This window comes from Coffea arabica, chromosome 3e (assembly GCF_036785885.1).
Source record: "Coffea arabica cultivar ET-39 chromosome 3e, Coffea Arabica ET-39 HiFi, whole genome shotgun sequence".
In the NCBI taxonomy this organism is placed as follows: Eukaryota; Viridiplantae; Streptophyta; class Magnoliopsida; order Gentianales; family Rubiaceae; genus Coffea; species Coffea arabica.
In genome coordinates, this window is record NC_092315.1 from 5,190,582 (window position 1) to 5,259,452 (window position 68,871).

The 68,871-nt window shown below is 35.7% G+C and overlaps 10 protein-coding genes across 18 annotated transcripts in view; 8 read left to right on the forward strand and 2 right to left on the reverse strand.

Moving 5' to 3' along the window:
• Nucleotides 1-1,727: 1,727 nt before the first annotated feature.
• Nucleotides 1,728-4,102, forward strand: LOC113737934 (uncharacterized). The gene is made up of 2 exons (XM_027265070.1): nt 1,728-3,306; nt 3,696-4,102. The coding sequence occupies exons 1-2, from the start codon at nt 1,728-1,730 to the stop codon at nt 4,100-4,102; spliced, it is 1,986 nt and encodes a 661-aa protein (XP_027120871.1).
• Nucleotides 4,103-6,116: 2,014 nt separating this feature from the next.
• LOC113737774 (F-box/LRR-repeat protein At3g59190-like) lies at nt 6,117-9,415 on the forward strand. Of its 2 annotated transcripts, XM_072084537.1 has the most exons (3): nt 6,117-6,944; nt 7,185-8,251; nt 8,647-9,415. In XM_072084537.1, exons 1-3 carry the CDS (start codon nt 6,558-6,560, stop codon nt 8,687-8,689), a joined length of 1,497 nt encoding a protein of 498 aa, XP_071940638.1. In that variant the 5' UTR covers nt 6,117-6,557; the 3' UTR covers nt 8,690-9,415. The 2 variants fall into 2 exon arrangements, with proteins under 2 accessions (XP_071940638.1, XP_027120751.1); XM_027264950.2 differs by having other exon boundaries at nt 6,117-8,251.
• A 4,273-nt stretch (nt 9,416-13,688) lies between these two features.
• Nucleotides 13,689-15,387, forward strand: LOC140038783 (uncharacterized). The gene is made up of 4 exons (XM_072084057.1): nt 13,689-14,080; nt 14,351-14,673; nt 14,847-15,017; nt 15,209-15,387. Exons 1-4 carry the CDS (start codon nt 13,689-13,691, stop codon nt 15,385-15,387), a joined length of 1,065 nt encoding a protein of 354 aa, XP_071940158.1.
• Nucleotides 15,388-17,452: 2,065 nt separating this feature from the next.
• Nucleotides 17,453-19,168, forward strand: LOC113737935 (probable FBD-associated F-box protein At1g32375). The gene has a single exon (XM_027265071.1). The coding sequence runs from the start codon at nt 17,453-17,455 to the stop codon at nt 19,166-19,168; it is 1,716 nt and encodes a 571-aa protein (XP_027120872.1).
• Nucleotides 19,169-26,224: 7,056 nt separating this feature from the next.
• On the forward strand, nt 26,225-27,539 carry LOC140038784 (uncharacterized). The gene is made up of 3 exons (XM_072084058.1): nt 26,225-26,256; nt 26,354-26,474; nt 26,592-27,539. The coding sequence occupies exons 1-3, from the start codon at nt 26,225-26,227 to the stop codon at nt 27,537-27,539; spliced, it is 1,101 nt and encodes a 366-aa protein (XP_071940159.1).
• A 672-nt stretch (nt 27,540-28,211) lies between these two features.
• Nucleotides 28,212-29,906, forward strand: LOC140038785 (F-box/LRR-repeat protein At3g58900-like). The gene has a single exon (XM_072084059.1). It carries the CDS (start codon nt 28,212-28,214, stop codon nt 29,904-29,906), a length of 1,695 nt encoding a protein of 564 aa, XP_071940160.1.
• A 906-nt stretch (nt 29,907-30,812) lies between these two features.
• On the reverse strand, nt 30,813-33,815 carry LOC113736209 (cyanate hydratase). 2 transcript variants are annotated; one of them, XM_027263064.2, is made up of 4 exons: nt 33,353-33,815; nt 32,404-32,475; nt 31,856-31,964; nt 30,813-31,074 (listed from the first exon to the last, which is right to left on the reverse strand). In XM_027263064.2, the coding sequence occupies exons 1-4, from the start codon at nt 33,625-33,627 to the stop codon at nt 31,030-31,032; spliced, it is 501 nt and encodes a 166-aa protein (XP_027118865.1). In that variant the 5' UTR covers nt 33,628-33,815; the 3' UTR covers nt 30,813-31,029. The 2 variants fall into 2 exon arrangements, with proteins under 2 accessions (XP_027118865.1, XP_027118866.1); XM_027263065.2 differs by having other exon boundaries at nt 33,395-33,800.
• A 5,821-nt stretch (nt 33,816-39,636) lies between these two features.
• Nucleotides 39,637-45,294, forward strand: LOC113736386 (protein NRT1/ PTR FAMILY 5.2-like). 4 transcript variants are annotated; one of them, XM_027263324.2, is made up of 4 exons: nt 39,637-39,966; nt 41,405-41,622; nt 43,626-44,191; nt 44,336-45,294. In XM_027263324.2, the coding sequence occupies exons 1-4, from the start codon at nt 39,840-39,842 to the stop codon at nt 45,210-45,212; spliced, it is 1,788 nt and encodes a 595-aa protein (XP_027119125.1). In that variant the 5' UTR covers nt 39,637-39,839; the 3' UTR covers nt 45,213-45,294. The 4 variants fall into 4 exon arrangements, with proteins under 4 accessions (XP_027119125.1, XP_027119126.1, XP_027119128.1 ...); XM_027263325.2 differs by having other exon boundaries at nt 39,637-39,955; XM_027263327.2 differs by having other exon boundaries at nt 39,637-39,955; nt 43,657-44,191.
• An 11,369-nt stretch (nt 45,295-56,663) lies between these two features.
• LOC113736200 (protein NRT1/ PTR FAMILY 5.2) lies at nt 56,664-64,103 on the forward strand. Of its 3 annotated transcripts, none has more exons than XM_072084539.1 (5): nt 56,664-56,866; nt 56,977-57,092; nt 58,521-58,738; nt 62,228-62,793; nt 62,909-64,103. In XM_072084539.1, the coding sequence occupies exons 2-5, from the start codon at nt 57,071-57,073 to the stop codon at nt 63,795-63,797; spliced, it is 1,695 nt and encodes a 564-aa protein (XP_071940640.1). In that variant the 5' UTR covers nt 56,664-56,866; nt 56,977-57,070; the 3' UTR covers nt 63,798-64,103. The 3 variants fall into 3 exon arrangements, with proteins under 3 accessions (XP_071940640.1, XP_027118856.1, XP_027118855.1); XM_027263055.2 differs by having other exon boundaries at nt 56,666-56,866; nt 56,977-57,096; XM_027263054.2 differs by having other exon boundaries at nt 56,666-57,096.
• A 2,989-nt stretch (nt 64,104-67,092) lies between these two features.
• The window catches only part of LOC113737051 (protein unc-13 homolog), a 4,775-nt gene continuing 2,996 nt past the window's right edge, over nt 67,093-68,871 (reverse strand). For both annotated transcript variants that reach the window (XM_027264303.2, XM_027264302.2), the window contains exons 4-5: nt 68,610-68,796; nt 67,093-68,264 (exon numbers count right to left, since the gene is read on the reverse strand). In XM_027264303.2, coding sequence (XP_027120104.1) covers nt 67,288-68,264; nt 68,610-68,796 — 1,164 coding nt within the window. In that variant the 3' untranslated portion in view covers nt 67,093-67,287. The remainder of the gene's footprint in view (nt 68,265-68,609; nt 68,797-68,871) is intronic.

Below are 68,871 nucleotides of genomic sequence, written 5' to 3' on the forward strand. Positions count from 1 at the left end.
ATGTTTGAATTAACAATTTTTGACTAATGTCATCCTCAAACGGCAATTTAGCCAATTTTTAACGGAACTGGTCATGTGAAAATCACATGACCGTTAAGTAAATTTAAATCACATTTTTAACAAAACCTGCCAGTTTCCTGCATGCAATCAGTCAACTTTTGGCAATTTTGACTAAGCATCCATCAATAAACACTTGCGTCCCGTACATAAGGGGGGAAAAAAGCTAAAAATAAGGATAAAATGAAAAATAGGCATGAAAAGAAATAACCAGCATGAAAAATGAAAAGGGATAATTTCACAAACATCCCTTGAGATTTTTAATAGTTACAAAAAGCTCCCCTCAAAATTTAAAAATTACATATACTTTGCATACTTTTACTATTTATATAAGAGCAAATTATTTGAGTAGCCATTGAACTATTTGAATAGTAAAAATTTGGCCCTTCAATTATTCATAACATATTTTTACCCATTGAACTATTAAAAGTATAAACTTTGAATTATTCATAACATATTTTTACCCATTGAACTAGTATGTTTTGTATTTAACATAAATTAAATATGTGAAAGTTAAAAAAAAATAATAAATTGTCCATAACATACCAGCTCTTTATGGGAAACTGGCAGGTTTTGTAGTATGTTTTGTACCAGCTCTTTATGGGAAACATACCAACTCTTTATAGGAAAAATTGGTTAAATAGCGCCCAAATAAAAACTAGTATGTTTTGTATTTAACATAAATTAAATATGTGAAAGTTTAAAAAAAAAATAAATTGCCCATAACATACCAGCTCTTTATGGGAAACTGGCAGGTTTTGTAGTATGTTTTGTACCAGCTCTTTATGGGAAACATACCAGCTCTTTATAGGAAAAATTGGTTAAATAGCGCCTAAAGGAAAACTAGTATGTTTTATATTTAACATAAATTAAATATGTGAAAGTTAAAAAAAAAATAAATTGCCCATAACATACCAGCTCTTTATGGGAAATTGGCAGGTTTTGTAGTATGTTTTGTACCAGCTCTTTATGGGAAACATACCAGCACTTTATAGGAAAAATTGGTTAAATAGCGCCCAAAGGAAAACTAGTATGTTTTGTATTTAACATAAATTAAATATGTGAAAGTTAAAAAAAAATAATAAATTGCTCATAACATACCAGCTCTTTATGAGAAATTGACAGGTTTTGTTAAAAATGTGATTTAAGTTTACTTAACGGTCATGTGATTTTCACGTGACCAGTTTCGTTAAAAATTGGCTAAATTGCCATTTGAGAATGACATTGGTAAAAAATTATTAATTCAGACATCAAATGTGTCGTGCCCAAAAGTTGAGGGACGAAATGTGTCCTTACTTCAAAGTTTGGGATGAAAACCGGCATTTTCCCGTCTAAGTAGGGTTTAGATTTGAGAAATTAAATCCAAAGTACATTGGATCTGGGTAAGACCCAATCCATTAATATACCTAATGTATATTCCTCTGGGATGTTTAAAACAGAACTGGATTCGGATGCAAAAAGGTCGTCTTAATTTTTTTCCTTTAGTTTTCAAAGTCGTTTACAAAAAGCGCCTGCCTTCCAAATCCTGATCGACGTTGTCTACCAACCTCCTCTCTTAAAACTTTTTTTTTTTTTCAAGAATTAGTGGTTTGATAAAATACCCTTTTGCGTTTCTCAATCCCAATTTTCCTCGGTTGTTTTAGCAATTTCTAATCTTGCTGAAACCAACAATGGAGAAGACGGCAAAGAAGGCACAGGCAGAAGGCAGCGAAGATGATGGCATATCAAAATTACCAGAAGATATTATGCAATACATACTTTCAAATTTCCTAACACCAAAAGAAGCAGCCCAAACAAGGCTATTGTCCAAGGCATGGCGGAGTGCGTGGCATACATCCCCAGTTGTGTGTTTTTGCGAACCAAACTTCGGTAAGAGCTCCAATCCTGAATTTTGCAGAGCCATGTTCTTGAATTTTGTGAATAAGGTCTTGCTGAATTATCGTGAGCATAACCATAGGATACAAACTTTCAAGCTTCAGATGATATTTAACACTGAGTCCGCTCAACTTGTTGATGAATGGATGAAGATTGCTCTAGAGAAAGGATTGAGAAAACTTGAGCTCAGAACTTATGAGAAGTCATATATTTTACCTAGTATAACCCTTGAATCTAGATCCCTTGAAGAATTGGTTCTATACAACTGCAAGTTTGAGCAGAAGCAAGTAATAAAACATATAATGTGTCAAAGTCTTAGAAGACTAGATCTTGAAAATGTGTTTTTAGTTGATGAAGTATTGGAGAATATCATCTTAAACTGTAGGTTGATTGAAAATTTGAAAATTCATCACTGTGACGGCTTGAGAAACATTACAGTAAAAGACCTCAAAAAACTCAAAGAATTTTCTGTTATCTATGATGGGGAACAGAATGTTCAAGTTTATTCACCAAATTTAGAATCCTTTACTTGTCAGAGAGGTTCATGGTATTGTCAGTCAATCCGAGGGAGGCTTAGGTTGTTCGCAGCTCAAAATTTGAAACTCCTAGTATTAAATGGTATTTGCATCACTGACGAGTTTTTCTTGGGCCTTGGAAACGTGTTTCCGCACATTGAAGAATTGAAAGTCAGCAATTCTGATGATACACATAGGATCAAGATATCTAGTCAGTCCCTCAGGAAGTTGGAGTTGATTCGTAACGAGAAATTAGAGGAGGTGCAAGTTGATGCTCCAAAGATTGTTCAGTTTGTATACATGGGCAGCAGCATTCCCCGTGTATCTATCACCAGTGCTCCCTTAAGTCATTTGGAATCAAGAATTGGAGTAAATTGCAACAACAACGTGAACAATTCCTGGTTCTTTAAACTAAAGGAGATGTTAACCAACTTGGGACAATCAAAAGTTTTTCTGGGGATATCTGTTCGTGCAGATGTAACAGTTAATCTTAATGAGATTAGAGATGGTCCAACCAATCCTACACCTGAAATTGAAGAATTATCTGTAGAAGTTGTTTCGTATTGTGCATCTAAACAGACTACTGCTGCAGCACTGCTAGATGCATGTTTTTGGAGCTTTCGTCCTAAAATCATACTCCAGGAGTGGTGTTTTCGTGGAACAATTTACTTCACACAGTTCCTCCTCGAGCTGTTGATGATTAGCAGAAATCAAGACCATCTGAATTTGTTGGAAACCACGTTTTGGCTGAAAAATCTAAAAGATGTCAAAGTTGTTGTGATGAAGAGGTCTGGGCTAAACGATGAGTGGCAGCCTGAGCTTTCAGACTGGAAGCCCCTACTTTATTCATGTGACGATGGTGGTTTCAACACAGCAGTTCATTTCAATTTAGAATGGTGGTGAAAATATATACAGTTTGGACTCGATTAGGATTCCGGGTTTTATGTGATTAGTAAGTTTAGATTACGTTTTTCACTCTAGCAATCTAGTCAGTCTATCAGGAAAATACAGTTGATTGATAACGAGAAATTAGAGGAATTGTCCAAATGTTATTGTGCTTGAATACACAGGCTCGAGCATCCCGCATGTAATTTTTACCCTTCTCTCAAGTCCTTGGGAATTTAGAATTGGTCTAAATTGTCATAATGCGATCGACAATCCATGGTTGTTTAAATTAAAGGAGATGTTAACAAGCTTGAGGAACTCAAAAATTTTTTCTGGGGATTACTTGTTGTGCATCTGCAAAAGTTGATCTCGATGAGATTAAAGATGGTCCAATGGATCCTAGACTTGAAATTGAAGAGTTATCTATAAAATTTTCTCAACGGCAAGGACGGAAGGTTTCTGCAGCTTTTCTAGATGGATGGATGCGGTGCTTTTGTCCTCAAATCATACAACAGGAGTGGTGTTTTCTTGGAACTATTCACTTCACACAGTTCCTCCTCGAGTTTCTGATGATCAGAAGAAATCAAGACCATCTGAATTTGCAGGAAACTAAAAAGCTTTGGCTGGAAGATGTCAAAGTTGCAATCTTGAAGAAGAGTATATTAGATGATGAGTGGCAGCCTGAACTTTTGGACTGGAAGACTTTGCTGCATTCCCACGACTCTGGTGATTTCCACACAGCAATTCGCTTTGATTTAGAATGGCGGTGAAAATCTTTGCAGTTGGAACTGGTGCTAATGCAATTCAGGGCTTACCTGATTAGGAGATGTAAACTAATATGTTATCCTTTAGCTATCTGCAGTGGGATGAACTTTTTCTTGGAACGAACATTTTCTATGGTATGATCTTTTTTGTTCAGCCTTTTCTGTCTAGATTCTAATTTCCTTAAAGGACATTGAAGATTTCAGGTTTCATGACAGTTATACTGATGGAATGCTGGGATTAGTCAGTCCCGTAAGCTTTACTAGATGGGAATTCATCTTTGGACAATGGTTATTGACCTTTTGCCTATCCCCTGTTTCCCCTGTTTCATCTTAGTCGTAATTGTTTTATTCTAACATGTTACCTAAATTGCATCTTAGACCATTTTCATTGATTCGCTAATGATTCTACTTTCCTAAAAGATGCAAATTTAATTGCTTGGAAAATTATTTGCTTACTCAAAAGAATTGTAAACATTAGAATAAAAATACCTTGTGGTGTTTCTTCTTTCCAATATCCATTCCTTAGCTGTAATTTTTTTTGGTTAGGAATTTTTTTTGAAAGTCTAATCTTAATCACACTTAGACAGGCAATGAATATATCAAAGCAAGCAACAAATATATGCATTAAACACCAGCAACCTTTTTGCATGTTTTTAGGAGCTGTGTACAAAACCATGGGAAAACTCTGGCCAGCTGAAGTTACGAAATTTTGCACTAACAATACCAAAAAAAAAAAAAAAAAGTGTCAGACATTGAGGTTGAACAGGTTGATTATTTCAGAGTGATACATAGATTATAGCTATTTAGAGAGTCAGAATTAACTAACAAAATTGATCTAGTATTCATAATTCTCGCTCATAAAACTTGCAATTGTAGTTTAACATTGACTTAAATACCGAAGCAAAAGACTTGCGAGAAAGACATTTTCAATCTTGTCCACTATTTGAATGTGCTTATAAATTAAGGATTTGGGGCAGGGACGGTCATACGGATGACCGTCCCTGCACGGTTCATGGTCCAGATTGGACCTCAAAAAAATGTGCGGCTCAGATAATAAGTGGTAACTCGATTTCCGCGCCAAGTGTGGGGCCCACCACTATCTGTTGTGAAAATACAACCTGTGGAAAAAAAGTTACACGGTGAACAAAAGAAGTTACGCGCTGTTGATGAAGAGGAAATTTGTCAGGGACCTGCCCCGAGTCCATAAATTAACTTCCCAGCAATCAGACCTGAGTTCTGCATTGGGAACTCCACCAACTTTTGACTGTTTAATTATTGGGCAAAAGAAATATATTATCTCCATTTTGATGAACCAAGTTGTTACATTATCAGGGACATTGTCTACTAGCAAGCAAGATATATAATCTCATCCTCAAAAGTGTAGGCATTGCATCAAAAAGAACTTATGGGTATGACATGAACAGTAAGTTCATGCATATATTCAAAGGTAAATTACACTTTACCCCCCGTGGTTTAGTATTTTTGTACATAACCGCTCTATGATTTCAAAAACTATACTTAATCCTCTCATGATTTGAATTAAAGTGTCAAAGTAACGGAATTTGCAATCCATAGCAAAGTCACCTAAAATATAAAAAATATCCCTATATAAAGTTGAAAATGATTTATTAACCACAGGGGGGGTTATGTGTATGTTTTAAAAATTAAAAGGGAGTTATATGATAAAGTATTAAATCATAAGGAGATTATATGGTAAAACATAAAATCATACGGCGTCATGTATATTATATTTATATATTTTGATCATTTCAACCATTTTAATTTTTAAATAAGGGTAATTTTGATATTTTTAAAGATCCTGTTACGAATGGTCATTTCTGTCACTTTGCTACTTTAATCCAAATTATGAGGGGGTTATGTATAGTTTTTAAAATCATAGGGGGTTATGTAAAAACAAATTAAACCATAAGGGGGTAAAATGTAATTTACCCTATATTCAACTGACATGTATGTAGATTCACGTCCGATCAACAAAGCACCATATTCACTAAGCAAAACTTCAGATGTTTTCTCATGTGCAATTTGAAGTTGTCCAACCACTTAAGAAAACATGACTAAAGCCCTGAAATGAGCAAATCTGAGAGTCGAAAAGACGAGCTTCAACAGCGGCAAACCATGCTCATCTGCATTGACCTTTTCAACACACTTGATTTTGTTGAACAGGTAAACGTATACTGGTGTACAAACGAAAGTAGCAAACTGGTGCTTGTCAAAGAAGTTACCAGGCAAGTTCGAAGAAAGTAGCTTCAATTCTTTAACTTTAGACAATAAACTAGTTACGCTGTTTCTTTTCAGTGGAACCAATCAACCAAACAATAACAATATATATTTTGGAGAGAAAAAAAAATGATTGCAACATCATCTTGCAATAAACTTTTGGCCCATTCCAACACCCCGTCGTCTGAGAAGCTTTCTTCTCAGTCCATCCATCCATCCATCCATGGCGGAAGGCAGCACAAGCGGATTATCAGAGCTCCCACAACACATTATCCATCACATCCTCTCTTACCTCTCAGCAGAAGAATCAACAAAAACGAGCTTAATATCGAAATCATGGTTAAGCGCGTGTCAAACCAGCCCAAAATTGGAATTCAATCCTCACGTCTACTTCTCCAGGAAACTCAATCCAGCTCGCTTCTGGGATTGGAGCAAAGAAAAGAGAAGGGAGAAATACGAGGAGTTCTTCCAACACGTGAAGAAAGCCCTGAAGCCGTATAGCAAACAGGGGTTACGCATAAACACGGTTAATTTCACGCTTGAAGCGACTCGCGATTCTCAGTGGAATCCACTCCTTGAGAAATGCACAAAAATAGCCGTGAAAAATGGGGTAAGGAATCTTGATTTTTTTATCCCGGAATGTGATTTGCCAGCAATTGTATTTAGAGCTAAATCACTTGTTGATTTAAGTGTTAGAGAGGGTAATATTAAGCGAATGTCAGTTGGGGAAATTATATGTCCTGGGCTTAGAAAACTGTGCCTTAAATGGGTGAGTTTGGACGTGGAGATGTTTAATAATATAATTGAAAGCTGCTCTTTTATTGAAGTATTGGAAGTTTGGTATATCCAGGTGTTTGATGATTTTAAGGTGACTAAGTTGAACAACCTTAAGGAACTTACAGTTCGGTTATTCGAAAATCAGTGGGTTAAAGTTGAAGCACCAAAGCTTGAGTTGCTAACTTGCACAGATGATGAGAATTGGTTTGAGGGTGAGGATGGGGATGAGGAAGACAGATTGACTTGTGGGATTAGATTCCCTGCCTCGCACTATCAGAATCTCAAGTCTTTACTGTTTAGTGGGATTGGGATAGATGACACTTTCTTTATAGATTTGGCGTGTAAGTTCCCCAACCTTGAAGATTTAATGGTCAGATATTGCCAAGAGCTAGAAAGTATCAAGATTTCGAGTCAGTCCCTGAAAAGAATAGAGTTGATGGACAATAAAAAATTGGTAGAAGCACAGTTTGAAGTTCCCAAGATTCTAGCCTTCGAATATTCTAATGTATGCGACATCATACCCCGATTTCTTTTTGCGACTGCCTCAAGTTGTTGGACTTCTTCCATTTGTTTATGGTGCATGGAACATGTAGATGTTTCATGGTTTGTCAAATTGAAAGAATTATTAGCAAGTTTATTTCAGTCTGAAGTTTCACTTGACATTGACTTTATATGCAGCGTAGCCTTTGATCTGAATGAGATTAGGGATATTGTCAAAATTCGTGAACCTCAAGAGGTGCAGAAGTTGACTTTACATTTTGACTGGATGTTCTCTTTAGAGAAGGGATTTTCAGCTCTCGATGGTCTTTTCTGGGTTTGTCGCCCTAAATATGTAAACACAGAGTGGCATGATAGCTTAGAGAAGAATGACGCGGTGAAGTTTCTATACGACACACTGATGTTCAGAAGAACTCAGGATCAGTTTCAGTATTCGTTGCAAAGTAAGTTCTGGCAGCATGATTTGAAGGAAGTAAACATTGAGGTCCTTGATAGATCTATATGCATGATAGGGGATAGAGTCAACTTTACGACAAAGGGGAAAAATGAGCATCAGCAAGAAGATTTGGACTGGGAGAACATTCTGAATTTGTTAAGGAATGATGGAAGCTTTGGAACGATGGTCTACTTCAAGTTACAGTGGTAAGACATGATATGCCCTAGGTAGTTAAAAGATTGAATCTGTAGAAATCGAAGTTGGAATAATGGCAGAAAGTTATGTTATAGTAATATTCTGTTAGTATGGTAATTTACTTGGGGGGTATCAATTTTGAGTTGATCTGGTTATTTCATAGTGCAGCTCGACATGCTTCTTTTGATTCAGGTACTGAGTTTTTACTGGTTCAAAAGGATGGAGAAACTTATAACTAGTGCAATAAACCATTGTGGGTATAAAGTTTTCGCCTATTGCTACATTTATTTGGGAGAGACACCTTCTTTAGAATTTGTTTTACAAAGTGCATGTGCCTTTTGACATATCATGGTTGGTTCATTTAGTTTATCTTTGAATTCATTCCATTATTTTTTTTACATCACAGGTTGCGTGTCATGGAGAAGGATGGAAGAAATTTCGAGACTTGAAGCTGTTAAAAGAATTTGCAGTAAATCTGTTATTTATAATCATACTTATATTTGGATGTCTAGGAAGTTGAGCAAATGGTATCTAGTATTTGTCTCTTTAACTAGTCCTTGGTAACATTGGATTATAATGATCTGGAGCTTTTGATTCATTTTCAAGTCTGTTTAAGTAGCTGGATGTTTGAACCACAATATGCTTGCTTTGGTCAATTACTAATGCTGAGATATGAGCTTGCTACCACCATTTTGCTCAAACTGAGACAGGAAATTGAAATTTGCTGGCAACTTCATTTGGAATACCCATTTCTTGATCTATTCTTGTAATCATTTTGACTAGTAATAGACTGCTTCAGATCTAACCAGGACATGAAGAAACTTCATCCAAGTCACTGCTTCAGATCTGACCAGGACATGAAGAAACTTCATCCAAGTCAGACGTTAACTATTGCAGACGACACATACATCATAGCTACTGTAGAGAGCCAAAATTGACTATATCATGGTGCCTTGGGAAGGTGTAAAAGGAGAGGGCTTGAGTGATGAAGATGCAGTGCATTCCAGGTGCAAATGCTTAGCTATATTCTTAGCTACAGCAAAATTTACTCGTCAGGCAGGCTTGCCTTTTTGGTTATAAACAATCGTTGAGAAATGTCCACATCTCTGTTGCAGTTTATCATTAAGAACTTTGTATTTTTATTGATAAGTAGCTCTTAGAAAAATCTTTGCATATTCTCTTTTGGTTAGTGAATCAGCAACTTTTTAAATTAGTCAACAAATAAGCAGTAAAATGTCTGCATCTAGGTTTTGATTTGGTTCAAAGTAATGAATTTTCAATAAAAAGAACTTTTACTGTTTCTATCACATAAGATGTTTGATTCGGTCCCACTCTTTAACAATCTACCTTTCTGTGCTTTAAATTTTCTAGAGCTTGTTTTTCTACGCATACCAAATAATCCAATTGGTGCATTGTTTGTAATCATTTGCCATGCTTCTTTGACTTATCAATGCAATGTCTTAATATTTGACGCGTCTTTAGATTATTGACCTGCTTCTTGAAGCCATGAAATGCTGGCTTAATTAAGTGACCGAGTCGAGTATAGGCTTCTTAAGAATTCCAACATAAAGGAGCAACTGATTGGTGTTATGATAAACAAATCTCTATCTCTTTTATCCCGCTTAATTCAGCCATTGACTGCAAACTTCAAATAGTGCCAAAGTCTTTATTCTGTAATTATTTTTTTTAACATTTTCTCTTCACAATTGAGTATTCCATACTCGTAACTAGTGGTTGCTTCTTAGTATTCCACAATTGTTCTTTTCTGGTGTAAATGACTTTTCCACGAAAAAAAAGGAGGAGAAAACAGACAGACATATGCACCATAAGCACTTTGCACAAATTTGCTACTAAAATGATGTACAATTGCAGTCCATTTCACGATTAGAGCTTGCAAATCATGCTGCTTGGAACAAACACTCAGTGACAGTGTTAGGATCTTGGTCATTGAATTCGAAGCAGGAAGTAGCAAGGGTTTTTTAAATAGTTCACATTTTTAATTAGTCAAAAAAAAAATATTCGCTCAAATCACAAGATCTAAATTGATTTTAATATGTATGGGACTCGAAAAATAAATGTACTAAATATACACTGTATTCAAATTGATTTACATTCTGAATAAATGTATTTACAATTTATTGAAATGCATGAAATAGTTCCGAGCCAATTTCATGGGTAATGGGCATATTATACTCCTAAAATGAGGTCCATTTTATTTAAAATAAATTCAATTTAAGACTATGTATTTGTTCTAAATTTATCTTTCTGTTTTAAGCATTCTATTCTTATTCAAAAACTAAGTTATTTTCTTTTTTTGTTAGATTACTCTAACACAATAGTATCATTGGAAAGACGTACAGAAATTTCATCATTTAGGGGGCAATGTGAGAGCAAAATTAAATTATTTGTGTAGGCACGATACTTCTATAATAGTGAGTTGAGTTTGAACTCGATTTTTCTCTCTCTTGGGAGTCTCCTTTCTCTCTCTTGGGAGTTGTGCTTTCTTCTTCCTAGGTGTGGGAGTTTATGTCTGAAAGGGCCAACAGTTTCAAAAAGTTTTCAAAAGCTCACAAACCCGGGACATTGAATTCCCAAATGCTTTGCTATCAACAAAATCAGATTATGTAGGGACCGGCGACAAATCTGCACTTTTTGTCCGAAACCACTTAACTACCAACATCATTTATGGCTGACAAATGAAGAGCATACTAGTAATGAAAACAGAGCTCATACCTGCATAGGTGTAACAAAAAACAGAGTCTTTCCACTCAACTGTTCCATTAGCTCTGACAGGTAAAGGGTTAACATCTCCCTTCTGAACTTTGTCCGATCGTGTTTTTTGTCTCTTCCTCTTTTATTTCTTCTTCGTTTTTTATTTTCCTCTGGTGGCTATAGGTCTTATTTTCTGCTTGTGTAAGTCTTAGGAGTAATAGTCTTTTTTTGGTTAGTAAAGACTAGACTTTTCTCTTGCTTGGCGGTATCAGCTCTTGGTTGGCTTTGCTTTCAAAATCAAAAGTGGTGTTTGGTTTTTTCCTGGGAGGTAAAGTGTCGATGGCAGAGGAACTAGCTTCTATAATGTAGAGGTTCGCACTCTCTGAGCAAGAGTTGGGAGGTACAGCTCTGGAACTGGGAGATGCTAACACGGGTATTCAGGAGTGCCAACTGAGTCTGGTAGGAAGAGTGATAGGGGAGAAGTTGATTAATTTTGTGGGGGTGAAAAATTTTGTAAGCCTGGCTTGGGGCTATCCTCGTGGGTTGACTGTTATGGAGTTAGGACCTAACTTGTTTCAGTTTATCATTCTGAGTGCTACCGATAGAGAGAGGATTCTGAATGGAGGACCTTGGATAGTAGATAGCCAAATATTGATCCTCAGAAGGCGGTATAATGGGATAGAGGAGGACAATGGTGCTTTTAAGTTGACTCCTTTGTGGATACAGGTGTGGAATCTTCCTGTACATTGGATCTCGAAAGAGGTTGGGTGGAAAATTGGATCTATTTTTCCAGAAGTGAATCCCCAAACGGGAGGAAATGAAGGGAGACACTTGAAGATATTGGTGATCGTAGATATTTCCCGTCCACTGGTGAGAGGATCAGTAGTAAAGCTTAGTGGAGTAGGGAAATGGATTAGTTTCAAGTATGAATGGTGCCCGGACTTCCGTTATGGGTGTGGTATAGTTGGACACAGTGAGAGAAGTTGTAAAACTTCTTCTAGCATAGGGAGAGGACTATCAGATAACCAATACGGACCCTGGCTAAGAGGTAACTGGAATAAAGGAATTCCACAGGTTGAACAGACCATAAGTAGAGGAAGACAAGGTAAGGTGCTGTGGGGTTTTAAGGATGGGGAACTGGTGCGAAAAGGAGGAAGTGAGGACCCTCGGGGTTTGGAGGATAGCGCGAAGGGAGGATATGAACAAAGGGTTATGAGAAAAGAGGTGCCAACCAAGGTGATAGAAGGACAAGAAAGGGAGGCCCAAGCAATTCCAAGTATAATGAGCCAGGAAGATAGTTTAGAGGGGACAAGCAGAAATCTGAGAGTTTCAGCACCTATTGAGGTACAAGATATGGAGACAAATAGCATTACTGAAGGACAGGTTATGCGGTCAGGAGACCCATGTAGCATTGAGAGGGAGAGGAGAAGCGAGGCAATAAATGTTGCAACTGTGGATGATGGGGGATGTGGGGATGGAAGAAATGCTGCAGGAAGAAAATGAGATACAGGAAAGGAAACATGTGGCTATCTAGAAGATGAACACTAGGATTAGAAGACAACTTAAGCCTCCGAGCAGGAAGAGGACTCCTTTGGGTGAAACAGATGGAAATGTCAGGAAAATAGAGACTAGAGGAAAGAGAAAAACATATCAAGAGGATACTAAAATGAAAGAAGCTGAAGGTGAGTGCTTGAATTTAAAAAGGAATAAGAGGGATCAGTCCTTGAAAATACGGTTAGAGATTGCTGAAGGTGGGAGGGGGACCAGCCTAAATGGGTCCCCAAGTGGACAATGAGAGTACTGGTGTGGAATTGCCAAGGTGCAGGGAGCCCCTTGACAATTCCCCAACTGAGGGAGGCTTGCAACATCCTTTCCCCAAGTGTTGTTTTCTTGTGTGAAACTAAGAATGGGGACAAGTATATGGAGACTGTTAGGAAAAGACTGAATTTTGATCATAGTGCGATTGTAGAGTCTATGAATAGGTCTGGGGGATGGCCCTTTTTTGGAAACAGGAAGTGAAAATTACAGAAATACATAAGATAGCGTTCACCATTGAGGCTCATATATACATAAGATAGCGTTCACCATTGAGGCTCATATAGTGGACCACAATCAACATTCCGACTGGTGACTGATTGGTATATATGCAAGTTGTGATGTGGCAACTAGGAAGAATCAGTGGAAAGTGTCGAATGAAAGGAAAAGACAATGGGGACAAAGATGGATAGTTGCAGGAGATTTTAATGATATAGTGTCCAATGAAGAGAAATGGGGAGGAAGAAGCAGAGAGGAGTGGACCTTTAGAGATTTTAAGCAATTCATTGCGGATAATGAGCTGATCGATGTAGGTTTTGATGGAAATCCTCGGACTTGGTGCAATAACTGGGAAAACGAAGGAGAAATTAAACAAATGTTGGATAGAATGCTTTGTACTCATACCTGGTTCCAGATGTTTGACAAAACAAGGTGCAAACATGTTGACAATTACAGCTCAGATCATAGTATGATTATGGTTGATACTAACCCTGAAAAGGACGAAAGAAGGAAAAAATTCATTTTTAACAAAAGATGGATACAACAAGAAGGGATTACACAGGTGATTGAGGAAGCTTCGAATTAGAAGTGGAAGGATAAAAAATGTACCAAGTCACTAGAAAGATTTCTAATTGTAGAGTGGCTCTTCTGAAGTGGAAAAATAGTTTTTAGCATAACTCTAGGAACAGAATCAAGACAGACATGGAGAGGCTTAGAGAGTCTACTGAGTTTCACAAAGGAGCTATGGATGATCTTAAGACTCAACTTAAGAGAGCTTACTCTAATGAGGAAATGTACTGGTCTCAAAAATCTAGAGTTACTTGGTTGAAGGAGGGGGACAAAAATTCACAGTTTTTCCATGCTAGTGTCAAAGGTAGAATGAAAAGGAATAGGATGGTTAATGTACAAAGAGATGATGGATCATGGACTTCAAATGAGAAGGAACAAGGAGAGGAAGTGGTTAGCTATTACCAACAACTCTTTGATAGTCAAGGCACTGAAGGCGTTGAGGATATCCTGAGGGGAATACCAAACACAATTTCTGATCAAATGAATGCAAATCTGACTAGAACTGTCACTAAGACTGAGATTAAGTATGCACTTTTTTCTATGCATCCCAACAAAGCCCCTGGGCCTGATGGGATGACACCTCTATTTTTCCAAAAATTCTAGAGGGTTATCAGGTCTGATGTTGTTCCAGCTATCCAGAGTTTTTTTCACTCAGGTTTCATGCTAAAGTCTCGTAACCACACGGTTGTCTCTTTGATTCCCAAAGTTGAGATGCCAATCAATCTTAAACAGTACAGATCCATAAGTCTTTGCAATGTGTTGTATAAAATCATTTCCAAATTGCTTGCCAACAGACTTAAACATAATCTAGACTGTTGTATAAGCAAGAACCAGGCAGCTTTTTCCCCAGGGAGACAAATATTAGATAATGTCATTGTGTCCCATGAATATCTCCATTATCTGAAAAACAAAAGACAAGGTTCAGTAAGGTGTATGGCATTAAAACTTGACATGGCAAAAGCCTATGATAAGGTTGAGTGGAAATTCTTAGGTGCAATCATGCAGAAAATGGGATTCTCAGAGAGATGGATAAACTGGATATGGAAATGCTTGTCAACTGTCTCATTCTCGTTCAAGATTAATGGTGATCAGAAAGGCTATGTCACTCCCAAGAGAGGTATAAGACAAGGGGATCCTCTATCCCCCTATTTGTTCTTAATCTGTTCTGAGGGTTTATCAAACGTGCTGCGAAGAGCCGAGGCAAGCAAAACTGATGTCAGGTATTAGTATCAGTAGAAGAGGCCCATCAGTATCACATTTGTTCTGATGATACTTTAGTTTTTTGCAAAGCAAGCCCAGGTCAAGCTGAGGAACTCATGAACATTCTAGCCACATATGAAAGAGGCTCTGGTCAGATGGTAAACTATGACAAATCATCTGTGTTCTTCAGCAAGAATACACCGAAGGGGGAGAAAGTTGTTGTGTTCAGAAAGTTAGGAAATGTCCAAATGGTAAACCAAGGTAAATATCTTGGACTACCTATGGTCATTACAAGGACGAAGGAGTAGCTGTTTGGTTTATTAGAAATAATTGCCAACAAAGGATGGCAAGTTGGAAAAACAAAATGCTCAGCAATGCAGGGAAGGAAGTGCTACTGAAAGCCATCACAATGGCCTTGCCTACGTACGCCATGTCCTGTTTCAAATTTCTAGGAAAACTCTGTAAAGATATTAGCGCTATAATGGCAAGGTACTGGTGGGGAGAAGACAAGGGAAAAAAGAAGATGCAATGGTGTTCCTGGTCAAAACTTACGAAGGACAAAGGCAGAGGGGAAATGGGATTCAGGGACCTGCAAAATTTTAGTAAAGCTCTCCTTGGCAAGCAACTCTAGAGACTGGTAACATGCCCAAATTTATTGCTAAGTAAAATTATGAAGGCGAAGTACTTTCCAGATAGATCATTATTCCAGTATAAGGTGAGCCCAACTGCTTCATGGGTTTGGAAGAGTATGGCCAGTGTTAGAGATGAAGTGGGGAAAGGAATTTGGCGGAAAATTGGGGATGGTAGCAGTACCAATATTTGGAAAGATCATTGGATCCCAAATAACAAAGGAGGGACACCTACTACTCCTAAACCCCAAAGCTGCTGCCTAAACAAAGTGAAAGAACTGATAACAAACTTCAGCTGGAATAGACTACTGATTTTCAGTACTTTCAATGGCAAAGATGCTGAAGAAATCCTCAAAATCCCAATAAGTGTGATAGGAAGGACAGATAGCAGTTACTCGATAGCAAGCACCAATGGAAACTACACTGTGAAGTCAGCCTACAAGATGTTGGCAGGGGAGGAGAAAACTACTAATATTGGAAAGGGAGTAGCTAGAAGGCAAGGGGAAACCAGCTTTAATGGACACAGAAGGAGAAAGATTGGAGCAAAATGAGGAAAATGGACATTAAAGGTAAACACAAGACCTTTCTTTGGAAATGTCTGAACAAAGCTCTACCAGTGAACGAGCTCATATACTACAGAACCAAAATGGGGGAACCAATTTGCCAAGTCTGTGGCGCAGGAGAGGAAACCATAGAACACTTGTTTTTCTTTTGCAATCCAGCAAAGGAAGTATGAAGGTTCGCACCAGTGCAGTGGGATGGCATTGCTGACAGTAGAGGCAATTTCAACAAATGGTGGAGTGGACTAATGAAGCAACAAGCAGAAATGAAGGTCACCAGCACCAAGCTCTTACTGTGAACATTCTCTGGCAACTGTGGAAAGCCAGAAATGAGAAGGTCTTTAACAACAAGTGCAGGACTCCTTTTGACATTGTACTGAAAGCTCATCTAGAATGGATAGAGTACACTGAAGTGAAAAGTAGAGAGAAGCGGGTGAGCAGCCAGGAAACATCAGCTAATGATGAAGAGGGACCGTGTGACATTAAACACAGCAACAAGATGACAATTGAAGTGGAGGTGAGCCAGCTGAAAGAAAGCAAAATTGTTAGCATTGGCATAGTGGCAACAAAAGACAACAATGTGCACGCTGCATGGGCCATGCAAGGCAGAAGTACAAGTGACATTTTACTGGATTATACTGCTGCACTCAAATTATCATTGTGCAAAATCAGAGAAAAGCCTTGGCCAGATGTTAATCTGCTAGTTTCATCCGCTCAGTTGTTACGAATGCTGCGAACTCACAAGACACAAGACACAAGACATCAGACTTTTTGCTCAATTGGAAGACATTCACATGCTCAAAGCTTTATTTATGAACTGCTCATTCAGCTTGGTTGAAAACAAGTGTAATAGATGAGGGAGAAGAATTGCCACTGGCCATTTGGTCCAGTGGTCATCACCATATTTGGTGATGCTGGAGGTCAGGGGTTCAACCCCTGCCTCCCACAAATTTGCCACAATATATGACTGGTCTTAGTTGACCATCTTCCTTTATCCCTTCCCCTAGATTAGGCTAGATTAGGTTATAGGACATCTATCGTTGCAGGAAAAAAAAAAAAGATGAGGAAGAAGAATTAACAAGTATGCTACTACATTAGTGCAAGATGAGGAATATCTAAGTCCTTTGTGTCAAACGACACAATTGTAAACCTCGTGATGGGCCTTTGCTCAAGTTTGTATAGCTTGTTTTTTAAATCAATAAATTTCCTATCGTTTCCGTAAAAAAGAAAAAGTTGAGTTTGAACTCAAAATACTACAAATATATTTTACATGGGCTGAGCTCGAACTCACTTGAGCCCGGCTCACATAACTCAATTAGTAGGCCTGGCCTTTTTCTTTTTCTTTTTTTTTCTAAAATTAAATACTATAAGCAGCCAATCTTCATCTATCGGTTATTCTATTAAAGGAGGGGAAATTTGTGATCCCTAGGGCTAGGGCGACTCACGTCTTGCCGTCATTGGAGCCCTTAGGGTTAGTTGCTTTTAGCAGATTTCCTCTAAGAAATCCATGGCCGAGACAGTAGTCAGGAGAAGCATGGCAGATTTGCCAGAACCCATCATACATCACATACTCTCTTTTCTCTCAGGTGATCAAGCAGCTCAAACAACTGTGTTGTGCAAGGCATGGTTGAATGCATGGCTCACTCGCCCCACTCTAGCATTTAGCAGTGCCTTCTTCTTCTCCAAGAAAAAGAAAAGGACAAAAGAATTTTGTTGGCATCCGCCGGATAGGGATGAGATCAGGGAATATAACAACTTCGCCAAATACGTGGAAAGGAGTTTCGATAGGTACCATAAACAGAAGACTGGTATAGACACGATTGAGCTGGAGATCGATAAAGGTGTGTTTGACTGGGAGCCGGTTATCAGGAGATGCATTCAAGTTGCTGCAGAAGACAGCGTGAAAAACCTCAAACTCTCACTCTGCAACAGTGAGTTACCTGAAATTCTTCTTTTTGAAGCTAAATCACTAGTAGATTTAACTCTTAGCCAGGTCAAGTTGGTTGAGCGATCAACTGAGAAAATTAAACCGTTTGATCGTCTCAAGAGGCTGTCTCTTAACTATGTAGAGTTCTATGATGTGCCGTTTGAGAGCATAATATCATGCTGCCAATCGGTTGAAATCTTGGAAATTAGTTACTGCAAAAATGGCAACGATTCTGATCAATATTTTAAGGTAGCCGGACAAAATGCTCTCAAGGAGTTGATTGCCGTGTTATCACATCCTCAAACACTAATCTTGTGTGAGGCACCAAGTCTTGAATCACTTACTTGTAAGTCTGACGGCAAGCATGGTCAGTATCCTTGCTTGCTTAATTTGCATTCATCTCAATATGAGAATCTCAAGAGTTTGTTGCTATCTGGTGTTGGCGTTGGTGACGTTTTTTTTGTCAACTTGGCACATTATTTTCCACACCTTGAAAGTTTGTCTGTCCAATATTGCCAAGATTTGAGGAACATCAAAATCTCGAGTCCCTCCCTAAAAAGAATACAGTTGGTGCGGAATTGGGGTTTGAGAAAGGCACAATTTGATGTTCCGAGTATCATAAAATTTGAGTATGATGACCGAAAATGCAGGATCATACCCGAGTTCTCTTTTGCAGCTGCTTCAAGTCGTTGGGTTTCTTGCTTTACTATATGCACGCAGGAAGATGCGGGCAATTCATGTTTCCTCCAATTGAAGAAACTGGTCACCAGTTTAGCTCAGTCTGCAGTTTCACTCAAACTTATGTTTAGATGGAATGAAGCATTCAATTTGGAGGAGGCTATGAAGGATGGAGGATTTGACGAACCTCAAGTGTTGCAGGAACTGTTTTCCAAGTCCATAGATTGGAACTTCCGTGTTTCATCTGCTTATTCAATGTTGGATGTTATTTTTTGGGTGTGTCGTCCAAAAGCCATAGTGGATTTTTGGATTAACAAGCCTAGGTACAATGAGAGGTTGCACTTTCTGTACACGAAGCTTATGTTCAGAAAAAATCATAAACAATTTCACAATTCTCAACAAATGAAGTTTTGGCAGAGCGATCTAAGGGAAGTAAAAGTAGAGATCTTTCATCGTTGCGTAATTCACTCGGAGCTCGGCTTGGACTTCATTTTAGTTGGAGAAGGAGAGCAGTTGGAGGAAACTCTAGATTGTAAGGATTTTCTGAGTTTTCTAAGAACTCGTGCACCCAGCTGGGGAATGATGATTAAATTCAAATTGGATTGGGAGACCAACTGACCAGCATCTGGGGTATCCGATGAAGCAAAATCATCAAAAAGTTCGTGTTTGAAGTTTGAAGAGTTGGCTTTTGATTTATAAGGTAGTAAATATTTCGTGTTTGTATTACTATCTCATCTCAATCAGTCAATACAATTATGCTGCAGATTGAGTCTAGTATATGAATTGATCATCCCAAATAATATATGTAAAATGAAGTGAACCTGTAAATGCAATATGGCATGAGGTAGTTAGTCCTGCTTGGTGAATTAGAAATCATACCCAAATAACAAGGAAGAAAAGAGATTACTAGGATCACAGAAGCTGCATGGAGGTATAAAACCATAGTGATCTAAGTGGTTTTGAACGTGATCTGCATTCAATTATGTATGAAAAATTGATTGTTTGATTATACATCTCAGTGTGTTAGGTGTGTTTCGCGATAATTGTAATTTTCCTTGCATGTGTATGAAGAATGTTAATCGTATTAGCGTTAATCAAGTAATTTATGTCAAATTATGCATGCTTTATTACATTCCATCATATTGATCATTCTTGATTTCTCTTGTATTGTTAGAATTAGTTGCCAAATCTAATATATATTTTGAGCGTGTTGTTGTGTTTCTTTGTAGGATGAATTTTCATATGACGTCAAAGAGATGTATTCATGCAAGTTCCAGATTGTTGAAGGATATTGTCTCAGACTTGAATTTCCATTATTCCAAAATTCTTGATGATGGCTGCAAAACATAGTCTTCCCAGGTAGATTTTGTGTCAAGAGTTAGTTGATCCGTCACCTTCTTGCTCCTTAATTATCAAATTGAAAAGAAAATTTAGACTTTATGGCTTTAATTTGTACTATTCATCCAGAAACCTGAAAAATGATCGAGTAAGTATTAAAGTCTTTGTTATGCAATTTGGGTTTTTTTCCCTTCTGTTAAAAAATTTAGTTTTTCTATGCTCGTAATTGGTGTATGCTTTTTCTGTGCCAATAACATAAATTAACTGCTTATAATATGGATGCATTATTCTTTTCCTCTGAAAAATGTGATCAAAATCATTTTTGAACCAAAAAAAGAACATAGAGACCATAAGCATTTACTATATTATTGGTACCTAAATATTGTACAATTGCCATATGCCAAGATAAATGTGTACACGTATGTGTGAACCTAAAAAATGTTACAATTATTGAGAAAAATAAAAGAAACAAACGACAAGAGTTTATTTCTTTGTAAAAAACTGTCTTGACTCATAACATGAAATTGTTTTATTTATAGAGTTCAAAACAACTCCACTAACTATCCCAATAACTCCACTAATTCCACTAACTCCATTAATTAGGTAAAACAAAATAAACAAACATGATTAATTAACAACAGTAAATATTTCTAACAAAAAAAAAATTGTGTATGTATGAAGATAAATACTGAACATTCACTCTATTTGTAAGACAAATTTTTCATGGTTACTGCTTCCAAATTGTGCAGCACTAAACCAGCATTGCCTACCACCAAAACAAAAAAACAAAAACAAAAAGAAAAATCGCGTGCACACACACACACACACGCATCATCGGAGAATTGAGAATCAATGCAAGAAAAGTTATTCAAATAAATTTGCTGAAATCTCTGCTTGAAGGGATGAAGGCATGGTATCTTGCTGAGTTTTAGTGCCGAAAGATATTTCGCTGGCATTTAATTTGCTGCTTCTGAAGCAAAATAGTTATCGATTGTTTGATTTCTTTCTAGTTTCGCGAAATATAAAAAGGAAAAGGATGCATCATGGAAGATTTCTTACATCTCTTTGGTTTCTTCCTAAAGGACCCAAACATTCAATCCTTCAAGATTTCAGTTTCCAGCCCAGGTCTATAACATTGCAATCAACTAAAAAGTACCCTTTTCTAGCTATTTTCTCAGCAACAGCTCCATAATTTGACCACATAAAATTGTAGAAAAAAATTTTATACTTGAGATGGATATTCACATGCTGCTTTGGAATGAAATTTTGACTAAATTCTGCTTCGGACCAATTCTGTTGTATCCAAGCTTAGCAGTTTTTTTTTTTTTTTTTGCCACAGTAATATTCTTTCTGAAAATTATTTCCCTTGTAATGCACTTCCATATTTTATTCCCATTATGAATTTTTCTTGACTTGTCATCTCCTATTTGCCATGATGAAAAATGAAAATAAGAAAGGGTCACTTATAAATGGAGAAATTGCCATTCATGATAAACAAAAACTTTGAAGGTTTTTTATTTCAAAGTGTATGCCAACCTATCTTACCTTGGTAGTTTACTTATCATTTAAAGTAATTATTTTCACAATATGAACCACGAAATGATCAATCCATGAGAATTCTCAAGATTAATTAAATTTTGCACTAGGTGTTGGCCAAAAGAAAATAAAATGAAATGGTTGTAATTGGAACAATAAAATTTCCAATGGAGCAAAAAGGAAACTAATCCTACTTGAATAGAGATTAAACACCTCATAAAAAAGGGAAGTAATTGGTTTCCATCACCCAAAAAAAAAAAAAAAAAAAAGAGTTAGTAGTATCACAGATACAGCTTGGAGGAATGAAACCACATTGGTGTGGTGGTGTGAAGTCTGAAGATTGATTCTTATTTACAAACTTCATATTGGCAATAATCGAGATACATTATGCAAGAGCAATCCTTTTGGTGTCTTTTTTTTTATTTTTTATTTTTTTTAAAAAAACCTTATTCTTTTTGGGTGTTGCTTATTTTTGTCACTCTTTCAAATGCCAATGTTACATTCATAACAAAGGACAAATTCCTACATATCTCTCACACGAAATATTAACTACAATAATCACCTCCTAATCTGAATAATAATCAAAGGGTAGCTTTAATTTTTAACTTTCTATTGCTTTTTTTTCCTTTTTAATTAAGTACATATATAATATTTACCAAAATCACTAATTCAAAATAGAGATCGCAAGCTTATTTCAATTGCCCGTAATCGAGTTAATTAATTACAAAGCATAATCTTAAACCCGTTATGTAAGTAAAATCAAAGCATAATTTTAAGCCCGTTATGTAAATCAAACCAAATCTCTACATCTGCATAATATTGTGTTAAACAAAACAGTAAACTAAACTAAACTAAACAATGAACTAAAACATCAACAACCAAGTGTTTGACCCGATTATGGTCACGTAGTCTTTCTCAATTATTCTTGGTGACTTTAATACATCTTTAATTTATATAGCACCAAAGTGATATTCTCAAAAACTTGAGGATCCAAACATCATCCACCTAGGGCAGCAAGCAGGGTGAATTTTAAGCCCGTTATACTAATTTTATTCTGTAAAAGCCCATAATAAGTAAACATGCAAATATAAGAGTAGCCAACCTCTTCTAAATCTATATTCCCCTAGGGCAGCTCTTTTCCTTGCAGATCAATTTAGCCTTTAAGCCAAAAATCAAGCTTGCCGATGGCATCAATGGTAGACTTGCCAGATGACATTATAGGTCATATTATCTCTTTCCTCTCATACAAGCAAGCAGCCAAAACGAGCGTGCTGTCTAAATCATGGCTGAATGCATGGCGGGCACGTCCCACGACCGGCTTGACATTGGATTATAACAACTTCCGCAAGGAATTGAAAACAGAAGGTCAGGGGCGTTGGCATAAAAGAACGAAAGAGGAGGGAAAGAGAAAGTTCACTAAATACGTCAGAAGAACCCTGAAGAGCTGCACCAAAGAAAAGATAGGCATAAACGAGTTCAAGATTATTGTAAGTGGAATTTTTTTTTTTTATTGGAATTCTCTCGTTAAGAGATGCTTGCAGGTGGCTGTTAAAAGTGGTGTGAAGAAACTCTATCTTGATCTCTACGGATGTGCTTTGCCTGAAATCTTCTTCGACGCTAAATCACTAGTAGATTTAGGCCTAAGGGGGGTCGCGTTGGTTGAACAATCGATGGAGAAAATTAAAGGGTTTGATCATCTCAAGCGACTCTCTCTATGCATGGTTGACTTAGATAATGTCACGTTTGAGCGCATGATGTTAAGCTGCCAACAGATTGAAATCTTGAAAATTAGTTATTGTGATTTCGATGATGAATATGCTCAATACTTTGATGTGCCTGATTTAGCCAATCTTAGGAAGCTTACTGTGGAGCTGAACTATAATCAAAGTTTGATTTTGCATGAGGCTCCAAATCTTGAATCACTATTTTGTTCGAGTAATGAAGACTTCATGCGCGATATTGGTGATTGGGCGCCTTGTTGGCTTGATTTGCGTTCGTCTCAGTACAAAAATCTCAAGACTTTGGTTTTATATGCTGTTGGCCACTGTTACAAGGTTTTGATCCAAATGGAACATAAATTTCCATGCCTTGAAGATTTGACAATCCAATATTGCCAAGACTTGAAAAGAATCAAAATTAAGAGCGACTCCCTGAAAAAAATACAGTTGTCGGATAATTGGGGATTGAACAAGGCACAATTTGACACCCCAAGCATTGTTCAATTGTATTCGCTGATAGCCAATGCGAGATCATTCCAATTTTGTCTTTTATAGCTGCATCAGGTCATTGGGCTTCTAATATAAGTATAACCTGGAATGAGAATCTGGACACTTCATGGCTCTTCAAATTCCAGAGATTGTTGGCAAGTCTAGTTCAATCTCAAATTTCAGTTAGCCTTGAGCTTTTGGGCAGTATTTCATTTGATTTCAATGAAATTGGAGATAATTTAACATCTCATGAACCTCAAGAGGTGCACGAATTGACTCTGGACATCCACAGGGAATCTTTATTATCATCTCCAGTCCTAGTGTTGGACGCCCCTTTTTGGGTTTGTCGTCCAAAAACTATAAGGCAACACTGGGGTTTTTCGGACGCCATGTTGGCATCATTTTTTGGGAGGAACATTGAGACTTTGAAGCTCCTTTATGACATGTTAATACTAAGAAATAATCAAGAACTAGTCCACAGTTTGCAACAATTGAAGTCCTGGGAGGACAATTTGAAGGGACTGAAAGTTGGGATCTTTAAGAGCCGTCTAGATGGGGTGGCAAGCACAAGAAAATACTATGCAGGGGAACAAAGAGAGCAGCAATTGGAAGCTTTGGATTGGGAGAATTTTTTGAAGGTAGTAAATACTCATTCAGATGTGTTGATTCACTTCGGGTTGGACTGGAAAGCATCCGTCAAGCCCGAGGGGACAAAGAGGAAAGCAACTGACAAGCCTAAGGAAGAAAAATCATCAAAACGGTCAAATTCAAAGGTGGTCTAATTTTTCACAATGTTCATGAGGTCTTATTGAAAGGTTGTGATTTATGATTTGGCATGTGGCACAATTTTTTCAGAATTTAATTGCAATGCTGTTTTACTTGGTAGTATTTACATTTTTCAAATTACGAGTACTAACTTGATCAAAATTTTGATCAATCATATTTGTAGTATGTGCTTTTGCTTCGATTTTCTTTGATGGAATTACTCATAATGACTAATGCAAGTTGTTCCTGGAGTGACTCTTTAACTTAGAAAGTAAAACCTGGTCCCTTAGTCAATATGGCAGCCTCAAGTAGTCTAACTTTTGGTAACTCTTTTGTTCTTGCAATCTGTCCTGTGCAAATTCTAAAGACTAATAGCAAACAACACAATCTGTGGTGGATTCGGGGGAAAGAAAAGATTCAGTAGATGCAGAATAATTCATTGTGACTCACAAGAATATTAATGTATACGCATACGAGACAAATGTAGACACTAAAACAACAAATTTAATTGCATGTAAACCATAATAACCTTTTAACACACATTGAATCATCTTTCACAATCAATCTCATCAGAGGACTTTCATGCAATCATTTTGTTAGTTTTATTTTTTCCTTTTTTTTTGTTACCATCACTCACAATTAATGTACCTCTTGCATCTAGATATTTTTCTAAATTAATTTCACTATTCCAAAAAAAATTAACTTAGCCTCAAAAAAAAAAAAAATCAACCTAGTCCCTCTTAAGGAGTGTCCTGAGACGCTTGATAGCTAAATCCATTTGAAACTTCAGGATCGAGCAAGAAAAATTTTCAAAAAGAAAAAGAAAAAAGTTAAATATACCAGTTGTCTTCTAAGAACCCAATTAGACTTAAGAACAGTGAGCAGAAAGCTTTTAAGACTGTAAAAATAAGTAAATGAATCGAAAGAGTACTTATCCTGTTAGAAATTCCAGTTACTTTAGTAAGACCGATCTCATATGCCCAAAAAAGCAATCCTTCTGATTCGTTAAACAATTAGAACTTTTGTGAGTTTGGGAGACTGGAAATCAATGGTGACATGGAAGTTGAGCTCTTATTAGAGTAGAATTCTAATCCTACATATAATCTCGAGCGAAGCACGACTACAATTACATTTCCCTGGTGCAGGTAGAGTTTACAGTTGCTTGTTGCTATGGCGCAATCAGAAACAGTAGAAGATTGTTCAATCAATTTGCCAGTACATATAATACATCATATACTCTCATTCTTCTACTCTCCCAAGGAAGCAGCACAAAAAGTTTAGGGCAAATTACACTTTACCCCCTGTGGTTTAGTATTTTTATACATAACCCCCGTATAGTTTTAAAAGTTATACCTAACCTCCTTATGATTTGAATTAAAGCGTCAAAGCGATGGAATTTGCAATCCGTGATGGAATCACCTAAAATGTCAAAAATACCCCTATATAAAGTTGAAATTATTTATTAACCACAGGAGAGTTATGTGTATATTTTGAAGATCATAAGAGGATTGTATGATAAAATATTAAATCATAAGGAGATTATATGGTAAAACATAAAATCATACAGGGTTAGTGCGTCATGTATATTATGTTTATATATTTTGGTTACTTTATCCATTTTAATTTTTAAACAAGGGTAATTTTAATATTTTCATAGGTTCCGTTACGAATGATCATTTCCGTCACTTTGACACTTTAATCTAAACCATGAGAGGGTTATATATAGTTTTTGAAATCATAGGGGGGTTATATATAAAAAAATACTAAACCATAGGAGGGTAAAGTGTAATTTGTCCAAAAGTTTATTGTCCAAGGCATGGTTGAGAGCATGGCGCACCCGGCCCAATTTGAAGTTCAATGGTTGGGAATACTCTATATCCAAGAAGAACGCTGACATCCAAGTTCTTGAAAAGCAATGCTGCGATTTCATAAATTGCATCAACTCCACCTTGAACAGGTACGATGAGCACAAGAATGGTATTGATATTTTGGAGCTTATTCGCCCTCCATCTGTATCGCCTGAGCATGTTAATAGATGGATCCAAATTGCTGAAGACAACAATTTCAAAAGGCTTGTGGTTGATATAACTACAGATTCTTTTATTTTGTGTTAACCTATTTCAATTTTCAACCACAGAATCTTTTATTTTGCCTCAGAATCACTTTTTGAACTGAGTCTCTGCGGCAACTTCCAGTTGAACTCCCCAGTAATTAGGAAAATAACTTGTCACAATCTCCAAAAGCTTTGGCTCACAGGGGTTGATCTAGACGAAGAAATGTTTCAAACAATAGTTGTGAGCTGCCCGTTGATTGATTGGTTGAAAATTTCGAACTGTGCTGGCCTTGCCAACCTTAAGGTGACTAAGCTTCAGAAACTTAAGGTATTTGAGGTTATCTTTAAGGGAGGTGGATGCGTTGCTGTCGAAGCACCAAGCCTTGAATTCTTTAATTATAGTAAAATATACTCCTTTGACAATGAAGAAAGAATGCCATCACAACATTGCAGTCTTCAGATGCATTCATCTCAAAATCTAAAGCATTTGCAATTTGAGAACATTGACATTACTGACGAGTTTTTCTTAGATATCAAAGAAAAATTCCCACATCTTGAAGACTTGAACATCCATGGATGCAACCATTTGAGAAGAATCAAGATTTCCAGCCACCCCATTAAACGCATAAATTTGGAATCGAACTATAGACTCGAAGAGGCCCATATTGAGGTTCCGAGCATTAATCGATTTAAATTTAGAGGATGCTCCATTCCTCTGTTTTCTTTTACAGCTCCCTCCGGTTCTTGTGTTTCTCTAATTGAATTTTATTGGTGGGACTGGCAGTTACCAGAGGCTTCTTGGTTCGCTAAATTGAAGGACTTGTTGACAAAACTAAGTCAATCTGAAATTTTGCTCCAACTGAAGTGTGGCAGTACTTTAGCAAGCACCATTGTGGATGAGATAAGAAACAGCGCTTTATATCCAATTCCTCAAGTTCAAACATTGTCGATACCCTTCGAGAAGGGAAAATTCTTTGATGCTGATCTGATTCTGGACGCAATCTTCTGTACCTGTCGTCCAAAAACCATAGCTCAAGATTGGAATCAGAACCTGGATTTGAACTCAAATGAACTTTCAAGCATTGAATAGTTTGGTCATCTTCCAACCATAATATGCCCTTTTTTGTTGAAGTTAAGAAAGTTAAGAACCACACTGGATTACTTTTTTTTTTTTTTTTGTGAAACAGGGATAACAGTTGTTGTGGTTGGAACTTTATGGACCACTTTAGTACATATACTTGGACTTCAGGGACAAAAGTTGCATTTTTTTTCACATAGTGCGTTAGCCGTTAAGAGACTATCTAACAATCATTGAGAGCTGTATAAAATTCGTATCAGAAAAAAGAAATATAAAGAAGGAAAATTTTAAGATGACAAAAAAAATACAGAAATTGCCAATTATTTTTGAGACGTATGTAATCGTGTTACTCAATTATAGATAGGGTGGAGTCTACACCTAATTCCGCCCCTCTAAGGTGGTTTAATTTTGATTAAAAAAAAAAAGGAATTTCACATGACTCCTGCCAATAGGAATTTGTAGATTTGTCAATTACGCTTTCCTGTTTCGAATTGGAAACAATAGGAGAGTCCAATTCGAACTGTTTTGGGTTATGGAAACTGGGAACCAATGGCGGTGACAAATTACTCCATAGTGCATAAAAGGAGCAGTATCTTCAGATTTCCCTAGTGCAAATTGCTCTGCTTCATCAATTCACGCTGACAACAGTACTCTAGCGTATAACCTAAAAAGTTGTCTATTACAATGGTGGAGACAGAAGCTTTAGAAGATTGCACGGCGAAATTGCCTCAACATATTATGCATCACATACTCTCTTTTCTCCAAATCCCAGAACAGGCAGCACCAATGAGTTTGTTGTCGAAGGCATGGTTGCAGGCATGGCGCACGCGCCCCAATTTGGAGCTTTTGTACAATATATATTCAGAACCGACTGATAAAGGCATTCAAAAAAGGCGAAGTGATTTCGTAAATTGCATCAACACCACCTTGCAACGGTACCGTGAGCACAAGAATGGTATTGATCGTTTAAATCTTTGTAGCCCTCCATCTGTATCGCCTGAGGATTTCAATAGATGGATCCAAATTGCTGTGGAAAACGGAGTCAAAAGTCTTGATATTGCTGCCCCTTCTGGTTCTGAATATTTTGTTTTGGCTCCAACTGTTTTTGAAGCTAAGTCGATTGCAGAATTGGATCTTTGCCATTTCCAGTTGAAGCCCCAAGTGATTAAGACGATAAGGTGTCACAATCTCCACAAACTTCGGCTTATGCATGTGAAATTAGACGAGGTATTGTTCCAAAGAATATTGTCCAGCTGCCCGTTGATTCATTTGTTGACAATTGTTAACTGTGCGGGTCTTGCCAACGTTAAGGTGACCAAGCTTCAGAAGCTTGAGCATCTTGATATTGTAGTAAAGGGAAGTTGTTCTGTTGAAGTCGAAGCACCAAGTCTTCTGTACTTTAAGTATGGCAAACTACTTTCCTTCGAGATAGAACGAACATCAAGACATCGCAAGCTTCGGATGCATGCCTGTCCAAATCTAAAGCATTTGCTGTTGGACGAAATTGGCATCACTGACGAGTTTTTCTTAGATTTCGCAGAAAAATTCCCACATCTCGAAGAGTTAGAAATCACAAGCTGGGGCGGCGATTTGGAAAGAATCAATATTTCCAGCCGCTCCATTAAGCACATAAGTTTGGAATTGCACTTGGAACCAGTAGAAGAGGTCCAAATTGATGTTCCAAGCCTTGATTGGTTTGAATACACAGGAAAATCCATAAACCTGTTTTCTTTCACAGCTCCCTCTGGTCCTTGTGTTTCTACAATTAAATTGCAGTGTCGGGAATGGCCCTTACCAGTGGCTTCGTGGTTCTCCAAATTGAAGGACATGTTGACAAAGCTAAGTCAATCTAAAGTTTCACTCCATTTAGACATTGATCAACTTGTGTCCAGGTCCACTGTTTTTGAGGTAAGAAATAGATCCATTCTTCCACTGCCTCAAGTTCAAAAGTTGTCCTTATGTTTTCACAATAGATGTTTAGATACTGCAGACTCAATTTTAGATGCTATCTTCTGGACTTGTCGTCCTAAAACCATTGCTCAAAAGTGGAACAAGTGCCTGAAGCCAAACAAGATTCACCTCGCAAAGGTAATCTATGAGACGTTCCTTCTGGGAGGAGAAAATATTAAGCACACCAACGTGCAGAAAAGGAAGCTTTGGCAGAATGATCTGAGGGATGTAAAACTCGTGAGATTTAAAAAGGGCCAAAGAGTGCACTTGTCTAGTTCTCTGGACTGGGATACTTTTTTGGAAGTATTCCCGCGTAAAGGGGACTGTCGACGTTTTCGCTATGAGCTAGAGTGGGAACCAATAGACGTGGATCGGAAGCAAAAAGTTTCAAACCCAAAAAGAAGGAAATTAGAGGAGAGCAGGAAATAGCAGAAAGCGGTATCAAGAAGCTGATGAATATGATGTTCAAGGGCTTTCCGAATGCATTTAATCGTCTTAGTGACAGGCTCAAATAGTTCCTGGGCAGGAGTTAAGTATTTTGATCCTGATATTCCATGCCAAAATTGAAGATGAATACCTAGACATTATTTAGAGTTTAAATACCCTTTTACGATCATTATTCACCAAAATATTGACCCTTTTGTCAAAATTAAAAAATCTTGACATTTTTGTCGGCAATCCATAACTATATAAAGAAATTTATTTGTAGAAAATTGACGTCTTATATATATATGTCAAACTTTTCATGGGGTCGATCTTCCACTTAACGTCTGAACAAAACCAATACAGAGTCCTACAATCCAGAACAGCCGTGGCTTTTCCTTTTGCTCCCTTGCCATGTTTTCAAATTCTTTAAGAATTTCTTCATGCAGCAGAAGGATGATTTATGATGTTCCTGCTTTCACATAAATTTAACAGTAAAGATACAAGATATGTTGTTCCTTCTCTTTGTATTTAACTCTCTTCTCTATGAACACACATGATCATGATACAGTTCTCGTTCCTACGTCCTTGCACATGTATCTTGTGCTTGTACATTGGAAATATCAAACAGTAGGAGGAGCCAAAAAAAGAGCAAGAGAGGGCTAAGAATTCCTTCGTGTGCTTCCCAGACATTTTGATACTATCCAACATTTTTGACAAAAAAAAAAAAAAAATCCATGAGGCCAAGTCCCTGTGCGATTGTTCGACAGTCAACATGTTTTATCTCTTGTTTACCAGTCCAAGGCTTGTTTCAGCGAGTAATTCTCTACTATCAATCTTGGAAGAACTCATGCTCAATAAAATCCTATGAAATTGGTCTAAAACTGGATAGGGGAATTCAATGCAAACTGATGCCACACACAGAATTTCAGCTTTACTGTAAGAAAACTTTGTGGTACACCAATTCAGTTCCAAGTGCAAGTACATTAGTAAGGACAAAGATGATACTTCAACCATTATTGTTTAAGGGCATGCCCCAAACACTGAGAACGGATTACTTGGCATAGTACATTTGTTCCACGACAAAATATATGAATAACTTCTGACTGGCACTGCAGCAATGGTTTGCTTAATTTCCTTGTAATGTCAACCTTGACATCATGTGTTCAGATTTCTGCCCCGCAAAAGAAGTTAAACAACAGTTAGTAAGGTAACACAGATCAGTTGAACAGGATAGACTAGTAATAGTGCTAATCTCTCAACTTGTGGCTCATCAACAAGGACATGAAGGTATTCCAACCGGCCATTGCTTTCCTGGCTTTAATTGAATGGCAGCTACTCTTATGAATGATGTGAGTAGGTAGTTCGATGAGAACTATTTTATATTTTGTTTCACTCAAGAGAATTCTATACCTTGTATATAATTCTGGCCAAAGAAAGGGAGAGAAAGGAAGAGAGATCCTGCTTAATATATCATAAGCATATGAAATGTCTAAGAAAACAGCAAATTTGATCCGAAGATTGGGTCACCTTTTTCTGTACTATGGTTGCTTAAAGAAAGAATAAGAAGTAATTACATAAGATTGTATGATATACTAATTACACAATAACACAAGATGAACTAATTACATAAGATTGTATGATATACTTAGGACCGCTGAAGGTAAGGTATAAATCAGCATTTTATAGCCTGATATGTATATGAAAGCCAAAGTAATTCATTAGTGCTGTGAGCAGCCTAAATTTGCAGACAAGCAGAACCAGATAACCTTTGTGTCATCCCATTCCTCTCTCTCTCTCTCTCCCCCCTCCCCAATCTGCCCCACTACCTGCCCCACCCCCCGTGCGAACCCACAGAAAAAGACAAACAAAGACTAAGTTATTTTCTCCAAGTCATCAACTCAGTTACATTCAGCACATTCATTAAAGATACAAATGAAGATGCAAGAACCGACCTGCTCAGAATGTGGCAAGTACTTCCCATCAAAAGTCACAACAACACGCTCTTTTCCATCCACACCTTTAATTTTGTCAACAGAACAATAGAAGTCTATAGCAGACATGCTGAAAATAAGAAAGACAAGAAGAGTAAACTGATTATATGACCAAAAAGTTCAGTTGAAATCTGTTCATAAAAAAGGAGATAGGTTATAAACCCTTAAATATGTATGAACCACCATGGCGCCCATTTCCTATCACGACATGCCATTAGAAGTACAGAAAGCGAGGAACAGATATCTAGGTGGATGCATGTGCACAAATCGGAGAACAAACTATTAGAGGTATAATAAAAACTATTAACGCAAGCTATAGAAACCAGCTAGTATTAGAAAAATGTTCTAAACCTAATCCTCACAAGGCCATCAAAAGGGTTTGGTGCAACAGATGATGGACTTCTGCTCAAACATAGCTATCAAAAAAAAAAGTTTCAGAATTCTCCTGGGTACTTAGAAGAACCACCAGTAGAGAATTTAGATATTCAGGAGTCAACATAGCAACTTACATGCCATCACCAAATTCCTCATTGATAATTTCTTTAATGCTCTCACCAAAATGCATAACAGCTTCATTGAGCCTGCAAAAACATGAAGGGAGACAAGATCAGCCTAAACGAAAGTCATTGATTCGTATACAAGTGAGAGTGAGAGACAAGATCAGCCTATGAGAAAGTCATTGATTCCTAACTAATAGCTCTCCGTAGATACTTCTGCAAGCATTTGGATTCAACTTTCATCTTTCTTTAGATACAATATCATAACAAGATAAACTTGAAGAAGGGAACATAATCACAAAAGGACTTCAGTCTCAACTCACTTGGGATTGAAATGACAATATTACAAACTTCAGATAATCTTTCCTAATTAGATAGGAAATGCAACAAGCAATTGCACAAGCTTGAAATTGCTGCAACCTTTACAATAATGCAGCCAAGATTGCTTTTTTTCTCTCACACTTGCATCTTGATTCTTGCAATTCAACAAATGAAATGACTTTCCTACCATGCACTTTCCTTGAACATCCAAAGATAGGGAGTTTATACTACAATAGTTCATGGACAAAAATTGGAGCGTGTCAAATAGTACACTGAATTTACTACAAATTCTTGTCAATTTCTCTCTTCAAATACCATTTCTTTTCAACAAGCCGATTCGATGCGGATCATCGAAGAGCTACTATGTAATCAACTAAAGCAAAAGAAGGCTAACTAGTCACTTTCTTAACAACTTTGTCATTTTCTGAAAATTGATACTAATACAGATTGACTATAGAGGACAAATAGAACACAAGAAACAATCCAACAATATCCAAAAACTCAAGGTACATACCAGAAAAAGGACCCATAAAATACAATAAAATAAAATAAAAACACAGAAAACAAGAATTTCAACCAGCCCACATAAAAATGTTCCACAAAACAGCAAGAAATTAAAACACGGGCTAAAACGGTTTACCTATAAACAGTTGGGTCTTGAATTAAATTAGGATCATATGACCTGAGAGGTGGCCGCATCATTTCTTGAATTAACTCCTCAGGCAGCTCAGGCAAGGATGCTCGTAATTTAGGGACAGTATCAGGCTTCAACTGGGCTTGCCTCTTGAATAGCTGAGCAACATAAACATTCGTCAATCCAGTTTCTTCAGCAATCTGACCATAAGTCTTGCCTGACTTGTGCTTCACTGCTTGAAGTTCAGCTGCTATGCTTAGTTTCTTGCTCTGTTCTGCCATTTTTGACTTGACAAGAAAATCGTGAATCAGCAGCGTTATAACCACAAGAAAGGCTGGCGGCTACCACTGAATCATTTAAGGCGTGGTGGGCAAATTTACCTCCCATCAATTGTCATATTAAGTGATTTCTTAAAAATACAGATGAATACATAATATATTTATCTGATGCATTTATTTGATTCGATAGTAATTCGATTTCCATCACACTTCTAGATGCAGATAAAATTAACGATTGATAAAAATAATTAAAAAAAAAAAGAAAATTAAGCAGGCCATCAGTTTTCTATCCAAAGTTGTTCAAATGGGGCTTGGGGCTACGATGGGTCGAATCCAAGAGGAGGACAAGACTCTAATGTTGGATGGTCCTTTACTTTTAAGATCTTCACATTTGGGCAGTCCAATTTCATTTGCTTTATGGACTTTTGGGCAGTCCAACTGCTTGGGGCGGTTACATTGAAAAAAATATGTTTAAATAGTAATTAAAGAAATGCTTATAGGTAATTATTTTGACAAGACATGTTTAGGTAATTAAAGTAAAGTTAGTTTTTTACAAGGACAAAAATGAAAGTACATAGAGTGCCAATAAAATGTTTACGCCAAACCCCTTCCTCTCTCTTTATATATAGTATAGATATCATGGGAATTTTGGTTAGACATTCAGTTCATTTTTTCCTCTACCATTATAAGAGTTAGAAAATCCGTTTAAAATGAAAAGAGGAGAAAAGAAAAAAAAAAAAAAAGGAAAGAAAGAACAAAAGACCTTCGAAACCTAATACCTTGTTTTTGGTTTGTCTGTACTAGGTTATTGTAATCTTTCCCAAGCAACTTAATTGGTTGTTCCCTAAGCAACTTCGTTGCTTGTAACAGGTTACTTACTACAATCGTCAAGAGTTGCTTTGTGAAGTATTTTTACTGCATGAAATTGGAATTGGTCTACAAGAAACTGAATTCCAGAGTCCCATATTTAAACTGAATTCTTTTGTTATTGGAGGATTCCTTAGTCTTTAAACGTTCATTTTGGTTTTGGTCTTTTGGGCTGTCAGAGTCGAACCAACTCGTGTACTTAACCTCTGCTATGAATAATTTAAAACCATGTGACAAATATAAAAGCTTCTCTGTTCATAAATTAACAAAAGGGAGTAGTTTGCACGTAAGGAATTGTAAAAATCAATTCCTTGTTGCATAAGTATTTTGGATAAGATTCTAGATTATCAGCTGAAGGAAATTATTCTGTTTTTCTTTTTTTTTTTTACTATCACTACTATTTTTTCTTTTCGTGATATAATTTGGTATTCTGTTTTCTAACAATTCATTTTTTCTCATTGAGGTTGTTGTACATTTTATTGTTCTTTTTAACACGTAAAACCAATTTGTCCATGTAACAAAATTATGATTGCCAAATGATATGAGAAGTGTGTAGATACTCTCGCAACTATTTATTGTCCTAAACCGAAGCATCAATTATTCAAAGAACACCTGCTTTGCTATATCCATCTTTCTGTGTGAAAGAAAGAAAGTATGTATGAAACCGCCGAGCTTTGGCTCTGTGGTCATAAAAAAGGAATTAAGTTTCTCTTTGGACTGTAAGTTTGAGAGTTTAAATTCCACCTGCGGTAAAAAAAAATCCAAATGATGTGCCAGAGCACCCCCTTATTCTAGTCGAATCTGTATACCTGTTAGTCCTTATGTAGCTTTTTAGGCTCTTCTTCACTGAAGAACATGATAGATTATGTTACAGAAATGTTATCGTTGCGACTAAAAAGGTATCTGGATTTTCTTTTATCTTTTTTTTTGGCATATTTTGACTAGGTCGAGATAATAACCGGACCACAGGAATGAGAGGAATCCGTCTAGAAGCTTGAAAAATGCAAGTCAAAGTTGAGTGTAGAAACTGCGGTCATTGATGGCAGACGACCATACTGGATGAAGATGAATAAGAAATATAATAATGACCAAAAGACCACTAGGATTTTTTTTTTTTTTTTTGGATTCCTTGAAGAATCTAAACGAATGATATATTTGAACAGAATTTTAATTGCTGCTAGTGCTTTGCTTGATTGATTCTGGTCTGACTTTCACTGTGTTTATGTGATCATATGCTACTTTAGTAGGGTATATTTGCATTCTTTCTGGTCTAAAGTGTGCCATTTTGGCTTCACACATGCAGAAACTATGATATGAAATGAAAGATGTTGGAAATTGATACTTTGCAATTTGTGCTCGTTTGTTTAGTGTTAGGTACCTCAATCCCATCCTTTTCACCAGCTGTAAGCTTTGAATTGGAAAATTAATCTCTTCCCTAAAATCCACATGTTATTCTCATCCCAACTCTAGTCCCAACTTCCTTGTCGTTCTTAAGCATATTCAACTCAGACTCAGAAAGTGGCTGCAACTCCCTCCCCCCCCCCCCCCCCCCCCCCCCCCCCCCTTTGAGACATGGTCGGAAAGTTATGAAAGAACCCCAAACATAGTAAGCAGAGACAACATGGTACTCAAAAGTTAAACCTTTTTGTTTTTTTCAAGGTGTCTTTTCCTAAAGCAAAAAAAAAAGAAGAAGAAGAAATTACTATTAGACTTTTTTTTTTTTTTGGAAAAATGTCTGTGTGATGAAAAGTTAATTGAAAATTGAATTTGAACTTTTCTAAAATATCTAAAATGGCATGGTCTAGTTAGTGAACTTTTTTTTTTTTTGTGAAAAAGTTCACTCAACTCCATAAAACGAGCATTTTGAATCATTCTTTACTAAATCAATCGAAAAATGACCTACAATTTAAGACAATTTTGTCCCTGAAAACCTAAAACAGTAGGTCAATATATGCTTCTTTTCAGTTGGTTTACTAGTTAAATTGGCGAACACGACCCAAAAAATCCCATTTTAAGGAGTTGAGTGATCTTTTTTATCAAAACAAAAAAGTTTAGTGATTGGATTGTGCCATTTTAATTAATTTAGCAACTATTTTTGCCATTTACTCAACTTAAAAAAAAAAAAAGAAGGTTCTAATTAACTAGAGCATTAAGTCCTTGCTCTGACTTTTAATGCAGAAAGGTTTCCAAATATTTCAGTATTCATCATTAACCAACAAAAAGTAAAACCTTCTTTCACATCATTGATCTAGCAACTGGCTATACATTTCCCGCATGCAAAAATTGATAGCAACCTAAAAGGGTGTAAAGTACAATGAACATATACATTTATTTCGTAAAGTCATTTTCGTGAGAAGATTTGCATTTGGTATTCGTATATTTGTAATCATCACCATACTTGAATTTTCATAATAATGTTTCTTGCTTATCTGTGCCGATTCTTGTCAAATCTTTATTGCATTCCTTGAAACCAACAGTTACCGACCTCTCACAAAAGAATAAAGGGATATCATAGCATAAAACAAAAAGGGCAAAACAAATAAATTCTTTTCTGCTCTTGTAAATGTCAAATTACGTTAATACTACTATAAGATTGAGGAAAACGACACCGCATCATTGCATGGAATGTGGTTTGTGAAATTTTATTCTCTTATTCTTCGTAATGGAATAATCTTCCACTGGAGCTAAATCAAGATTAAATCCAAAGAGGAGGATCCATTAATCAAGGATAAAAAAAACGTGAAGAAAATAGCCGTATATCAATCAAATTCATCTTGGCATTATAAGCGTGTTTTTCACTTTTTATGCCGAACACAAAAGGTCAAAATTTCTAGTGTATGGTACATCTTCATTACAGATTTTGCTGACAAGGAAATACTTCATGAAGAGTCTTTGCTAGTACACATATTGTTCTTTATGGTTTCCACGTCCAGATCAAAGTTTTATTGCAATTGCAAGGGTTTGAATCTCAAATCTACGGTCAGACTTGTATCTTATACTCGTATATATGATGGCCAACTCTATTAAAGCAAGTTGTTATAGTACATATATCGTTCCTGATTTGTTGTCTATATTAATTTTGTTTGTACATTTTGCGGCAAGTTGTACAATTTATCTGAGAGAAAAAGATCAGAAATTTGACTTGTCATAGTGAATAAATGGTATGCATAAATTTCTCCTCTTTGAAATTTGATTATATGTTCATTCCCTCTCAAAAGTCTAATGTCGAAATAATTTTAGGGTTAATTACATGTTGGCCCCTTGAGGTTTGGGCAAGACTAGTGATATACCTTCAGAGAAATGCTGAAATGGTAGTTTGACTAAATCTTGATTTTCTTTCTTTTTTTAAATAAAAGACGTAATTATGAAGATGGTAGAAAATACATCAATATGTTAGAGATACATGGGGATTTGAAAATCATAAGATACAAATTTGTAATTTCAAAAATAACTTCAATCCAGATGAATTGTCGTAGTCCAGTAGATATGCGAATGGTTGCTTATAGTAAACATTGCTTTAAATCTAAAGAGAAATTTAGATATGACAAAATAAATTTGAAAAATTTCAGATTTGTGAAATCTCAGATCCTATAGAAAACTGTCAAAAAAAAAAAAAAAGAAAACTCTCACGACGAAATCTTATCTTCTTACGAGAGAATAAAACTTCCACTAAAAGAATTTAGGAGAGAAAAAACTCCCACTAAAAAAATCTTAGGAGAGATTTTATTCGAATACATGGGAAAAAAACTAGAGAGAGAGTTTTGGACTAACAATCATTGTCCTAATAATTAAATGCCAATTTGTACGCCCTTCTATTGAAACTCTGATACTTTTTAAAAGTATAACGGCTAAAGGTTTTCAATCAAATGCATGAAAATTGTTTTTCATGCTCCCTTGAGAGGAAATGATTGGTCAAATTTCCACTCACCCAAGAACATATCTTGCATATTGTCCACGGCAACATATTCAAAATCGGTACTCGTGTTCTTGATTTCACGGTGTTCATTTGCTGGTTTAGGCTTTTCAATTACCCAAGAAAGAGCTTACCATTTACATGGTATAAAAGAAGTATTGCATTATCATATATACCTCGTAGTTCAAAATCTCTTACACGTATTCTTCTGTGATTAGTTTAAAGTTGACTTAAAGTACTTTTTTAACAGCCATGCTTCTCTGCTTCTTATAAAATTAAATATAATATTTTGGACAATTTAACGATCCACAAATCATTTAATCTCTGAAAACTATTCAATTTTTTTTTTTTTGTTAATCAAGTACATGGTTAATTAGAAGATCCAGGTACGTGCCAAATTAAAATCCTTGAATCGAAATGGATCTTCATAATTCTGTTAATAAGTACACGGTTACCTTGAAAATCTATCATATATATATATGTGTGTGTGTGTGTGTGTGTGTCAAATTAAGTAAAGCTTGATCCTAGAATGTCTGAAATTTTGTTGAATTAGTAAGCAGTAAATGCAAGGTTGCTGATCAACGTCATCATTGCATCTTATTTTGCTTGTTCAATCTGCAAAAGGCCAATCTTGTCATTTCATTAACGAGAATTTTCTCTTTAGGTTTTACTTCATTGGTCAAAGCCCGCAAGAATATCCAATTTAGAATGCATCTTATCATCATCTTACTCCAATACTTGGACTTGCTACTAGCTTACTACTCCTCCTATCCAAAATTGTTTTTTGCATCTCGAGATTTCAACTTTTTAGGAGTAGTTTGACGACAACGTCAGTGGATTTGCTTTCAAAATTATCCGTAAAAACTCAAATTTTAAATTTAAATTTAATATGAAATATAGATAAAAATGAAAATAATATTAAAAAAAATGATAAATCTTTTATACAGTGACAATATATACACTGGCAGATCTAAATGCATGCCACATATACAAAATTTGATATTTAAATTCAAATTTATATGATATGGCATTCATCCAATTCCATCAGTGTATTCAGCGACAGTGTAGGAAAGATTAATCCTTAAAAAAATAGATTAAAATTAATTTTGACTTTAATAAAATAATAAAATATTTCAAAATAAAAAAATAGCACTTTCAATGGCACAGAGAGAGCGGAGCACCGTACAGTAAGATACCCTCGAGAGAATATCATTTCACACTTCACACTTTGACTGAGACAAGCCAAAAAAGAAAAGGTAAGAAGGAACCACGGTACGGGTGCAGGGCGGCTCTATAAATGTGGGCGCTGCTTCAATCATCAGTTGCCAACCAGTACAACTTGAAAAAGTATAGAACCAAGTTTACCAGCTAGTAGCAGTACTAATCCAGTTACTCCACCGGCCAGGACAATAGCAACTACTACTTGATTTCTTTCATGGCCTCACTAGAGCTAGCAGAAAATGGCTCTGATGGATACACTCAAGATGGTACTGTTGATCTCAAAGGGAAACCTGTTCTTAGATCGAAGAGAGGAGGATGGAGAGCTTGCAGGTTTGTTGTTGGTAATGTCTCTGTATCCTCTTTTGCTTCCTTCCACCCCAACTGTGTTGCTGTGTGTGCTAAAATGTTCATCCAGATCCTAGAAATGCAATGTTCGTTTAGTCTGAAGTATGTATCCCCATGCTTGGCTACATAGCTCCCTGTAAACTGGGAAGATGTTCCTGAAATTGTTCCCTCATCCTTGCTGTCTTTCTTCTGCCTTTTGTACGAGGGGGAGATCGGAAGGGCATATTCAGGAATGGAGAAACTGGAATATTGGCATAGAGCATATTTTGCTAGATCAAAAACCACGTTCATTTTACTAGAAATAAATAAAGCAACTTTTCTTGATAACATGGTAAACATTTTTACCCATTTTTTCTTTTTCTTTGTTCAAAACTCTTTTTTCCTTAATCTTTTTGCAACTTATTTCTCCTCAAATGTCTACCGGAAGATGACAGCAGAAAAGAACAAGAATGAAGTCAAAGTCCGAAGCCAATAGAGTTGAGCTTTATATGCATCACGTTTAATTATATCTTATTCTTCAAATAGTACTAAGATGTAATCATGTGTGGACTTGTTCGATGCACATTTATGTTGTTGATTGGCTACTGGGATTTAGCTCAGAAGTCAGAACTTCAAAACCATGAAACTAATTGCCTGATTGTTAGCTGTATCTATCTAGTTGAATTTTCAAATGATTTTGTACCATAAGCAGCTTATCTTTCTTTGTCGAAAAATTGATCACGTAATCTTTTCGTATAGTATTTTTTTTTTTTTTTTTTTTTTTGCGTTTAAACATAGAATTGGGAAAGTTTTTATTATGTCCTTCCAAAGGAATTCGATCACGTCAATGCATGTTGTTTTGTATCATCTGTTTCAGTGAGTTGATTCCATTTTTTTTAGTGCTCCTATATTGTTTATTGTCCGACTAAAAGTGCAATTCGGCAAAACTCTCTTTTTTTTTTTAAATAAGTGAGAGGTCTTGGATCTACCTCGACATTTCTCGACTTTCTACTTACAATTTCTCTCATCTTATAATTCAATCCAACCTCCTCACGGCAAAACTCTTTTCCAACCAAAATTTCAAAATCAACAGGTTCTTTTAGACTTTCGAACCACAATCTTATAAGTTATAAGATACAAAGATTACAAAAAAAAAAAAAAAAAAACCTGCCAATCCAATTATTCACTTATGATATCGTCATAATGATGACTGCCAAGAATGAATTCTTCTTCCCTGGTTGCAAAATCATACGTACATACGTACAAGAATACATGAGCATATATATACATTTATATTGTGCTACATCATTGGCCACCCTCCAACTAACATGGCTTTAATTATCATATACTTATTACATACTTTATCAATCAGTTATTTCTTCCAATTTTTTGCTTATATATCCCATACTTTTTCGTTTGTTTTGATGTTTCCTCGTTTTAATCGACTTTGTACAGTGTACGAGGTGTTCGAACGTATGGCATTCTATGGAATATCTTCGAATCTCTTCATATACTTGACCAAAAAGCTCCATCAGGGCACAGTTACATCAGCCAATAATGTCACCAATTGGGTAGGAACCGTCTGGATGACTCCAATCTTGGGTGCATATTTTGCTGATGCTGTTCTTGGCCGCTATTGGACGTTGGTGATTGCATGTGCAATATATCTCTCGGTAAGGCTGCATGTACAGCATCATCATTTTGTTCATAACATAAAAAAAAAAAAATTGAAAATTTTTTTTAAGGTGCCACGGTTCTAAAAATGTGCCATAATATGAAATGAAACTTCTATAAGTTAAAAGAAAGATCATAATCCACAGCTTATCTATTCTTTGATGTGAACTCCCAAAATTACTTCAAGTTTGACATTTATTCAAAAAAAAAAAGGTAATACAAATTAAATAAGATAGGAAAGAAATATTAATATTGTCTTTCACAAAAGAAGAAAAAAAATGACTAGTATGCAATTACAGTACCTTTGTCCACCCTGAATCTGAAAAGAGGTCGGGATTCAAGGAATGGAGATTGACTTAATTAAAGTTGTAGTTTGAGTTGGAAGTGAATCAAGTGATTGAGACTCATCAATAAGCATTTTTCAAAGTGATGATTGAGCATTTTTTATTAAACAGGCTGGCATGGATAGACTTTGCTAACGTATTGTTTCTCTGTTCTATAGTACCCTAGTTATCAAGACCACTTTAATAATCTAGCTAGAATAATTATTTAAGCTTCTATCAAGACAAAAAAAAATAAATTAATTCAGAGTGTTAGAATCAAGATCTATCAATTTTTTTTTTAAAAAAAATTGTATTTTATCCGTAGCCGTTTTGTATCTTCTGAAACAATCTGATCCCAAGAAATTATTGTATACGACAAATTGAAAAAAATTGTATTTTATCCGTAGCCGTTTTGTATCTTCTGAAACAATCTGATCCCAAGAAATTATTGTATACGACAAATTGACCTCAACCTCTTTGGATATTCGTGTATGATGTATGCAAGACAATACAACTTGTGGCATGCTGGTCCATGATCTGGAACTTAAGGTGAAAAGACTTTCTTAGCTGCTACTACTATTAAATATGGTCAATTTTGAAGCTATCACTTTCTTGAAGAAAAGTACAAAATGCCGCTATGATAATTATGCATAAGCTGTAAATTAATATTTATTTCTTACTTGAAAAATCACCACAATTCAAAGATTCTTTCAACGTTCAATATTGTCTCCCCAATTCAAAGATTCAGCATCAAGTAGGCATACTTTATGTTCAATTATCTTGAACCCGATGGATCATTCCTTTTTTTTACAATATACGAATTGGGAATTTCACCAAGTCGATTGCTTAACGTGACATCGCATTAAATTGTCACAGTGTCTGGCTTAATTTTAACTCTTTGGATAGGTCATCTTGTTTATAGTAATAAGCTTGACCACTTGGCATCTCTTATACTAGCTGATTTTTCTGTTGATGATTTGTTAATTATTTACATGCACATCTACTTTCATTAGTTAATCATCAAGCAAGCATGTTTTATTTTATGTTTTCGGTCATTTTCTATATACCTTGTCTGACTTCCTTGGTCATTGAGGTCTTTCAACCTTATCTAGATGGTAACTTGTAGTTTCGTTTGTCACGTATTTATTATTGACTTGTTATTTCAACGTCCATTTTCCTAAGCAGATAGGCCATAGAAAAAGGGGTAGGATGTAGTATTTATATTGAAACTCTTTTTATGGGAAGCAATTACGTATATGGATTGATGTTAACGTAGTCATTTGACAAAAGTGTTTGAGAAATTAATTGGATTTGGACCTTAATAAAAAGTAATGAGACGGATAATGAAAGGAAGGTAGGAGTTTGTCGTTGAGATGAAAAATTAGTCCACTGGATTATATCAATTTATAAATTCTTCCGAGTCTCTTATTATTCTGGAATGATGATTTAAAAACTAATCAGAATTTTTCCACCCCCCAAAAAAAAAAAGAAGAAGAGAATAAAGGGTCAATTTGGCCATATAATTTCAATTGGCAAGGTATATGTTAGGGTACAACTCCAGTCTGTAAGATTGATACTAGAGAAACATTGAATGGTACAACTCTAATGGAAATCGCTGCTCTTCAAGAACTTAATTTTAGTGATTATTATCTCATTTATCTGTTACTGCATACTATCAGGGAATGTCTTTATTGACACTAGCAGTTTCAGTCCCCAGACTCAGGCCGCCCCACTGTGCTGATCCAAAGGGCATCAATTGCCAGAAGGCCGACAAATTGCAATTAGGAGTATATTTCGCTGCCCTCTATATACTTGCAGTTGGAACTGGTGGCACAAAACCAAATATTTCAACAATTGGTGCTGATCAATTTGATGAATTTGACCCCAAAGAAAAGCTTCACAAGCTTTCCTTCTTTAATTGGTGGATGTTTGGCATATTTCTTGGGACACTTTTTGCCAACACAGTTCTTGTTTGGATTCAAGACAATGTGGGATGGACTCTCGGTTACGGCCTTCCTACGACTGGACTTGCCATTTCTATACTGATATTCTTGGCAGGCACACAATTTTATAGGCATAGAATTCCTACTGGAAGTCCCTTTACAAGAATGGCCCAAGTCATAATTGCTTCCCTGAGAAAATGGAAGGTTTCTGTCCCTAGTGACCCTAAAGAACTATATGAGCTTGATCTTGAAGAGTATGCGAAAAATAAGAAAGTCAGGATTGATTCTACACCTTCATTGAGGTTTGCACTACTCAAATCTATTATCCCAGTATTGGAATTTGGCTAAATAAGGAGCTAAATAGGGAAAAAGATTATTGCATTTTTTTTCTAATATAAAGTATTCGGGCTTCTTTCTGCTGATCTAGTGCATTGTTGATCATGCAGATTTCTAAACAAAGCTTGTGTAAAAACAACTTCCACCAATCCATGGATGCTCTGTCCAGTTACCCAAGTGGAGGAAACTAAACAGATGCTACGAATGATTCCCATCCTAATCGCTACATTCATTCCAAGCACAATGATTGCACAGATTAACACACTTTTTGTCAAGCAAGGTACAACTCTCAACAGACGTCTTGGTGGCTTCAATATTCCACCAGCAAGCTTAGCAGCATTTGTAACATTAAGCATGCTGATCTCCGTCATATTATATGACCGATACTTTATGAAAATCATCAGAAGATGGACTAACAATCCTAGAGGAATTACTCTGCTTCAGAGAATGGGAATTGGAATGATTCTGCATATTGTTATAATGACAGTGGCATCGCTAACTGAGAAATACAGGCTTTCCGTGGCCAAAGATCATGGCCTAGTGCAAAATGCAGGTCAAGTGCCTCGGTCCATATTGCTTTTGCTTCCTCAATTCGTTCTTATGGGAGTAGCTGATGCATTCCTGGAGGTAGCAAAAATCGAGTTCTTCTATGATCAAGCACCAGAAAGCATGAAAAGTCTTGGAACATCTTATTCCATGACTACCTTAGGAGCTGGAAATTTCATCAGCAGTTTTCTTTTGTCTACAGTTTCTCGTATCACGAAGAGGGATGGGAACGAATGGATTCAAAACAACCTTAATGCTTCTCATCTCGACTATTATTATGCATTTTTTGCAGTATTAAACGTCTTGAACATTATCTTTTTCTTGATTATGACCAAGCTTTATATATACAAGGCAGAAATTTCGGATTCGATGGTTGTGCTCAGAGAAGAACTTGGGGGATTGAAGAGTAAGGTAACCGATGAAGAGGCAACAACAACATAGGTTGGTGGATCTGCAGTTATCAAAGGGATGTATATTGTTATGTCTGTAATTTAGAGATAATGAATATCATTTTTCTTTTTCATCTCGAGGGAAATTTTGTGCTATCACTATAATTCTTCGTTTAGTATTGCTACTCTTCTGATCCTCAGTCCAATTTGCAACTCGTAACAGAAAATGCTAGTATTAGGTGACAGGACTCATTAACTACTAATTTGTTTACTACCTTTTTAACTTTGCAGCCAGCCATTTACAACTCTTCTATCGTTTAATTCACCATATTACTTGCATTATGTGAGAATGTTCTCTATAGATACTTCACAAGATACAGGTTTTAGGTTGGTAATTGCTTCTGAAGTTGCTTAATTTAAGTCTTCTGACTCCCTTTGATCGGGCATCAAGTTCTGGTGATATGATTCTTGATTTACTTTATACTGTATCTTCATTCAAATATTAACACTGTTTCTATCCTTAAATTAATTCTCATATAGTAGCTTTTTAAGCATGGGGAATGGAATATTAGAAGCTATGCTATTCCACTTCAAAACATGAAAAAAGCCATCAATTTTGAAGGCCAGAAACCTTCATTTAGAAAGCAAACTCCTTCCCTTCTTCCTTTTTTACTTTTCTTTTTGGTTTCTTTTGTATCATTGTTCGTGGCATCTCCGTGGATGGAGAAAGTAGAACATTTTTTTTTCCACCTTTGTCGCTAAGTTAAAAGAACCCTTAGTGCCTAGACTTTACAACATTCAATGTGCTCATGACTTCAGCATTTGTTCTATCAGTATTAGACCTATCTGTGTTCACTACTTTCACAAGCTCTACTTAATTATTAGCTTTGAAACAAATTAGCAATTATTGAGATTCTACTATGGTATTCAATCATACTTTAAATCATGACTAGTGATTTCAGAAGGTACTAAACAAGGTAGAAATTGGCATCATGTACAAGAAGCCTATGTATTCAAAGCTCTTAACTTTGCCTTGTTTCAGTTTTCAGGGGCCTCACTGAACTGAATGCAAACTTGGTTTATATTCATTGGTTGGTTAAAAAATCAACTTCTAATTTGATTTCACAACGCACTTTATCAGTACAAATTGAATTTTTATCACGTAGAGCTCCTTGACTAAGGTAAAAATTTCAGTTTTCTCCATGGCATAGTATCAATATTCTTTGATTTTCCACAGCAATTAGAATTTTAGAGCTGGAAAAATTCTTTGATTGTTATTCTTTATGACGTTCAAACTACACTGGAAAAGCAGTCTTGGTGTAGAATAGTCAAATTATGTGTAATTTATAATCCCATTAATTAGTGGATCATGTGAAGCTGATGGGAATTAATTTTACTAAAGTTGGAATAATGTGCCACGAAATCGCAACCTCCAGTTTGAACATAAAGCTCTTTGAATAAGATTAACCAGCCTAACTCAACTTTTTCTAGTACAGCACTATTCTACTGTAAAGTGAATCCAAAATTATTTTATACAAAATCCCAAATCTGATGATGCCTTCTGTCCCTCCAATGAATAGCTATATAAATGGGACAACCCCATCCTTGCCCTACAATTCCCCCCACCCTAAATGCTTAATCATCTTCACTTTTGACTTTGCAATACTAAAAAGGCAAAGGTGTCACTTACTCACCTAAGGATATATTATTATTACTACAATGTACTCCCCATAACATTCATGCTAGTTTTATTTTTCTAGTTTTGAGGTTTAAGAAACACCAAGAAGAAGAAACCAAAATGGCTTATTGACTTTAAATGGACCACTGCCTCATGTGTGTAATCCAGTATAGTGAAGTTGAAAGGCATGATCAAACAATTGGTAAATATGGCTTTTAGCGGTTTCATAACATATTAGCCACTAAACCTTTCTTATTCACAAAAACAATTATTGTGATGCATGCAAGTGAATGAACAAAGACATATTTGCTGTTTTTCTAATTTATGCTTGGCGGAATCCAAGAGTCAACCTCTAGAGCCATTTACCTATAATTCATGGTCCTAATGCTGCTAGAACCTGGGATACATGCAATAATAATACCTACAATTACAACAATCAGTATTCCGAGGATCGCTAATATGGGCTACGTACGCTAGTAAGTTGTGTGATGATTATCACTCCTACCTACTCTTAATACAGGACTATGGAAAATCAGATTTCTTTGTGCCAAACTGAAAATTATCATGAATTAAAATTACTAAGATCACTGGCGGAGAGAGAGGGGTGGTCATCCGCGAAGATCTTAGGAATCCCTTTCTATTCCCTTAAAGGATTAATAGTTTGGACTTTTATCCTTGTAAAATTGAGATCTTGGCGAAACCCATCCAAGTTCTTCACAAAATTTCTAAGGGTACACCTTCAATAAACATCTTTCCTAGTTTTGCCCTCATAACTCTCAACCTTTGGTTCTGTCAATGAGTCAGTCGAATCAACTTCAAAAGTAGAGAAAATGAGAAAAAAAAAAAGGATTCATTAGATTATTCATAATTTCTTAGTTTGGTCATTAAATTAAACTTTTTATTTAGTTAATTGTCATTCAACTAACAAAACAATACATTTTCTGTCACTTAATTAATAAAAACTTGTGCTTCTGATCATTCAACTAATGAAAATATACACTTGTTGGTCGCAAGAAGAATGTTTTAATTAGCTCAATTACCATTTGGCTGAATAAAATGTTAGGTGACTAAAATAGGGAGTCGTGAATAGTTTAGTAGCAATTTGTATTATTTGCTCTCGGAGGTAATGCTTTCCAAATCTTTCATGCTCTTTCTGGATTCCCTATCACAAGACTTTCACGATAAATTCATCAAGCTATTTCAACGCTCGAGTCCATTCAAATGAATATTAATCCACTCCAATGAAATCATCATGATGTCCTAAAGACAGCTAGAAATCCCACTAGTGCTATTCAAAGGGCCGAAATCCCTTCTTTGAGGACGTTGAAGATTCATCCCTTTTTTTGGTTTTTTTCTGACGAATCTTTGTACTTGCTTGACAGCTTTTATCAATTGTTGAGCATGCATTCTGGCAATATTGCAAGCAGCATTGAGATGAGATGAGATGAGATCTTCTGGGGATAAGATTGGCTTCACCTTCAGAAGTGTGAAGCAACCACTTTCGGTGACCAGTCCTTTTCTACAGCAAAGATTCTCTTTGTTTCAGACTTTCATTGCATTCCATGACAGAATCCATAAGTTGCTTTTGAGAAGGTTGTTTACCAATCATATTTGAAAGTAAGGCAATAAATTTGCTTCACAATTTTTGCTTTCCTACCTAATGTGATAAAAGGGATAGTAATAGACTGATAGTTACAAATCATAATTAAAAGTCCAAAACCTTTTTGCCATTCCTCATAGAAGCTTCTCATAGTTACGTGACAAGTTGACTATTTCAATAAAATGATAAGGTTGGTTCTTATTCTCTTTCTGTCAAAAAGGGTAAATTTGTAGCTTCGGATGCTGAAACATATTGCCTGCGGGGAAGAATTAATCATAGTAGAGGATAAACATATGACCAAACTGAGAACTGATTCTTTTAGTCAAACTTCTTTGCTGCTATTTATCAGAGGCATGCATGAGGAACATATCCTGATAAACTTATTGGATGTGCAAAGCACAGAAAGAGAAAAAGAGAGCAAAAAAAAGGCCTATTTTAATCAAGGAGATATTGTAATAATTTCGTGGCTAGGTTCTCCTTGTCTGAACTTGGACGTATGAAATTAATTGTTATATACTGTGTTTAAGGTAGTGTAATGAAACTCTTTTAAGATGTAAATTCCATGTGTAATAGGACAATAGTGTACAACTTTATCAATTTTATTCCAAGGTATCCGTGAGCTGGTTTACCAATGGTCTCCTGACTAGAATCTTAAGAATAATTAGGCCAAGGCCTCGCAAAACATGTCAAATGTTTAATTGCTTAATGCAATTAACAAGCCGAAGAAAATGACCCAATGTAAATATCAACTAAACAGACATATAATATAAGAAAACAACAACTTAGAAACACTAAGAACTGCTAATAGTTCTTCAATACAAGATAACTAGTATTAAATGGTGGCCATTAATATGTAATTATTTGTTACCATCCTCGTGGAGTGAAAGCCCTTTATACCCCCAATATCAGGTAAATCCTTGTATAAACCAGCTGCCTTAGCGTACTAGTTAACAATTTGAGTGCTTTAGTCAGTACATGACAGTTTGTTAAAAGAGTAAATCTTATATATACTGACAGTGTATACATTATCATGGCTGGATGCACGATATATATGTAAAATTTGGGTTTTAAATTCAAATTTGAATTATATATCATGCATCCAATGATGAAAGTGTATACACTGTCAATGTATAGAAAATTAATGCTTGTTAAAAGCTTAATACATGAGAGCTTAAAATGCTTAAATTTAAAATAATATACAAGCATTTCACTATATGACACTCAAAACATTATTTACGTATCTAATAAGGGCAAGGTGTTACAAGAATTGCAGTAATCGATCCATTCCCGTGATGTTTTACAACTTGGCTACATGGCAATTGACATGCTTAAACCAAATTAGTGACATATGATCCATTAATTATTCACTGACCAAAATATTCAAATAATGATGGACAAATTCAAATTGTTACAAGATGTTCATACTTCACAGGCCTCGTTTTTATTGCATATTATGCATGCCTTGCTCGGGTGAAATTTGAACACCATCAGAGTGAAACTAATTAAGAGCATACATCCGAATTAGAGAAACAACAGGTGACTTTTTAAAAAAAAAAAAAAAAAAATTTCCAACAGTTTTTTTTGTGGGGGGGGGGGGGGGGGGTGACACTGAAGAAGTGGGGATAGGGCATGAGGATTTAAATTGGTCACGTTATGACATGGCAAATCTATAATTGATTTTGTATGCCTTGTTGGTGGTTTTGTGGACCTCTTTTGTGGGAAGTTGAGTTGGGGTGGGCAGAGCACGTATGGACGGTTGCTCTTTCTTTGATCCTTTTTCTTGGCTGTTGAGAAGGGGACAAAGAGATGAGAACTGAGAAGTAACAAGAAAGTATCCGCAATGAGTCCCCTTGGCCGTTTGTCAACTCTCACGATCAACTAGAATGATAATGACCCTTTGTTTAGGGTGACTTCAAAAGAAGCAAGGAATCCAGAGAAGACCCTTTTTCCGCCGCGACAAAGGCTAATTTGACAGGAGTTGAGGTTTGGCAATAGTAATCAAGCATAATTTTCTCACTTGTAAGAAATGTATAAACTTTTTTCAGTAGATAAGCTCAACGTGTTTTCGTGCTTGGATTTTTCTGAGGGGGATTGCAATGGAAGTGAAGATTTTGGTACCTAATGATTGCTCTTGATTGAGAGATATGATAACGACTTCTATGAACATGAGTTTTCTATAATTATCCTTTCTGTCTAAAATTTCTTTGTGATTCTCTAAATGTTCCTAGATTGTCCTTCATCTCCTCTCTTTTTTAACTATCTAAAACTGCAGTCTTATAAGAGGCAACAACAGCAACAGTCTTAGAGGACATTGAGGAGCTGAAGAAAGAATTTCAAGAGTGCAACTTTTCTTTTGTGTATAGAACAGGCAACACGTGTAGCCATACACTAGCTCAAAATGCAATTAAGCTAGTACATGACATAGAATGAAACAATGAGTTTCCGGTATGGCTGATGGATATGGCTCGGAAAGATATGAGGGCAATTGCCCCGTTTTGTAACTAACTCTTGTATTATCAAGTTTAATATATGAAAGTACTAATTCCGTTTGTTGAAAAAAAAAAAAGAGGCAACAACAGCAAAAATTAAATAAAAACAATACCAAAATAAACAAAAGAACCAAGCTTGGTTATTAAGTTTTTTTGGGGTAAAAAAATAGGAATAATGTCATTTTGAGGTCTCAAATGTTCTTATGCTAAGACCCTTATGATCATTCAACAAAAAACTGGCTGGCCACTTTTGTTTATCATTTCATTTATTTAGTTTAGTCACTGTGCTTTCAGTGAATATTCAGTCTTGCAACCTCGCTAGCAAATCAAACAGCTCTGTTTGATAACAAGACTATCTAGAATGTAGCAAAATAATTTTAATGTAATGAACTTCTAAAGATACAAAAATAAAATGATTGTGGATTAAAATTATAAATTAAAAAATATAATCAAATAACTTGGCATTTGGAATATCATAAATTTGTTATTTTTATTTGTTTTGCACCAAAATGATATCCAATAGTATCATCTTAGCTGTAGTGGGACTTATGAGTGGTCTAATCTTCTACATGCATATTAGCTACAGTAATTTGCTTTAAGGTTTTTCTGCAATACGACAAAATACTTGGGCTTGACATCCAAATCTCAGTCTTGTAATTGACACCAATGCAGAAGCACAAAGTTGACTACAGACTATACTGAAACTCTTGGAAATGTCGAGGACCCCAAGTTATGGGGCTAATTTGCCGAGTTTCTTAGAAAAAGTGTTGTCTCACGCCCCTATGTATTCTCTGCCTACCCACTAGAGCTGTTAAGTCAATCGAGTAGCTCGAAAGCTCGTTAGAGCTCGACTCGTTAAGGCTCGAGCTCGGCTCGTTAATTTTGGTTAACGAGTCGAGCTCGAGCTCGAAACATGCTCGTTTAGTTAACAAGCCGAGTAAGTTCGGCTCGTTTGATACTCGAGTAGCTCGTTAGAACTCGTTAATGAAGGGCATATTTGTCATTTTAGAAATTAAAATTATAAAAATTAAAAATTATAGGTTTTTATTTAGGTTAATTTGCACGAGCTCGTGAAGCTCGACTCGTTTGTGATAAACGAGTCGAGCTCGAGCCACATGTACACTTAACGAGCCGAGTTCGAACACATTTTAAAGCTCGTTTTCCTAACGAGCTCGAGTCGAGCTCGGCTCGAATTAAACTCGAGTCGAGCTCGGCAGCCAAATACTCGGATCGACTCGGCTCGATTAACAGCTCTACTACCCACCTGTGTCGATTTCGGGTATAAGAAGGCTATATCCACCCGTGTCGATTCCTTAGAGAGAGTTGTCTCGCACCCCTAAGTATTCCTTCTGCATTTTTTCAAGCAAGAAGGAAGCTAAAGAAGGTTTAACTTCATCAGAATCAAAGGCTAAAGAAACACCCAATGCCCAACAAAAAAGACAGATTGTTTTTGGAAAAAAAAAAATAAAAAGAAAGAACACAAATAAGAAGGGAGACATCTAATGATTAATGAACCGAGTGGCCATGGCCAACCACATCATGCACCAGTGTCATGATCATTGACGAAGTTAAAAAATTCATTTCGAGGGGGCAAATTTAAATATACCTAAACTTATATATAATATAATATATTTTTTAATTTTTATGGGATAAAATTTTAAATTTATAAAAAATATTCTAAAAATTTCTAATTTTATAAAAGATGAAAACTTAGGCCCCATTTAGATTGCTATTTTTTGAAATTTTTGTGAATTAATATATTATAACGATTAAATATATATGAGATAAAATGATAATTAATAAATATGTTGACTAAAAACGTACAAATTTTTCTACAAAAAAAAAAAAAAAAAATCACACTCCAAACAAGGCCTAAATCATCTAAAAACTTTGGGGGCGGGACATTCCATCTTTGGCCATGATAGCAACATTCAAACAGAATTAATGTGTTGGTTGACACATGGGAGGTTAAGGTTTCATTTGATAAAACTGAATCTGAATTCTGAAATCTGAATACTGAAACAATTAATTTGCTGAATTTTAAGCACTGAAAAGAAATATATGAATGTCTATATTTTAATGCTAAATCTATTTATACTGTTTATAAATATGTATAACTAAATGTTTAATAAGTTAAATTTGACAATTTTGCTCTTATATCTTTTCATCCAAAAAGAAATAGAACCTATGATTTAATTAACTAAAAATGTTAGGTATGAAAATTACAATATTTATTTTTAAATCAAATTAATATAAAAGATGAAATATATTACATGAGGAGTATACAGAAGATGTGAAAGTCATTCAAAAGGGAGAAAAGAGAAATAGAAAATCATTAGATAGAGAATATTAGGTTATTTAATTAGATAAGAATTTTGAACATAATTAACAAATAAGGGTAGATTTGGTAGATAAGATAAGGTAATTGAAGTAATTTTATTGATTCTTATCAGAATTAAGCATTCAGTTAGGATTAAAAATACACACAATTTCAACACTACTTAACAAGTTCAGCAAATGAATTTCCATTTATCAAATACTCAAAACATCTGAATGTCTGAAAAAGTTCAGATTTATCACTTGTTTATGTTATTAAACAGACCCTAAAAGAATACTACAACTGTTGATTCGGAGCCCACCATTTGGATTCCTAACGATTGTTTTCATTGTTGTTTGACATAGAATTGCGTGAGTGACAGTTGATTTTAGTTAAAAAAATTTCTGTCAACATAAAACATCAATGATCAATCGATATTGATATTTGGGAATTCCGAAAAAAGGTTCAATTAGAAGCTGACACTATCCATCTCTAGTGGTGTGATGAATGATGATAACTACACATCAGTGTGTAGGAGGACAAATTAAGTATCCTAGTAAATTGAGCACCACAAGATTCAAGAACACCTGCATCAATTGGTATTTGGGACTAATACGTTTTTTTAATACGCTAATCCCATCTACAACAAGGTGAAAGCATTATTATGTGGCTAACTCCACTTAAGATTATATTCTTTAGTAGAATTCATTCTCAATGAATTCTTCCACTAATAACAGTCAAAATGATGCTTTTTGCCTCTAAGAGTTAGTTGTCTGAATGATGCTCAATTTGGTTAATGTGGCTTTCATTTAGTGGTCAAAAGAATCCAGAGGATGTGCTTGAAGAGTTGAAAGTAAAATGCACGGCGGGATTCTAATTCGAGCTCTCTCTCTCTCTCTTTGATAATAACATTATTATTATTTCTCTAACATTGCACTAATAACAAAAATTACCTCAAATATATACACATACAAACAGATCTTAATATAAACTGACTAGTTATCAGTTCAATCCCAGTATGTTTGCAGTTTAAGTTGTACTTTAACTATATATATATATGTGTGTGTGTGTTGCTACTCATGGTTGGCTAACAACAATCCACAAGACCTAACAAGGAGCCGTCTGTTCAGACTTGAAAGGGCGTTTGATTGTGATAAAACAATCTCTCTTGTCCTGTTGTAAAACGAGGGTTCAATTTAATTCCATTCCGCCTTCCTCATCCTTCTTTCGTACCCCAAAAAAAAAAAAAAAAGAATAGCATATATTTTGGTCCACACTGCGAAATGGTCTCTTACCCTGATCAACTTCTCCCAAAAAAAAAAAAAAGAAAAGAAAAAAAAGTGCAACTTGAATAATAAAAAGATAACAAATTACTTGATAGAATTTCAGGATGCAACGAGTTCAACAAAAAGTTTCTACTTCCCAACAGGCAACAGGCAACAGGCAACAGGCAATGGCGAGAGAGCAACAGGAGATCTAAGACAGGAGAGCTTATTTGATATTACTAATAACTAATTGTCCAAGGAGCAGCCACTTGAGCTTCAGCGGCAACTTTTACTTGAAAATCTAGCGTACTTCAAATCCTTCAATTAGTAATTGAATATGAAATAGAGATCTTTGTATCAAGACAAAACGGAAAAAGTAAATAGCCAAATTTGATTTAAAAAACTAAAAATTAACATCAACATCGGAACTGATACTTAAAGAAAAAAAAAAAGTCAGCATTGGAGCGCACAGCAATCTGCCGGCATAATTGAAGTTTTCACGATCTCAAATAGCGCTTAAATGGAAAAGGAAAAGATGAACAAAGAGGCCGAGGGAAAAATGGAACGGTGTGAAAGAAAGAGAAAATAAAAAGAAGAAGATAGAGATGGAGGCTAATAAGGAGGCGAGGAATTATCTTTAGAGGGCTGGAAAGGTCCTAACTTGGAGATGGTTGTCTACACCATAGTTATTAAACCCGGCCCGGGGAGGAACTCGGTGAAAGAGGTGGGTCAACAGATTACTGGTTCAACCAGTAGGTGAGTGGTCCAACCTGTGGGTCACTAAATATACTTAAATATTATGTCTTATAATTTTTTATATGGTTGAAATTATAATAAACTATGTCTTAGTAAATGTTCAATTAGTCTAATTTATTATAGAATCATTAATTCTTATAAGAATCAACAAAACTTAAATTTGCCTTATGGAAATTTCATTATTTTTAACAAACTTTTGGTTTTAACTTTTGGAAATAAACTAGATAATGTTATTTTATTAAAATTTGCCTCATGGAATTTGGGAAATAAATAAAATTTTATTAAAAGATTCCAAATAAATTTTGTTTTGAAGAAATAAAATAAGAATAAAAGTCTAATATATAATATAAGAAGTACCAAACAACTAACAAATGGATTGTTGGTCTAGTGGTGATTGCACTACATTCTTATACTTGAGGTCCCAAGTTTGAACCATCAATGCAACATTTTCTAAAAAAATTTCGCACAGCAACTGAGTTCCTTAAAGTCAATGGTTCTACTGTCCAAACGATCTAATTAGCAACCCGGTTCGGTTCTATGGCCGGTTCACCGGGTTGATCGGTTGAACCGCTGGACCGGACCGGGTTTAATAACTATGGTCTACACACCAGACAAAAGGATCTTTTGGGTTATTATTGTCAACCAAAACATCCTTTGGGTTATTATTGTCAACACAGTTTTTGTGACGGTCACCTAATCACCAAAACATCCTTCTTCAAGGCAGATCCTAATCACCAAAACATCCTTTTTCAAGGCAGATGAAAAAAGATGCAGCTCAAGCAGATGGGCAAAACCGTAATCTGGATCAATGGACATGCAAAAGGCTGTAGTACAGTGAGCATGACAGTAGAGTTGTTAAGTCAATCGAGTAGCTCAAAAGCTCGTTAGAGCTCGACTTGTTAAGGCTCGAGCTCGGCTCGTTAATTTTGGTTAACGAGTCGAGCTCGAGCTCGAAACATGCTCGTTTAGTTAATGAGCCGAGTAAGCTCGGCTCGTTTGATACTCGAGTAGCTTGTTAGAGCTCGTTAATAAAGGGCATATTTGTCATTTTAGAAATCAGTATTATAAAAATTAAAAATTATATGTTTTTATTAAGGTTAATTTGCACGAGCTCGTAAAGCTCAACTCATTTGTGATAAACGAGTCGAGCTTGAGTTCGAGCTCGAACCACATGTACATTTAACGAGTCGAGTTCGAACACATTTTAAAGCTCGTTTTCCTAACGAGCTCAAGTCGAGCTTGGTTCGAATTAAACTCGAGTCGAGCTTGGCAGCCAAATACTCGGCTCGATTAACAGCTCTACATGACAGGCAGCTTGATGGTTGATTAAAATGACAAAAATGCCATAGAGGAGAGCAGATGAAATGCAATGAACATTATCCCACAAAACGTCTTCTTATTATATGTTGTAAAGAAAGAAAGATACTAATTAATCCCCCAAAAAGCTAAGTCATGGCCTCTATTAAAGGGGCAGAAACCTGAGAGCCATTGTAGGAGTTGGGAACAAACAACCGAAGTTTCCCTTCTCATTTCCTCTCTTTTTGTTCTCTTCTTGTTGAAGTAATTGTATAAAATAGCTAGTGAGACACAAGAATTCACAAGTTAGTAGTCTTGAATTCTTCGTCTTGTTTGTTGAAGTAATTGTATAAAATAGCTGGTGAAACACGAGTTCATACGCAAGTCTTGAATTCTTCTTTTTTGTTTGTGTAAGTTAACATGGCTATGGAGGATGGGATTAGTGATTATACTCAAGATGGAACAGTGGATCTCAAAGGAAACCCTGTTCTGAGATCAAAAAGAGGAAGATGGAAAGCTTGTTCCTTCATAGTCGGTACTCTTCTTTATTCTTTTTCCTTGTCTCTTTATCCATTTCTTTCCTCACCCTTTCTTTTTTTCTTTTCCTGTTGGTTTTCATCCATGGCCATTAGCAGAGGTAATGTGATATCATAACTCTTAAGTGGATGTGGTACTGAGTTCATTCAATACAAAAATTAGCGCAATTTTTTCCATACGTTTGTTTTCCATGGGGTTTGGGTTGAGGGGAAATGATCCACAGAAATAGTGTGTTATTTTGCTGGGAGTTAAACCATAAAGCTTCAAGTAATCCAACTACCTCCATACTTCTTTATTAAAAAGAAACCAAGACTCAATTAACTTTTGTTAACCATACGACTTCTATGCATCATTAGCATTTGATTCTAGCAAACTAACCATAAATTACTCCATTTTTTCACTCCCTACTTTCATCTTTCCACTAACCCTTTTCTATCCTTTTCAATTGTATTGAATTGAAATTAGTATGTGGTGAAACGACGTGTTAATTATCTTTTGGTAACTTCTTCTATAATTTTAAGCCATTACCAAAATGAGTTTTTTCAAATCTTATTTTCTTGATATTCTGAAAACCTTAATATATAGATACATGGAGATGCATTAAATTGCAGCCCAACACCATATATATCGGCAAAACTTGTTTTTTTGTATCTATGTATGTAGATGATTAATAACTGCACGTTGCCTACTCCATGGATGGACACTTTCTTGATTTTCGGCTTGACAATTTCACGCTTCTGTCATATTTCCACATAGCCCCTAAACTTGAAGGAGCAGACAAAGAACATATTATAGTTAGTATTACCTTATCATGCATAAAGATTATTTAGAAGGGAATAAAAAAAAGCTGATTTAGACTAAGATTTTATTTTTTTTTTTATTTTTTGGAACCATGAAAACTGAAAAGCTACAATTCCTGATAAGATAATGCAAAAACTGAGGATTCTTCATTTTGGGTAAACTTGTTAAGATGTTTCCTTCAATATCCATCACTTTCTGTGTACTAGCCTCCTAAAAGATATATCCGTGACAAGAGTAAAAATAAAGAAATAGTATTTCTTACGACTTGTGTCACTCACGACAAGGAGGTGTAATTTGTTTGACCATAAATTAGTCATATTATATATTTTCATTTTTGTCTTTCATCCAATTCTTACGCTAAAACCAATAATAGAAGATGAAAAATCCAAAAGCTTCTGTGTCACTCGGTCCATCATGCTTATTATTTTTTTAATTTTTTTGAGACCATGATTGTCAACTATTAAATAACCCACTGCCAACTCCCAAGAAAAAAAATTAAATCAATCACTTAGAATCAACTCTTTTTTTGGTGCAAATATAAATTTCTACGTTGACCCTTTTCAAGGGTTGATTTTAATTAGAACTTTTTCTTTTCATTTGTTCTTTTTTTTCTCTGAGCAGTGTATGAAGTGTTCGAGAGGATGGCATATTGTGGAATCTCAGCAAATCTCATTCTGTATCTGACCAAAAAACTGCATCAAGGGACTGTGACAGCATCCAATAATGTGACTTATTGGATTGGTACCATATGGCTGACTCCAATCTTGGGTGCATATGTTGCTGATGCTTATCTTGGCAGATATTGGACGTTTGTGATTGCTTGTGCAATCTATCTCTCGGTATGCTTCTCTGCACTAGATCAGTCCTGTCTTAACTCTTAATCAGTGTACCATTTCTTTATCATTGTTTTAGCCACTAATTAAGTCAAAGTGGATGACGAAGTCAAAAATTGATGACATCTGCCAATACTTAAGAAAAGTTCTTTAATATTTTCTATGCTGTTATTATTAAAATTTTTGAAAATTTTGTCTTGCATGTCGGAGGCACTAATATTTTGTAACACAAATAAAAAAAAAAAAAGAAAGATGTTAGTCAAAGTGTCGATTTTTTATTTTATTGCATTATATTAAAAGGGTAAACAATTTTCAGCATATGCAGCTCTCTGAGACCTAGAATGTAGTTGGTATTACTAAAATCAGAATGAGAAATGATTACAAAAGCATTCCAGCTTGAAAGTATTTGCAAAATGTCAATGAAATTTGGTCAAGTGAAAGAAATGTAATTGAAATGGAAATTAGAAAGCAACCATGTCTTCTGTTCAAGCATGATTGCTGCACAAATGAAAGTCCAATAAATCATATCCACTGAGAAGTGAGAAAAAACAAAAAAGAGAAGTGAGAATAAATTCATAATTTTGCTTTTATGAAAACCCCACAAAGATGCACGTATGATTTCATGATACATACATCATGGCTTTTCATAACTTGAATAATAAAGTACTTTCACTTGCTAGCTAGGTGTGAAGTGCAAGTATGTGTACGTGTGTGCGTATATATGTGTATACACACACATACACATACACATACACAATATCTTTATATAATTATAGAATAAATCTTATAAACATTGACAGTATATAAATTTATCACGATTGGATGCACGACACATATGTAAAATTTGGATTTCAAATTTAAATTTGAATTATGTATTATGTATCCAATGGTGAAAGTGTATACACTGTCAGTTTATAGATGATTAATCCATAACTATAAGGTGGTATGTAATGATTGAATAGATGTACTTTTAATGATTCTTTAGGCACAGTTACCAAATCAAGAGGCATCTTGTAATAAACAATCCAGGTCGCATTTAATTTGATTCTTTCTTAAGGCTTATCTGAACTATAGAATATATACAAGGCATGGATCATATAACAAGTAGATCATGGTATACTTTTTGAGACCATATTTGGAATCTTCATCAATGGAAATTAGCATCAAATGTCTTGACTAGAATATGGAAATTCTTGATCTGCCTTGTTTAGGAATATTGTCACATCAAGACTAATGCACCCCCACAGATGCTGTCTAACAACTGTCAGACTTAAACTCTGACAATGTGTTTATGATAACTTATAAAACTAATGCCAAATAATTACAATATATTAAATTGCTTAGTTCACCTATTAGTGCTTCGATTGATATTGGACATGTAATTTAGTGTATCTAACTTTTTAGATATTCAGCATGATTAAATTAGGTGCTCATCTTTTGTTACTAGTTCTTGAATTTTGTTTATCGTATCTGTATTTTAGACAATTTTGAAAACTAAGATAAGAAACAAGAGTCATCTTTTCAAGATAATTTACATAAATCTTTAGCTTTGATACATCCAGATTTCTTCACTATGTCTGTCCCCTGTAAATGTGATGAAATTGTTCTACTCAACTTGTTAAACTAATTCTTGTTGTTTGAATTGCTATTTTCTGAAGTTTTTGTAGAAAAATATATTACAGCGATTTGATGTCTACGAAATAAAAAGGTAATTAAAACATACGTTCAAGAAAAACGTAAAAAAAAAAAATTTTGAAAAAAAATGACAATCCAAACAAGGTTTCAGCATGAAAGACTTAAAAGTTAGTGAATGGAACAGCTAGAGAAAAAGTTTTTTTCTAGTTTTTTCTCGAGGTTGTGCAATGCTTGAAGAAGGAAGGAAAGAAACTTTTCATAAAGCAGGGAACTATATTTTGCTTTTTAATATATCTATTGTCTCCTATTTTTCTTTTTTGGGTCTGAGGGATATAATTGGGGAATCATTTAGAGAGCCAACCATAGGATTATCGTAGACGAAGACCTAAGTCGAATATTGAAATGCCAAATGTGTCAGCTTTATATGAGAATAATAACTTTGTCAGAGTTTATTCCAAAAATGCATATATCAATACACGAAAAGAGAAGAATTTGATGCTGATTAAAATGCATCTTCAGATTGCTGAAATAGCATGCGGGTCCTTTCCTTTGCTAATTAATGACAGATAGTTTATCTAAATCAATTAATAACCAGAAAGATCAATTTCCAATCATGCTGCACGTTCATATGTGATCTTCTTTAATCTCACTAAACACAAAAGTTAAGTAAGAAAAAACATATTCTTTACTGGCTATGATCAGAGGCATCTGTCTTCTGATATTAATATAACGGGATAATTTTAGAAACCTCCCCTAAGGTTTTTAACTATTTCACTTAGTTCCCTTGAAGTTTTAAAAATTACACTTACCTCCCTTGATTTGACACTTTGGTAACCAAACGTTAAAATAAGGTAAAAAAAAAATTTAATAAATACCCCATAATGCACTTATCTTATAAAGTTTAATTCATTCTTCCAAACAATTGTAAAGTAATTTGACACAGTTATAAAAAAAAAAGAGTCTCAAGTTTTTTATGCTAATATTTGTTATTTAATAATCAACTATAACAATAAATCATTTGCCATGATAAGCTATATTTTATAGTGCTTTATTGGGAATATAGATTCTTTTTAAGATAGAGAAAAAAGTATTACCTTGTGTTTTTTAAGTTTATAGACTATTTTTTAAATAAAAGTATATGGACTAGTTTAGTGATGGAACTACCATAGTTTGGCAGTGATTTTGGGCCATTTGTTTTTAATTATTTTTTATTTTGATATAAAAAAAAAGAGCTACAAAAAAAATTGGATGATATTAAAAGTCATCAAAAAAATTACTAGTTTAACATTTGATCTGGATTAATATTAGCGACAACATTGATAGTTCTTCTATACTTTCAATGAAATATAAGAGAAATGAATAAGAAGGAAATATGAAAAAATTATAAAATCCATCCTTTGTATAAACATGGCAACAAGAGAGTTTTATTAGAATATTAAGGTTAGTATTGTCATTTTAAATGGGTAAGGGAGATAGGTGTAATTTTTGAAACCTTAAGGGAAGCACATGAAATTATTAACAACCTCAGGGGAGGTTTCTGAAATTTTATCCCTAATATAATATAATTAGTACAGATTAGTTCCATTAATCTTTCGTGAGTTAGCTGGATTTAGTAAGTGAAGTTTTTTTTTTTTTTTAAAGAGTTAAAACTGTAACTTCATGACCCAAAAAAAAAAAAAAAAAACTTTTACTATCTGTTTACTGCTAAGGTAAGATTATACAAAGGCATTTATGCAAATCACAAGTGTCCAAGATGACTAGTAGTATACCTAGTTAGAGTTGTAAACAAAATCTAGAGAGACCATGCATGCAAATAAAGCAAATTATTCATGTCCTAACTGAAATTGTATCTGATTGCAGGGAATGTGCTTGCTAACACTAGCAGTTTCAGTCCCGGGCTTTAGACCACCTCCCTGCCATGCTGCAAATGTATCTGACTGTCCAAAGGCTACAACACTTGAATTGGCAGTGTTTTATACTGCACTTTACATCTTAGCTGTTGGAACTGGTGGGACAAAGCCAAATATCTCCACCATAGGTGCGGATCAATTCGATGATTTCGATCCAAAGGAGAAGATCCAAAAGCTTTCCTTCTTCAATTGGTGGATGTTTAGCATATTCTTTGGGATACTTTTTGGCAACACAGTTCTCGTCTATATTCAAGACAATGTGGGATGGGCTCTTGGATATGGTATCCCTACAGCTGGGCTTGCATTGTCTATTGCCATTTTTCTGTTTGGTACTCCCTTCTATAGGCACAAGAAGCCTGCTGGTAGTCCCTTCACAAAGATGGCTAGAGTCATAGTGGCTACTGTTAAGAAATGGAGGGTACCTGTCCCTACTCATCCCAAAGAACTGTATGAACTTGATGCTGAAGAATACACCAAGAAGGGCAAATTCAAAATTGAATCCACAACCACATTAAGGTTAGCATTTTTCCCATAATTAACTATAACTGCTTCTCTATTACAGATTAAATTTTTTTAAAAATCTGAATAACATCTTGTTCCATAGTTGTCTAACTGAAATGCATTAATTTAGGTACCTGAACAAAGCAGCAGTGCAAACAGGTTCAACAAGTATGTGGATGTTATGCTCAGTCACAGAAGTTGAGGAGACCAAACAGATGCTGAAAATGTTACCTATATTGATGACCACATTCCTTCCAAACGTAATAGTTGCACAAAGCAATACTCTTTTCATTAAGCAAGGCACTACTCTGGACAGGGGCATGGGTAAGCATTTCAAATTGCCACCAGCCAGCTTAGGTGCTTTTGTGACAGTAACCATGCTGCTTACCGTGGTGCTGTATGATCGTGTCTTTGTCAAGAATATTAGCAAGTGGACCAAGAATCCAAGAGGCATCACTCTCCTTCAAAGACTGGGACTTGGATTTGTGCTCCACATTATCATTATGATCGTAGCCTCCCTGACAGAAAGGCACAGGCTTAATGTGGCCAAGGAACATGGTCTAGATCAAACCGGAGGCCAACTCCCATTGACCATATTTATATTGCTCCCACAATTTATCCTTACGGGAGTGGCTGATGCAATGACAGAGGTTGCAAGACTTGAGTTTTTCTACGATCAGGCACCTGAGAGCATGAAGAGTTTGGGGACTTCCTTTTCCATGACTAGTGTGGCAGGTGGCAACTTCCTTAGCAGTTTCATTCTTTCAGCAGTTTCTCGCATCACAAGGGAGGGTGGTCACAAAGGATGGATCCAAAACAACCTTAATACTTCTCGCCTCGATTTGTATTTTGCATTTCTTGCAGTAGTAGGCTTTCTGAATTTCCTTTTTTTCCTGGTTGTGACCAAGTTCTTTCACTACAAGGCTGAGATTTCGGACTCAATGGAAGTGTTAAAAGAAGAACTAGAGGGGTCAAGGAAAGATGCTTACCAAGTAGAGCTGGCGGATAACAAACGCTAATCAAGAATGTTCTCAAGAGGGCTAAAATTCATCTGCATGGAAAGGAGCTTGAGACTCAACAGGAGCATTATTTTGTAATAAGAATTGCTAGCATCACAAGCATGGATTGGTGCTTTCTCGCACAACTAAGATGAAACTAGCTTTTCCTTAAGCTAAAAAATGTACTGTTATGTTTTAGAAGCAGAGAGGAGGAATGAAATAAAGCTGTCAGAAGGCCCGAACTGGCTTTCCTGCATGGCCCTACAGCGTGTTGCAGCAAATATTTCAGCTCAGATATCTGAAATCTTAATTTGCATCTTTCCTTAAGAGCCCTATGAATGTACTACAACAAATATTTTAAGTTATCTGCTTGAAATCTCTATTTCTAGCAATTCTCTCTTGGTAATCCAGGACAGCAAATTTGCATCAACATGCAGTACTATGTTTTAGTTTTTCCTTTTTTTCCCCCCATCTTTTGGAGCATTCTAGGATGCTTGAACGCAAATTCAAATTGAAAGGAATACATTCTTCCTTTAGTTCTTACTATTTTGGTTTTTTCATCGCTTATAGTTTCTTCGCTATTCCCATTAATTTCCCTTTCTATTTATTTCTCACTGTTTGTTGATTTTGATGGTCAATTGACGGTCAGTAGCACAACTGTTTTCAGTAAAACTGTTACTTTTAGATGGCCACTGTTCAGAAAAGCAGTCAACAATAATGCTTCGCAATGCAAGGACTACAAGACTTTCCATGTCTTTCTACGTGAAACTACCAAAATAATTCCTATGATGCTCCTTTCCCAACCAATCTAGATGGCCATGAAATTGAAGTTTGCAGGCCCGCCTGCCTGTTTAGTGCATGTCATGAGTTTATCCAGATTTAAACTCAACGAATGTTAGAGACAAAATTTGATTTTGTTAGTATATATGATAGCTCTATACTGATACTTGAAAACATCTTATACCAATATAATTGAGCAAACATTTGATACTGTGTATAAGATAATGTCGAAAGCAGAGATTACATATCATACTAGCCTGTTTTTAGTAGTTGATTTTGTGTCTACATTCCTCATGGAATCTAAATCCAGTGAAGTAATTATTAAAAAAAAAAACCACAAAAATGCTAAGGATTCTGTCCATGACGGTCAATGATCTTTTTCTATGTTTTGCATCATAAACCAAGCACAAAGGCCTGAAGAAAACTGGTGACTACAAAAAAAATTCTCTCAGCCTAATTAGTTTTGACGTCAACCTGATTCATGATACCATCAGCCTTCTTGTATATCGAATTTACAAATTGAAATGATCAAAGAACAGAAAAGATCAGCATCACTAATATTTGAGCCTTGGAAAGAAATAAAATAGTGTGAAGATGACCTCTGCTGCTAAACCAAGATGCATGTTTTAACAGACAAAAGGTCACATTTAACAAACACTGTAGACCCTAAAGTAATCCATTTTCCCCTCTCTGTTTATAAAAAGATCCTGAGACAGAACTTCATGTAAACTTTCTCAAGGAAATATCAATCAAACATCGTCTTAAGGACTCTATATATCATTTCGGGACGTGATTCAAATCTCACCTTCCATGTTCCCTTCTTGCTGCTTTCCTCCACCTTTTGGCTTTCCCACCCCACCAAAAAAGGTACCTAATCTGATAAATCTTTTTTTTCCCTAACAATTCTTCCTTTTTGGAGAATTTGTATCAAGTTCTCATCAAAAGTGATTGCTAGAAACCTAAAGCTGACTTTAATTGTCATTACCATTCCAATTTGTAATTTTGCTTGAAAATTTCAAGAACCCTTTTCGTATATATTACCAAAGAGATGAAAGAAGGCATTAAAGATTGGATTTTGGAAAAAGCAAAATATAAATCTTTTCACCTGGGATGGGATAGGATTGGACTGTTTAATTCAATCCCTTTGTAAAGCGTAATGGCAACAATCCCTTTTCTAACAACGCCATTTCGATCTATGTTCGAGAAAAGCGAGAGTTCTGATCAGTTCTGGAGGGTTTTATGACTGAACATCACAATATCATCAGGACAACAACACGCAAAGGCGTGGTCTCACACTCGTTGGTGGAAATACGCCTTCTGAAATCACTCTCAAAAGCCGCAGACTTTCTGATCATCTGGGGAAAAGTTAAACTCAACTCCTATCAAATCAAGATTTGGCATCCCAAATTCAGCTATCTATAATCACTTATGAGGAATGCAATTATCTGTTTAACAAAACGGACTGTTTAAAATAGCTTTAAAAAAAACGTAATTTTGAAGTTAGTAATTAAGAGAAAAATCAAAATGGAAGTTAATGCAGACTTAATTAGATTCAAGGAAATGAAGAAAGAAAGAACTTTTAATTTCAGATTCTGATATCTCTTTTTGCTAATAGCTTTTCAAATTTTCATTGCGATTTGTAGAAAGTACATTCTTAGTTGTTTATAAATATGTTAAAATCTCTTCTTCCATTGAACGTACTTTCAGTTCTTGAGTATGACCCAATGGTTTGTAAACTACAAAGATCATATTTACGTTGCAGTGACTTTGTAGATTGTCTGAGATAAAGTTGAATTAGCCTTCCATTTAGTTCTCTTTTAGCTTTGTGGTTTCTGTCTTGGAGAGCTCAGCTATCTGGTTGCAGATTTGATAAAACTAAAGTTCATTTCCATCGATGATAAGGACGGTTTTAACTTTCTCAGTCAGATGCTTTGAAAGTTTGGATAGTGCAAAACTATAAGATCATATGCAAATGCATCTCATGTGGCCTTGACTTATGCTACTGCGGCAGAACTCCTAAATTATCCATGTTATATGGTGCTCTGCGACTATTGTTGTATGATATGGAAAACAAGGATTCTCACTCTGAACTCATCAAATATGAAAGTGAGAAGATGGGCTTGTCTGAATTGATAATCTTCTTGAATTCTTTTCTTGCAACCAGGGTAGAAACTTATGCTAGACAATTATTTCCTGTGAAAACTTGAACTCCTGCAGTCAACATCCCATCCGAAGATACATGTCAATATCAGCAAGTCAGCAGCTGCAAGAGCTCTTCCATCATGAAACCAGCGTGTTTTGCTGATGTCCTTGTGCTGATAAATTTGATGGTCGAAATCGGATAGGAACCAGTTGAAGCTTCTTCTCCACAAGACTTGCTTCTATTTTTGAACTAATTCATTTCCCAGGTGTATTTCTGATCAATTATGGCCCATGCAGAGTGGATGATGCAAAAGAGAAAAACATATCCATTTGAAATGCTCAACCACAGTTAGTTGCTAATGCTGCGTAGGTCTATAAAAAAAGAAGACCATGATTAGTATAATGTTCTCTCATCTCCAAATATATCTTTGTACTAGTATACAACAATGAATAAATACATCATCTTTTTCCGTAAAAGTGTATTTCCTGAACTCAGCATTCAAAGATCATATGATCATATACCTGCCTCACACGCTCCTCAGTTAAGATCAACCTTAGTGGCAGAATCTCATGTAAACTGGTATTATTTTCATCCTCTTCTCTTTGCTAATTGGAATGACCTTTTTAGGAAGTCATTAGCAGCTCGATCATTTCTGTGGCACAGTACCCTCAAAATTGTATTGGGATCTGATCTATTCCATCTTCCAGTTGTTGGTGGCATAGGAAGCTTCTGCCCAGCACCAACTACACCTATGCCACTGGCTTCACAGGCCACAATACTGAAATCTTCCATCAATTGTTCTGTAGATTGGCCCATTAATGCCACTACACCATCCACTGTCTCAGCTTCTATGTTTACTGCATCCTCTACGATTAGACCTTCTCCACATGTACAAAACATCCGCTTCAGGTTCTCAAAATCTTCCTCAATCATCTGATGGTCTGACCGAAAAAAGATTCTGGAGCTTCCCCCAGCAAGCAAAACCATAAGGAAGGCCTCAAAGGAAGCTCTCATTACCTCTTTTAGAGCTAGTGGTTGAGCTCTTTCAGTCACAATTGCACATAATAGAGTAAGGTTCTGCTTAAGTGTTCTCAGAGCTGGCCTAATACGTGCATTTGCTACATCACCTACATATAGACTTCCGTAGAATACAGAGTTCGAATCCATGAAGATTAGACGGTAAGCAGCAACTTCACATACATGCTGAGTAGCAACATGAATTGCCGAGCGAGCGTGATCAAAGTAGGAGGAGGAATCCCCAAGTTGTCTATTCCTGTTGTTAATGCGGCTATGTGGTGAAGGAACAATTTTTGACGACAGGGACAATGTTTTATCAAGAGAGTTGAGCTGTGAATTGAGGAAATGTAAGGTGTTAAGACGGATGTACAAGCGTTGTGTTCCGCGACTTGTTGAAGGCCGCGGATGGTTGCCTTCATTTAGCATATTTTGGCCTGGGTCTTCTATGCCAACACTGCAGGCAGCTCTTTTCCAGAGTTTAGAAAACTTTGTTTCTTGGCTACATCGTGTTAAAGGGGGAAGTATAGGGAGATAACTTTGCTTTGATCCTGAAGAGTGGAGCAAAAACCCAGTGAGTTACACAGTGATCACATAATTTTGCTGATTCCAATGCATATTTTGATCCAACTTTTAGTTGTCTACGTTATCATTTATCAGCACAAAGAAGAAGACCATGAGGCAAAAGAGGAAACTTAGAGTAATACTGTCCAGCGGCTGCAACTTGCATGATTAGTGAAGCTAGACATTCAAAAAGGGACAACCAGGTTGGTATTTAGAGGAGAACAGGATTTCAGAGTATGATATGAACATCCCTATATATGCAATTATCTGTGTTCAGGATGATATCTTTCATTGACAACTACTTGGTGGAAAGATTCAGTGCCAGTTCTTACCACATGATGCAACAAAGGTAATGTAATCTCTGAAGAGATGCTCCAATCCATCAGTGAGAGTGTGGACCAGATCCTCAGATAAGTTCACTGGGGTATGGAGGAAGCTGTCCAAAGAATCCTTGATATGCTTCATTAGCTCTACAGCAGAATGTGCATATGGCTCGGTCTTGGACTTGGGATTCCATGTCTACAATGCAAAATTCTGTATGTCAAGTTGTTGCTGCACACATATAAGGAGTCTCGGGTATGTGTGTTACATATC

What these genes read in the sequence shown, in the direction of transcription:
- LOC113737934 (XM_027265070.1), top strand. Translation starts at nt 1,728, where the DNA reads ATGGAGAAGACGGCAAAGAAGGCACAGGCAGAAGGCAGCGAAGATGAT. An exon ending in ACTTTATTCATGTGACGATG is followed by an intron (nt 3,307 to 3,695) that starts GTGGTTTCAACA and finishes CATCTGCAAAAG; the next exon opens with TTGATCTCGATGAGATTAAA.
- LOC113737774 (XM_027264950.2), top strand. Translation starts at nt 6,558, where the DNA reads ATGGCGGAAGGCAGCACAAGCGGATTATCAGAGCTCCCACAACACATT. An exon ending in GTCTACTTCAAGTTACAGTG is followed by an intron (nt 8,252 to 8,646) that starts GTAAGACATGAT and finishes TTTACATCACAG; the next exon opens with GTTGCGTGTCATGGAGAAGG.
- LOC140038783 (XM_072084057.1), top strand. Translation starts at nt 13,689, where the DNA reads ATGGAGAGGCTTAGAGAGTCTACTGAGTTTCACAAAGGAGCTATGGAT. An exon ending in CTATGTCACTCCCAAGAGAG is followed by an intron (nt 14,674 to 14,846) that starts GTATAAGACAAG and finishes TTTTTTGCAAAG; the next exon opens with CAAGCCCAGGTCAAGCTGAG. An exon ending in TGTCCAAATGGTAAACCAAG is followed by an intron (nt 15,018 to 15,208) that starts GTAAATATCTTG and finishes TCAAATTTCTAG; the next exon opens with GAAAACTCTGTAAAGATATT.
- LOC113737935 (XM_027265071.1), top strand. Translation starts at nt 17,453, where the DNA reads ATGGCCGAGACAGTAGTCAGGAGAAGCATGGCAGATTTGCCAGAACCC.
- LOC140038784 (XM_072084058.1), top strand. Translation starts at nt 26,225, where the DNA reads ATGGCGCACCCGGCCCAATTTGAAGTTCAATG. An exon ending in GCCCAATTTGAAGTTCAATG is followed by an intron (nt 26,257 to 26,353) that starts GTTGGGAATACT and finishes CACCTTGAACAG; the next exon opens with GTACGATGAGCACAAGAATG. An exon ending in ACAATTTCAAAAGGCTTGTG is followed by an intron (nt 26,475 to 26,591) that starts GTTGATATAACT and finishes GGCAACTTCCAG; the next exon opens with TTGAACTCCCCAGTAATTAG.
- LOC140038785 (XM_072084059.1), top strand. Translation starts at nt 28,212, where the DNA reads ATGGTGGAGACAGAAGCTTTAGAAGATTGCACGGCGAAATTGCCTCAA.
- LOC113736209 (XM_027263064.2), bottom strand. Translation starts at nt 33,627, where the DNA reads ATGGCAGAACAGAGCAAGAAACTAAGCATAGCAGCTGAACTTCAAGCA. An exon ending in CAAGACCCAACTGTTTATAG is followed by an intron (nt 32,476 to 33,352) that starts GTAAACCGTTTT and finishes ATGTTTTTGCAG; the next exon opens with GCTCAATGAAGCTGTTATGC. An exon ending in GAGGAATTTGGTGATGGCAT is followed by an intron (nt 31,965 to 32,403) that starts GTAAGTTGCTAT and finishes TCTTATTTTCAG; the next exon opens with CATGTCTGCTATAGACTTCT.
- LOC113736386 (XM_027263324.2), top strand. Translation starts at nt 39,840, where the DNA reads ATGGCCTCACTAGAGCTAGCAGAAAATGGCTCTGATGGATACACTCAA. An exon ending in CATGTGCAATATATCTCTCG is followed by an intron (nt 41,623 to 43,625) that starts GTAAGGCTGCAT and finishes GCATACTATCAG; the next exon opens with GGAATGTCTTTATTGACACT. An exon ending in GATTCTACACCTTCATTGAG is followed by an intron (nt 44,192 to 44,335) that starts GTTTGCACTACT and finishes TTGATCATGCAG; the next exon opens with ATTTCTAAACAAAGCTTGTG.
- LOC113736200 (XM_027263054.2), top strand. Translation starts at nt 56,982, where the DNA reads ATGGCTATGGAGGATGGGATTAGTGATTATACTCAAGATGGAACAGTG. An exon ending in AGCTTGTTCCTTCATAGTCG is followed by an intron (nt 57,097 to 58,520) that starts GTACTCTTCTTT and finishes TTCTCTGAGCAG; the next exon opens with TGTATGAAGTGTTCGAGAGG. An exon ending in CTTGTGCAATCTATCTCTCG is followed by an intron (nt 58,739 to 62,227) that starts GTATGCTTCTCT and finishes ATCTGATTGCAG; the next exon opens with GGAATGTGCTTGCTAACACT.